Source organism: Rhododendron vialii, chromosome 8a (genome assembly GCF_030253575.1).
Source record: "Rhododendron vialii isolate Sample 1 chromosome 8a, ASM3025357v1".
Lineage (NCBI taxonomy): Eukaryota > Viridiplantae > Streptophyta > Magnoliopsida > Ericales > Ericaceae > Rhododendron > Rhododendron vialii.
In genome coordinates, this window is record NC_080564.1 from 25,148,505 (window position 1) to 25,219,575 (window position 71,071).

Consider the following 71,071-nt stretch of genomic DNA (forward strand, 5'->3'; position numbering starts at 1 on the left):
GTGTTACAGACCCAGCTGCCAATTTTCGGTCAGCCTCTTTAGCACCGGATGGACGAAAGGGTGACATTGCCCCTTAATTTATAACGTAAGGGGTTTTCTGTGAATATAAAAGTGGATGGGTTGAAAGTGCGATTTTGCGAAAAGCATGGTATACACGCTACGTGAAATACTTACAAAGAGACCACCAGTTTCATTCAATATCCCTCCACCTCCAGATGCATAATTCACTCCATTTTCCAATATCATATCTTGAGTCAGTGACGGATCTAGAAATGCTGGTGGCCGTGGTAGTCCCATTTTATCCCCTGAAATTTCTCAATGGTTAGTTTTCCACATGTTACGTATAGCTAGCATATAAACTTTAAGATCGATGAACGCTACGAACGAAAAATGTTGGCGTGATTTCAGTACAGAATAGTTCAACTAATTTCACGTCATCTTGAATAATATTCCGTGTAAAAGCCAAAGTTACCTATGATATCAGCAACGGTGCGACCATTGGTATACCTTCCGTTAGGCAATCCATTCCCGAAATCGATACCATACCACGGCAAACTCGCCTTGGCTAAACTCCTGGAGAGGTGTTCGTTGTTGCCAACATCCGAGAGCGAGTCCCCGAAGATAAACTGCACCACTTTGCAGTCGTACCCTTCGATCGAAACCCCCAAAACGGTCACAATTATCGCGAATAACCCCGCCATTAGCTTCATTTTCTACAAGCACACACACTCTCTCACCTCTGTTTTCTGAATATGGTGTTGAAACCAAATGAGAAGGATAGGTGCAATATAAGGGGGTGCAAAGGCTATGGAAAGCTTGGAGTGTTGGAATTTTTTTTTTTTTTTTTTGAGAGAGAGAGAGAGAGGTCAAGGCAGAGGGAAGTTGGATGAACCGACAGCTGGTGATTCAAACCTACTGCAACTACCTTTTGGAATTCTCTGCAGATATGGGGAGGGAGGGAATTACTTTTGGGAAAAAAAGAATTTGTCTAAGGTATTATTAGTATATAAATATTCGAAATACGGCGACGCTTTTGAGGGGTGTTCACCTAACACGACCTTTATTTGTATTCAGATAGTATATATACTTGGACTCTATTTCCGGTCTCCTACTACATAGGTAGGTTAGCAAATTTGCTGCAAATAGCAAAAAAAGGCAGCTCGACATATATTTTTTTTTTTTGGAGAATTCTAATGAAATCCTGGATATTAAATCTCATAACGGCAAGCGAATGAAATAAAAAAAGAGAGTCCTATGATCAAGCCAAAAGACATAGTCGATGAATAACAGGTAAATATTTTTATACTACCCCTCGTCGATCACGAATTTGACAGTGAACCTTAAGAGGTTGGTCAACTGGGGGCATGGTAACCATAAAGGGCATGCTAATACAAGTTCGAAATTTTGACTCCCTTCATCAATATGAAAAACTCATCCAAAATTAGTCGATATATATAAGCGTAACCTAGTCCAAAAAAAAACTCCAACAATGGCAATTTATTTTTTTAATAACTTGATCGATAGGACGGGTCAATGGGTCGCCCTAGCCTCGTGTTAGAATGTTATCTTTTCCCAATTCAATAAAGTAAAAAAAAATTGGTTATGACTAATTTAATCTCATTTCTTGAGGAGTGAAATTCTCAACCAGCCTTAACCTCCAATAATCCTATATAGGTAATGGTAGCTCTTCATCCGACGAGAAACTTGTGCAATTCTGAAATCACATTGTTGCAAGCAACAAACAAAAAGAGTGTTGCTACAGGGACCGATTGGGGGGACCGAATTCGGACCGACGGCCGCCGGCGGGCCGTCTCCGGCCACCGGACGGCCGATCCGAGCCGTCCAAAAATTTTAAAAAAAAAAACCGAGGGGCCCTGCGCGGGAATCAACGTCATCCGAGGTGTGTAGGGTGCTTGATCGGAGCACCCCTTTTCGTGTGTATATGTATAATATTTATACATATACACACGAAAAGGGGTGCTCCGATCAAGCACCCTACACACCTCGGATGACGTTGATTCCCGCGCAGGGCCCCTCGGTTTTTTTTTTTAAAATTTTTGGACGGCTCGGATCGGCCGTCCGGTGGCCGGAGACGGCCCGCCGGCGGCCGTCGGTCCGAATTCGGTCCCCCCACAATCGGTCCCTGTAGCATTTTTGAAACAAAAATTAAGGATCCGTTTGGTACTTTTGTTTATCGGAGTTTTTTTTTTATTTATTATTATTATTGTTCATTCCTTTTAATAAGCAGTAGTCGATAAGGAAGTGTGGAGACAAACGAGCCCTAAGTAGACCATTGGAGAATAAAAAGTTGTCAAGTAACATGATCAGCTATACGTTATCCATAATCAAAAAGCAAACTTGAAAATCAAATAATGGCACCTTTTTTCCCCTGGTGACGGAGATTCAGACAAAGATTTAGTTGTACCAAATTATTCTTCGCTGAGCTAAAAGTTTCATATCGATATATACTATTATATATATAATGTCGATAATCTAAACCATATCGGTCGGCCTCACTGTTAATAAAAAGAGATGAAGAGGTGAACAACATCCAAAGCTCCACCAAATAAACCTAAGTTCAAGTGTTCGGGTCAGCTTACGCAAACCTCATGGAGACCAATTCAACCGACCTCTAGCGCGGCCAATTAAAGCCGAGACAAAGTCCCATATAGACTCATTCCATAAGAGTTAGCACCTCTAAGGAAAAGCACGCCAGCCTTTATGCAGAGGTTCATGCCAATGCGACCATCGATTTAGAACCTTGACCAGTTTATATAAACATAAGGAAGAGGCTCACCTCTGATTTCTTGCTGTCCAATTGGGATTAGTTTTGATCTCTAGAACAGTGATCAGAATGGCTTATTAACTTTAAAAAAAAAAAAAAATTAGCTTGATTAAAAATCGATCATAACAGGAAAAAATGGTTTAATGGTTTGACGATAGAAACCCTCATACTTTTTTACACCAATGTGATGTTCATGCAGCTCTCGATGGTTAAACAAGCTGATTTTCTCAAGGATTGATTTTCTCTGTGAAATCTGCCTCAAGGATTGATTTTCTCTGTGAAATCTGCAATGTCAAGAGTTATGCATGGTTGCTGCCATCTTACACTCTGCAAAGGAAAACCAATTTCAGGGCCTTGTATATAGGGAGAGGCTCACCTCACAGAAATCTCGTGTGGAACAGAAGGGTAAAAGCTCTTTTGATTCTAATTTCCAGTACGAATACGAACCGTGAAAGCGTGGCCTAACGATCCTTTAGACCTTCAGAATTTGTCCGGTCTAGTTTTGAGCGCATAACGGTATCAAAACTATTGATTTTGTAGATTCACAGAAAAAATCAATCGAACAGGTGGAAGAAGTTGTACTATCCAATCCCATACGAACATCATCTAGGTTGCCACAGGTTATTGGGGTTTCAGTTGCTACAAGCACATACACAGATTTCTTGTCTCTCTTTTACTGTCTCTGCCCTCAGTACCCATAAAGCAGCACTACTTTGGGGAGCAAGCAGTCAAATGCTCCAGATTTTACTTGCTAGGTCGAAAAGGTACACATAGCCTAACAGAATGCGGTGAATTCGAGATGGGGTCAGGTGCAACCGTCCCCTTGCCAAAAAAGATTTGGAACTGGAGAATTTCTATCACCGTCAAAAGTAATTAGCCCGGGAGATGCTGGTTCCAGTTATGTAACTAACAAGTAACAACTATGTGCACAAGTTCATAGTTCAAAATACTACCCCTTCAATGTGTACCAGAATGTCTGGTACAGAATGTGTGATAATCGTTAACAGGCATGTTGGATCTAATCCGCTGTGCTTAAGAGATCAAAGGATTGTAGCTTCTCTGTTTATTTCTCTACTTATTCCTTTTGGCATGTGAACAATATCTCAAACTAATCCCACAACTTAAACACGGTCATCCCATGTTTGCCAACAGTGCCTGGTTGAACAATTTACGACTATTTGTTGGACAAATGAGGCAGATAATAGGATTGAACTTGCATAACTAAAATAAATGAGGGCCTGCAAAACCAGATGGTCCGTTACGAGTTCAAAGATCCAAGAGCCAGGACTTAGGGAGTCAAAAGGACTTTGAGGCTTCTCCTCGAGGGGTCTTCTCCAGAATAGATAAACACTTCGCAATTTGCACTTGATTTCAAAGGTAACCAGGTGTTCCACCGATGATACAGCTCCACTTTTTGAACCTACAAACTCCTAAAAAATCCACTCGCTATTTGTGTCAGCCACATATACTTATTTTCTCATGAAGTGGAGATTGAGACTGTATGTATTGACTTTTGTCTCTGATAATCGTCCATAAGATCCATTGGAGGGAAACGTCTTGCCAAGTTCCTTCAACATGTTTCCTTCCATAGCGTCTTCAGCACCTATATTAGTGGCCTGAGGTACTTTTCCCCCAAAAGCAAGTCATTTCTCAAATCTAAGAAGACTCCATCTATAGAAACAAAAATTCAACTGCCCTGGTTGACAGAAAACGGGGAAGTCTCCAACTGACAAAGAATTGGGTAAGAAGAGTACACCGAATCCTTATTACACGGAATTGTCTTTAAACTTGATTACCCCTACCAATAGTCATTGCAAGAGCATTGACCTTCTCGGAAACAATGAAACCGGTTGCGATCCCTAATGATGATCTCTCGGTTATAAACCCCAGAAAGCATTTTTGCAAAATTGTGGCAATCAACACAGGTTCTGAGATTCTTAGCCACTCTTATAGTTGTACCAGGAGGAGTCGCAAGAATGCCAAAAGCCATGGCCAACTTCTCACTGTGATAAGAGAGTCTATTTGCCTTTTCTTCTGCACCGGAATTATGCAACTCTGAAGTTACCTCAGCAACATAACCAGCAATTTTCAGTTGCTTTCCAATCTCATCCAGCATCTCGTAAATCGCTTTCTTTCTTGGATGTGACAAATCATCGACCACAAACTCATGTACTTCTCCTTTCACTTCCATTGTACTACAGCCCGGTGTGGTTTGGATTCCTTTCTCCTTCATCCATTTCCTTACCTCTATAACCTTCTCCCAATTGCCAACCGAAGAGTAAATATTCAACAATAGAACATAATCCCCTGCTTCTTGAGCTTTGAGCTCAATCAAATGCTCAACAACACGTTCTCCAAGTGCAACATGACCATGAATCCTACAAGCTCCTAGCAAAGTCCTCCACATTGTAGGATCTGGACTAAAACTCATCGAAAGTATAAGCTGATATGCCTGATCAAGCAAACCAACACGACCCAAGAGGTCAACCATGCATCCATAATGGTGAATATTAGGCATTATACCAAACTCTTTACTCATATGATCGAAAAACGTCCATCCTTCATCGACTAGCCCAGAATGGCTGCAAGCTGAAAGAACCCCAGTAAAAGTCTGCTCATCGGGGACAACACCCATCCTCAGCATCTCCCTAAAAGCATCAATAGCTTCTCTCCCATGTCCATGACTCGCTAAACCCGATATCATTGCGGTCCAAGAAACCACGTCTCTATTAGGCATGCCTTTAAACAGCTGATACGCCTTACCCACACATCCACACCGCGAATACATGGCTATAAGTGCATTGCACAAGTTTCTAAGATGTCCATACCCATGTTCTTGAATATAACGACGAACGCGCTCGCCAAATTCCAATGCACCCAAGTTGGTACAAGCTTGAAGTACAAGCAAGCAAGTAACATCATCGGGTTGACAGCCCGAATGCCCGCTCTCCATCATATCAAACACAACCAGAGCATCGCCGGTTCGACCATTACGAATGTAACAAGAAATCAAAACGTTCCACGCAACAGTATCTCTGTGAGACATTTCATCAAACACCTTACAAGCATCATCAAACCTCTTGACACTCGAATAAAAGTCCATAACCGTAGTCAACAAACGGCTATCCGATCGGTGCCCATCTCTCAAAACCCTAGCGTGAACTTGCAAACCCTCCAAAACCGAGGATCCTTTAACACAACACTTTGTAACGAAGGAAAAAGATAATGGGTCAGGGGTTATACCTTTACGCCGCATTTCGCGGTACAGATTGAAGCCTTCCTCTGAGAAAGTTTCGTTAAGTGAATAAGCTCTGATCATGGCATTGTAATGAGAGATATTGGGTTTGGGAATTTGGGAGAAAAATACGCGGGAGTAGGAAAGGTTTTGGAGAGAGACACGGAAGAGGAATTGGAGAGAGAGGGAGGGGTCTCGGAGGAGAGATGTACGGAGGAGGTGGGCGTGGATTTGGACCAAATGGGTGTTTTTCGAGCATGATTTTAGAAGTGAAGTCAATGGGTTTTCAGTGTGGAAGAGGGAGGGAGAAGATGAGGCGAAGAGCGGAGAGATGTGGAGGAAAGAATTGATGTTGGAGAAAGGTGAGGGGTTGAAGGGAATAATGAGGGAAATTGCTCTCATTGACGCACTTTGGTAAATTGTTTGTGGATATGGAGGTTGTGACAGTCAGTCGAATGTGTTCATACGAGGAATGAGTTTTGGTGAAGAAGATACTCCAATGCCCTGAGGCAAGGTTCATCATTTTTTAATTTTTCGTCAATTTTTTGTTTTTATTAAAAAAAAATTGCATTTATTAATTTCTCGTCAATCTTTTAGGTATTATTGCTTTGTCATAATGATAGGAATTTAAAAAGTAAAAAATTTCGATCAAAATTTAATTTTTTTGAATAAAAACAAAAAATAAGCCAATAAGTTAATTTTTTCGTTTTTATTCAAAAAAAATTGGATTTCGATCAAAATTTTTTACTTTTTAGATTCCTCTTGTCATGAGGATGCAATAATCTCCAAAAAATTGATGATAAGTTAAGTGATACGAAAAAAAATTGAATAAGAACAAAAAATAAGCCGCTGTGGCTTATTTGTCCGAATGGGCCAACTCGAGGTGGAAAAGGAGGTTCTGGCTAAAAACGAGCCTTCGCCCTCTGAGTTCAAAAAAAATGCTTTAAAAAATTTAGTATTTTTTTTTAATATAAGTTTTTTTTAGTATTGTTCTCTGTACAAGGTTAAAATATAAAAGTTTAACTAAATTTTGATACAAAATATTACACCTAAGAATACAAAATAAACCTATCCCAAATAAATTTGACTATTTGAGAACCTATAACTTAAAGCAATACAAAAATAAAAAAATAAAAAAAGGTAACAGGTAGAGTACTATTCTTTTTTTCATGTGAGTAACAAATATCTTTTTTTTCCCTTATGTGTACATATATACATCTAAATCTTTGATTCGATCATATAACGTAAGCATGAGCGGCTCTACAAGTGTTTGAGGGGGTTCAAGTAAACCCATTGGGTTAAAAGTTACACTAAATTAAAGTTTTGTATTTCTTACTATATTTTTCTTTATTATTGTTGCACTGGATCATTCGTGTATATATAACCAATGTAAGTGAAAATCAACTTAAATTTGTGATTAAATAGATAGTATATGACAAAAAAAAAACAAAAACTAATCAGCCTTAATTTATTTTGAATCAAATAAAAATCTATATCGAAGATAGAGTTTGCATTGCAAAAAAATTCTGCACGATTTTGTCACCGATGAACTGAAATCACGGAGCCGCCATGAACCTCACATGAGTGTGGAAGTGTTGGCTCTACACTCGTGTGGAAACAAAATACTACTATCATATTTATACCTTCGAAGCAATTCATGGTGAATATATTTATACTTAGCTAGACATTTAGTTATACCCAACTAGTCTTAGAGGTCCTCATAAAAGGCTCCAAATATAGCCGAGCAAAAAAAGTAAAAGGCTAGCTCCAAATGTAAAACCCATTATATCTCAACGCAATCTAGCTAGGGCACTGATTTCTAACTTTCTACAACCCTAAACCTCAGAAAATTACATCAGAAGAAGAATAATAGTCAATGTAAAGGGTCTTCATCTCTTCTTCTTCCTCCTCCTCACCATGCCTAGTTCCAAAATCAGCTGCAACAGCAGCAGCTGCATCCATACTTAGGGGATTATTGCTGCTAGCAGTGCTAGAAGAATAATTATAAGTAGTACTGGACGCCATTACATTCGTATTCGATCCGGCCATGAGCTTCCTTTTCTTGTAGTTAGCCTTGAAACAAGCTTGCCTCAGCCTCTTTGTCTTGTCCTCAAGTTGTGCATCGGGTGCCTCCTCCATCAACTTCTTCTCTTTCTCTAGTATCTCTATTGCCACCCTTAAACTTCCCTCTCCCTCTTCTCCGTCCTTCTTACCCATTTCCTGTAGATTATACATGCAAACAATGCTAACAAGATCGAACACATGCGGGAAAAACCATTGCGCTTTGTAGGTGCAAGTGCGGAGCCAGGTTTTGGTTTGTGGGGCCAAAAATTATACCTCCATATAGCAAGTTATTTTTCTATTCGTTACAATTTTTGATATTTTTGGTTAAACTTGCGTTTTTGCAAGTAGGGGCGGACTAAGGGGGTGCAAGCGGGGATCTGGGTCCCTGCACACCTTCCAATTGTCCCACTAATTATACTATATTTTTAGGTGAATTTGAAAAAATTTTATAAGATCGGCCCCTGCAAGTCTCTCGAGTAAACAAAAAGTTGATAAAGTTTCTATAAATGTGTAAAAAAGCCCCTAAAATTTCAAGTTATTGACAATTTTTCGTTGGTTGTTATAAAACTAGATGCAGTAACGTATATGTACAGATTCTCGTCTTCTTCTCAAATTTAGTAAGTAGCAATTAATATTTATATTATAGACTATATTTTTTTGACATTAGTGTAAAAATACATGTGATTGGGGCCTCCGCTAGCTAGGTATAAATTATACGTCCGCCACTGTTTGCAAGCACAAAGTGATGTATTACGACTTCTTATTGAAATACTCCACTAATCACAAACACCGAGAGAGAGAGAGAGAGAGAGAGAGATGGGGGGTACCTGGACATTGTTGATTAGGGTTTGGAGGCTCATGAGCTTCCTATGAGGCCACCTCCGAATACCCAATTCCCTACAACGTTTCTTCAAGAGGGTAAGCCCAACGTTGAGTTCCTTAGCTGCTTGTGTTATTGGCATGTAGAAATACTCCGATATTGTCTTTCTTGACAATGCCTTTGAACCCCCCACGTTGCTACTACTACTTTTATTATTATTACTATTACTATTACTACTAACATTCTTCTTCTTATCATCTTTCACAACAATATCATCGTTATGATCATGATCACACAACAGTAACGGTTGTTGGTTCTCAGCCTCCAGCCCAGCTGCACTACTACTCATTTCATGATGATCATTCCACACCCCAAACCCATTTCCATAACCATACAACAAAACGTCTTCTGCAACCGCTGTGAAATTAAATCAATGTGCCCGATCGATTGCAACCGGTTAATTAAACAGAAAAAGAAAATACTAAGATACTAGTAGTGGAGTACAACAGATCAGTGAAATTTCTAATATATTTATGCAGCGTTTTAATTATACAGTAGTGCTCACCTTGAATTGCAGTAGGACTTGGCACATTATCCAATGAGGAATAGAGAGGGTCAATTGGGAAGTTCCCCATCAAAGGCAAAGCGTCAAACGCAGTCTCTTGTGTTGGAACATCATAATGCCACTCGAATGAAGAAAACCAACTTCTAAAATTATTAAAACAACAAAGTGACATTTCCAATCCAAAAAATCAAACAAGAAAGTAATTAAGTAAATATTCAAAATAGTTTTTCTGGTACGGTTCTCCAATAATATGTACAAATTAAAACGAGAATGGCAAAAAAGACATGGGATTATATATATATGTAAACACTAACCTTGTGCATATTACCTTGTGGATCTGAGTTGGCTTGGAAAGGTGAAAACAAGAAAGTAAAATTAAAAAAATGTCCTGGGCCCCTTTTGGCCTATTTTTTTTCTTCTTATTTTACTTCTTTTGAATCTTTTCTGAACTTTGGCGAATTTTGCGTTTACTTTTTTGGTTTATTATGCAACTTGAATTTAAAATAGCACTTTGTCCCATTTTTTTCAATTCCTTTCAACGAGATGAATCTTTTTTTCTTTTTGTGAAAAACATTATAGGAATCCTAAAAATCGAAGAAAATAACTAACAATAAGTATGAGTTGGTCGTCCAATTTCCACCGTGTTTAGTGTTTCTCCAAATAGACTAAACGTAAATAAAAGACAATGGTTTATTTATTTTTTTTACAAGAGGCAATATACTAAAAGAAAATGGTGGAAGACTGTGGAATCAATCATACATAAACTAAACACAAATTGCACAGTATATATATTACCCATAGTCGAGTGGAGGGATTTGGGTGGTGGGAAAGGTGAAAGCTCCTTCTTCTTCCTTGTTTGACATAACTTCATATCCCTATATTCTCTAACATTCCTTAGGAGAGAGAGAGAGAGAGAGAGAGATCAGTGTTTGGTTTTCTGATTTCCAGTACTAATGGATGCGTAGCCAATCACAAACAGAGAGAGAGAGAGTTTCAGGATATGCATGGGGGAGAGAAGAGAAGACGATTGGGCAATTTATATGGGAGAGAGAGATAGCTATATATGTATGTGTATATGATCGAGCATGTAATTAGGGGTAATAATTAGTAGTAATTAGTAGGGTAGTAGATCGTGCGCCGTCTCGTGGATGAAAACGGCCAACTCATGCACCCTTCAATTTTCATTGAATACTGTGTTTGTTTGTTTTTAAACACAGAGAGGATCAGGTGAATCTACTTCTGAAGTCCTAACTAGGAGTACTATTGTCTTGCAATTCATTTTTTTTGCTCGGCTATTGTCTTGCAATTCATGAATTGTCGTTTTACTGATTTATTGTATTTTGCGGTCCACATGCATCGAATGACTTCGTAAGCATTTGATCTGGTTTTGTATATAGATATCTGCATACGTAGCATTACTCTAATATTAGTTTTAGGTTGTTTTGATGCGAATCTACTCAAGAATCAGCAATGAGGCCGCACCCATCAGACACATACGTGAATTAGGAGGATGGAATAACTAGATCTGTACCTAATTGAAACTCATTCTCGTCGCAGGCTAAAGGATCACCCCCGAATCCGCTGCCAATGCCGCCATAGTTGCCGTTGGAGAGCTTAAATATCATTGGGAATTTTTGTTCCTTAGATATTAGCGCAGTTAAATTTTTATTTTTATTTTTTTGAAGAGAGCGCAGTTAAATTTATGATCAAGTCCATATATATCGATCTAAACCAACTGTTAGATTGAATATTGTTTTGCTAGCTGTCAATTTTTTTTTTTCATTCTCCTTTTTCAGTGCCAATAGACAGGATATTAATTAATGCAATCAGAAAACTCCTAATAGTAGTACTATTAAATTTACAGCAACAAAAAAACGCGAAAAACTAGTACTCCTATGGTATGGCTAGCTAGCTAGCGAATAACAATTTGAGTCATTATTGGTGGTTAGCTTAATTAATATAATTTGATACTACTTAATTAATTAGAAGAGAAGAAAGAGATCATTTGAATCATTTTACTAGTAATTAGTACTGTACTCATGCATGCTTTTCTAGAAAATGATTGAATATCAAATAGTACTAGTTAGGTACAATTTTCTATTTTTGTCTACTACTACAAATTTTGCATGTGTGCCACTTGTACATTGTAGCTTTCTGTTTATACTGCCCAAAAGTGCTTCATCGATCGTTACACAAATTTGCGATCATTAATTATGCTGGTTAATTAGCTAACTCACATCCTCCTATATATAGATAGAGCTAGCTAAGCTAGGCTAATCATGATTGTAAACTTTTCTACTAGCGGATGTAGTTCTTGTATTTTCCAAGTATCATCGATATTATACACGGTAACCAACGAGCTAGCCCTGCTATGGCTACACCATTTGGTGTACATCATTTCCTATGAAACCCACTTAGAGGTTCTATACCAATGATCGGATCCGTTTAATTTTTTAAAAATATTTTTTAAGCATTTTTGTAAATGAAAAATCAGCTCCATTAAATTTTGGTAATTAAGCTCGATCGATTCTACTCCACCTTTTATGTCAGTAAATTGGGCGTAAAATTAATCAAGTATTTACGGATACCTGACGGAGCTTATTTTTTATAGGGATGCTTGAAAACATGTTTTGGAAAATGGAACTGCTCCGATCATTTGTAAAATCCCTAAATGGGCGGTGTCGCTAAATGGTGTACCCATAGTTTTATTGGTAACGTAATCCTTGTTCAACTAATTTGATGAGTGAGCTTCATGGAAAATATTCAAAATACCCCCCCAAACTTTACGCTCAATTTTAATTAGACTCCCAAACTTTTAAAAAAATCAATTTTACTCCCAACATTATCTTATGTTAATCAAAACGCCCACTTCCGTCTGAATGACTAACGGATTCTGTTAAAGGCTCCATTAAATAGCGTCCCGATCTAATTTCGATGATCCGAGCTGCTCAATGTGTTCAGAACGTGATTTTAAGGGTGCCCGGGAGAAATCAACAAAAAAAATGACCGGGAAAAGCTTCATCCGAACAGTTTTTTATTGAATAGTTCAATAAAAAACTACTCAAATCAAGCTATTCCTGGTATTTTTTTGCTAATTTCTCGTTGGTATCCTTAAAATCACGTTCTGAACACATTGAACGGTTCAGATTATCGAAATTCGATCGGGAAAGGGGACCGGAGGTGCGGACCGATCTAGATTTTGTTCAAGTTAGGGCGCCCAGATTTTGCTTTGGTCTGCACCTCCCCTTTCCTGATCGAATTTCGATGATCCGATCCGCTCAATGTGTTCAAAATGTGATTTTAAGGGTACCCTAAAGAAATCAGCCAAAAAAATGACCGGAAATGACTTGATTTGAGCAATTTTTTATTGAATTGTTCAATAAAAACTTGTTCGGATGAAGCCCTTCCCAATCATTTTTTGCAAGCACTCTTAAAATCACATTCTAAACACACTGAGCGGCTCGGATCATTGAAATTCGATCCGGACACTATTTAACGGAGCCTTTAACGGAATCCGTTAGTCATTCGGACGGAAGAGAACGTTTTGATTAACGGAAAATAACGTTAGGAGTAAAATTGATTTTTTTAAAAGTTTGGGAATTGAAATTGAACATAAAGTTTGGGAGGTATTTTAAATTTTTCCCGAGCTTTTATACTAAACGTTGCATATCATGATGATGAGATTTCAGAAAGTCCTAAGAGATACACCGCCAAGAACACGATTGGTCTCCATTGACATGGTAGCTAGGCATGAACACGATGTCAACCCCAAGGGGTTGGTCAAGTGATACTCTGTTCTACCAAAAAAAGAGGGAGAAGGATGTCAATGAGAAAAAAAGCTTGGATGCACTGACGGAATAGGACAACGAAATACTCTATCATGATCTGTTCCATATACCTTGCTGCCATGTACGAGAAATTTAACTTTTGATGAAGAAATGCAACTGAACTAATACATGTCTTCTAAAAACGTTTGATTTGTTTTCCAATGTTACCTGTTATTCTCTTCATCATATACAGTACTGTATTACTTTTCAAAAAGGACATGTATTTTGGGTTCACTAAAATAAATTACTGGACAATCAATATGAGACGCGCGGAAGAGTTAAGATGCATAATTGTGGCCATGTTTCCACTAACAATTCTAGGCAACAAGTTACGATATTTTAGCATGTTATTTACACTAAGTAACAAGTTTTGCATCTCATCGTATAACTTATTGGTTAGTGAAAACAACTTGACATTTTTTAACAACAAATGATCCTTAAGTTATTGCCTACCGGAAATTATCTCGTATTACCTTTCTTAGTTGCATTCTATATGTCCAAGTCCAACATTTGTACCAATCATTTTCGTAGGTGGAGGAAATGGAGTAAATTATAACATTGCATTCATTTGTTCATTCATTCATTCCTTCAGTATTTAGAGCTTAGTTAATCTTGAAAGGGGTTACAATGAAAACATGCTGCAGATTGATTGTCACTAAATAGCTTAGTGTTAACGTCGCCAAAATTTATTTCTCCCCGCCCCAATATTGCAAATGAGTGGTGATAATATTTCATTACTACTCCCTCTGTCCCTTTTTTAGAGTCCAGTATTCTATTTTGGGTTATCCCTTAATAAGTGTCCATTTTGTAAAATTAGTCGGTAAAAGTTGGTGAATTTTCCATTTTGCCCGTAAAAGTATATGCCATTTTAAAAAGTTAGTGAGTAAAAATGTAATTATGATATTTTCATAGAGGGTAAAGAGAGAAAGTGGAGGTAAAAGTTGATGTTAAAGATGTAATAATGATGTCTTTTTAATAAATTGAAATTACGAAGCAAGACATTTAAAAAGGGACGGAGAGAGTAGTTCTTATCTCGATAATAAATAGAGAGGAGGTTACAATCCTAGTTTCAAGTTTAAAGTAGATCTATAGGTGCGTACAGATTACCCATCCCACCCAAGAGGTTGGTCAAGTCTAGTGGTTAAGGCCTAAGAGTTAGGGGTTTGCTCTCTTCAAAATCTCTCATGTACCATTAACTCTTTCGGAATCAGTTCATACAAAACTTTGTTTTTCACTATAGTTGGGACCCCACAAGTGGACGGCAAGATTGGTCCCCAAAATTAGTCGAGGTATGTGTAAACTGACCCGGACACCTGAGTTGTCAAAAAAAGATTACTAGTAGTATATGATTATTGACATGAAGTTGAGTCATAAATCGCAACCAACTTAAGAAAAGGAGAACTGAGCTCAATAGGTTTGGGTTAGGAAGTCATTCTCCTGTTCATAATTCTTGCTCTTATTTAGCTCTTCCAGTAGGAGTAGTCCTTTATTTCCCCCAAGAAATTGTTTACCACGGGTGTCACAATCCCGTCTGTTTTGCTCTTATTTATAGCTCTTCAACGTTGATTATTTCCGTCATTACCTGGAGGGAGGGAGGGAGGGAAGCATGTTTGATATCGTTATATATTCAAAATACTCCAAAAATTCTGTATTTGGCAGACTAACTGCAGTATTTTTTATTTCATCAGTTTGGTTTTCCGAATCCCAGAAAACAATCCAAGATAGGACCCAATTTTGAGTCGTCTATCCTGAAACGCAATACAAGAGTCTCCCCAAGCGATTGTTAAGTGTTGTTAGAGCACCGCCACGGGGCGTTCCAAAGCCCTTCCTCACCACACATTAATATAATTTGTAATGCCACCATGTCGATGTGTGAAGGAGAAGCTCCCTTAAGCACCACATGCCAATGCTCCAAGAGCACTTAATAATTTTTTTGAGTCCTCCCAGAACCAGAAACCTGTTGTAAGCAATGACAAAGCCACATTCATTCCTTCCAATAACTTCAAAAACACAAGCCATTAATAGTCAAAATTGGATAAAGAAGAAGTTTGGATAGATAAAGTAGAACAATTACACAAGGTATTGTTCATTCTTCCAGACATCAGATAAAACTCAAAAATCCAAGTCCATCGCAGCTAGAACAGGGACAACACCTCAGTTTCTTGACCTGCCCCCCCTTCCACGGCCTCCTCGGCCACGGCCATGCCCACCTCCTCTTCCTCCACCACCCCTTCCTCCGTGGCCTCTACCGCCACCTCCCAATGCCTTGTTGACATCAGATTTAATTTGCATGTTTTCTGGCAAGGGAAGAATGTGATCCACGCACTTCCTGAAGCTGAAATCATCAACAGTTTCATCATTCCTTACGAGGAAGAAGCAGCGGCTTTTCCACTGTGGATGGTAACGGACTTGGAAAGCAAAGATCCCTTCGCCAATCTTTTTCTCCGGCTCCAGATGACCCTTTTTGAGCAATTCTAGCAACACTGTGTGCTCATACTGCAAGCACCAAATGTGGAAAACAAAGTTCAAGTAGAAAGTTGAGCATCCTGAACCGCCAAATTGTGCCCAAAAAAAAAAATAGAACTAACCGTGCAATTAAGCTTCGCTAAGTATTTAAATATGAGAATCCAATAAATTAGAGAAAAAATCTAATACAGGATTGCAAAAGTCACAAAAGCCACCAAGCCAGCAACCAAGGATAGATTCCTCTGATCCGCAAACATCCACATAAATACATAATCTTGCAAGCAATACAACTTACAGAAGTAGAGCTTACTGCACTGATTTGCATCGTCAATTTCCTGGTTACCAAAGACTATCTCAAATTCTAAAGCTTCCAAAGGAATGGACAGAGTAAGATTATCATACTTAAAATCAAGAACTCTGATAAAGCGATCAAAGAGAAGATCACAGAAGTTAGTTTCCCATAAGGCGACTATTTACAAAATCCAAACGCGTAAACTCCAATTTGATTTTAGAAAACATGATAGTGTTCAATTATATCACTCCAATCTTGTGATCCCCCAACCTAAATGGTATGTAAGAAAAGTCCAACAACCACAAACTTGGACAAGAATCCAATAAGCTGTCAAGGCTACACAATTTCTATCAGAAAATTGCAGGATAAAACGCGAAAGATTTTCAATTTCATTTCGTATAAGATGTCAATGACAATCAAATTGAAGAAAATATCAACGTCTAGCAATTGTAATTTATATCTCCATAATGATGCACCAAGAACGTTGCCTTCACCAAGATGTGCATTATATGCAGCACTAGTCTGTACAACCATTGTTTTTTTTTTCCCAAACATATATGCAGTCTCCAAGCCAAATTGGCACATACTTCCTATTTACAAATGCAAGCGTATAACGAATAAATCATATTAAACATGTGTGAATTGGCAGAATGAGTTCATAGGAAAATATTCCAAATCAAACAAATTGTAAACACAATCCAAAGAATCAATATCAGATTACTGACAATGGTGGGACCCTGGTTGATAAAGAGTATGAGCCAGCACTGAAATTGCTTGCAAGGATTTAAGTTTGAATCACGTCTCAATATTCTGTTACAAAGTATAGGAGGGCATCTCAAGGCTCTAACCCTTACTTAAAACTTGACTCAAACATAAATTGGAGTAAAGCTTCCTTTCTAATCTCTGTTGACTCATTTGTGCAAAATCATATTCAAATAAGTCTAAAAGCGCATGAGGCACCACTGAAATTGCTCGCAAATTATTAATATTTGAAATCACATTCCAATATTCTGCGTATCAAGTACATTAGGTCATCTCCATCCCTTACGTAAACCTTGACTCAAACTTAAATTGGAGTAAAAATTCAGTTCAAATCTCTCCCAACGCATTAACCCAATCTCACACCCAAATGAAATTTTACACAATTTCTTCACCAACCAAGGGAGACTCCTTTCTTTACCCAAACTTGTCCACTCTACTTTGTGACTTTCAAATTTTACATACTCCCATTAATAAAGCTCTCCTTCATTCATTCTTAAATCTTGGTTTTCCCATTATAATCAACCCAGAGATAATCTAATTACCTTCACGACCAAACATAAGCAATCATAATCAAGGGCGGAGGGCCTAATCCCTGTTCCACTAAGATTCTTATATTTTAAGTACTTATATCCTGCTTTGCTTTACGAGACATGTCATCCTCTCACAATATATCACCTTTGATAAGGCTTACCACATTTTGCATTCAATGTTTACCATATTTAGCATTCAATTGTTCTAATTTTTTACTCCGCGTAATGATCATAATCAAACGCAAAAAAAAAAAAAAAAAACATGATCAAGGGGACACATGCTATATAAGATTTAGTACAAAAAACCATTTCCATATATCACCTTGTTGACATTGAGATTGGGGGGCCAGTAATGAAGCAGCTTGAAAAAGTAACCAAACATGTCCACACCCGACCCGAAACTCTTCGGCCCAAGCCCAACAACCCTACCCTCCTCCTCCTCCTCCTGCTTCTCCTTCTCCTTCTCCTCTCCCATTTCCTCCATCCGCTCTTCTTCCGCCGACTTATCATCATCGACCTTCGGTTTCTTTCCGCCGCCGGTCTCCTCCTCGCCGCCGTCATCTCTCTCGCGCTTCGGGTTCTCCTCGCCGCCGCTGGCGGGGGTTTGCTCGGCTACGGCGGCGGTGGTTGGAGGTTCGAGGTCCATGTCTTGGGTGGGAGGGGTTTGGAGGTCTGTCGTTGTGAGGGTTTCGGGGGTTTCGGTTGGCGCGGCTTCTTCTGCCATGGCTGTGAGAGAAAAAAAGGAAACAAAACCCTATCTAGTCATGGTCATGGCTTTAAACCTCTTTCCAAGTTCCTATGACCCGGATCCGAATTAATTTTGGTTCTTTTATATTTTTAATACAGAGTATTTTTTTTTCAGTCACTATTTACTATATGTATCTTTTCGCGTTTGTTAATTTTGTATCAATTTTTTAGAAATTACTGATTCGTCTCAATAAGGAAATTTAAAATAAAAATCATGATCAAAACTAAAAATAACTGAAGACAAAAACAATTCAAAAATCTATCGGTTTTGAATTATTTTGATCTTTTGTTCAAAAAAATGTTCAATTTTATTCATATCTTTTTACATTTTATATTTCTTTCATTAGGGTAAACTAGTAATTTGTAAAGAAAAATAAAAAACTAATGAATACGGAAAAAAATAAATATAGAGAAAATAATAATCCACACGGATTATTAAGCCAAAATAATCACCCTCCATAACATTTTTTAAATCATATGTTTGGAGTTGGACCAACTTACGCACATCTCGACTAATTTTCAAGAACAAATCCACCAGTTCACTAGTGAGGCCGAAACAAAGTTCCATATGGACTGGTCCTATAAAAATTGATAACACGTGAGAGATTTCAAACCTAAGAGCTTATAAATAGGAAGCAAACCCCGAAATACCAAGCATTAACCACAAGGAAAACCCTTTCAGGATAAAATAAAATAAAATTATCTCTTTTATCGGCAAGATTTAATTTTCTTGAATTTCTTTGATTAATATGATACAATTGTTCAAACTATCTAAAACAATTGGTTTGTTTGCGAGTCTTTTATTTTCTAGTTTCTATTCTCACCACTCCAAATTTCCAAAAACATTTTAAACTACAAAAGTTACTTTGATATGTTAACGATCAAGGCGGTTCCGGAGACACTTAAAAAAATCCTTCCAAGTTTCCGATCGAATTTTGATGATCCGAGCCGCTCAATGTAATCAGAACGTGATTTTAAGGGTGCCGTCAGAAAATCAGCCAAAAAAAATAACCGGGAAGGGCTTCATCCGAACATACACTATCTTAAGACTCTCGATTTCCGAAAATTGAATTATTAAACAAATTGGTCAAATCTGTTGCTTTGTTTAGATAAATACGAGTTACAAAAATTTAAAGGGTTGGTTTGACACCTTTTAGACTCCGGCGACCACCAGAAAATTCCGACGGTGGTCAATCGATCAAAAGCAATTGGGGTCGATGATGATTGATGGAAGCAGCAGGGGTGAGGAGGGAGTAGGGCTGTAAACGAGCCGAATATTAGAATACTCAGATTCGTTTGTTAAGTTTTTTAGCGAACTCGAGCTCGAGCCGAACTCAATGAAAATTATGACGAGCCGAACTCGAACCGAGCTTGCCCAGGTTTGGGTCGAACTCGAGCTTGTTTACGAGCCTTAACGATTCAATAATATCATATTTTTATGTTCTTATACAGGTCTAAAACTGCAAATAAAATTTTCATTATGTACATAAATATGTTCATATACATATAAAAAGATAAAAACATATACATAAGTAAATTTTTAGTAATTGTAAACGTTTGGACTTGTACAAGTTTTAAAATTTTTACTATATAACTATATAAAATCCCTATGATACATATATACTTCAAGTTCGCGAGCCTAATCGAGCCGAATACTGCTGCGTTCATGTTCGGCTCATTTATGAAACGAGCCTAAAATTGAGGTTCAGGTTCGGTTCATTTAGTAGACGAATCGAACTCGAACGAGCCTTTACCGAGTCGAGCCTCGAACAGTTCACGCACAGCTCAGTTCATTTACAGCCCTAGGAGGGAGTAGGTTTCTGGCGGGAGAAGATGGAAGCGTTTAGAAGGATTGGGGGGAATATTAGGATTTTTTTTTTCTTTACCGCCAAAACAACGTTGTTCGTTTTGGTGGGTGAAAGGCAAAAAGGGAGCCCAAACGGGGTGCTATTGAATGGATGTGCTTGAACCAAAACGACGTCGTTTTGGAGGGACAACACAAATATTATCCCAAGCTTCCCCAAGTTCCTTAAGTTCCACCTCAATGATATGAGTTATTCGTGCAGCTAGGGCTGTTACTCGAAACAGGAAAATCGATCGAAACCGAAAAAACCGGATTGGACCGGATTTTTTAAATCGGTTGAATAATTTCGATCCGGTTTATGTGTTTTAAAAACAGGTTGAAACCGGACCGGTTATATATATGTATAATATATACATATATATATATATATATATAAAAACATAGGGGAGGGGTTGAATTATGGATTTTTGGTTGATATTTTGTGGTGTATATTGGTCTAATAAATATATTTATCATATAAAAACTATTTTTATGGGCTTAATTATGTTTTTATGGGTTTTTTTTTATGTATTGGTCTCAAAATTGATCCTTTTTTTGTTGGGCCAAAAAAAGGGAGTTGAATTATAGATTTTTGGTTGATATTTTATGGGTTGAATTGTGAATTTTTTGATGTGTTGAGCAAATAATATGGCCCATGAATGAAAATCGGATAAACCGGACCGAAACCGGTTGAGCCGGTCGAAACCGAACCGGTTTTATCTCAACCGGTTCCGATTTCTAAAAATCTCAAATTGGATAACTGGTTTCGACCAAAAAATACACTCAAACCGGTCGAAACCGGACCGGTATCACCCTTACGTGCAGCTGATCCTTATCTTTATATCATTTCAAATAATTAGGCAGGTTTGATAATCGCAACCATGTTATTCATAATGTTTACTCTTAAAGAAGATAGGAAAATGATCAAAATTTGATAAATTCGTGATTTATACAAAAATCATAAAATCATGTAGCTATAAATTATTAGTATCTATCTGACCAATTTATATATATAATATTTTAAATAATAACATGTACGCAAAAATCGACAATATACACGATCAAATTAGCGAAAGAAAAAGCCTAGCTAGCTTAATGTAGTATTCAAAATCCCCCTTATGTTTTTTGTGTTATCTGCTAGCTAGCGTTTAATTGAACTACTCCTTTTTTCGGTTAACCGTTTAGTTTTAGTTTTAATTTTGTTTTCAATCATTACTCTATTTTTTTCTCCAATCATTATCTTATTTTTTTAATTATCATTTTCTCATCTCTTTCTATCTCTCTTCAATCATTATCTCTATCTTCAATCATTACTCTATTTCTCTCTCTACTTACTACCATAACTAAATTAAACTAAACTCCCAACCAAACACAAACTGAATTTACAATCAAAGTTGTCTCTGTTAACCCAGGTCCTACATCATTCGTGAGGTCAACGACCGAATATTACGTATATACATTCGTCATCAATGAGGAAATTTTATTTTGCCTGTCTTTTTCGCTATATTTAAAAAATAAAATAAAATGGAATACATGCTAAGATGAGCGGAGGGGATCTCCTGACAGTTACTAATTCAACGCTAAGATGTACGGTGAAAATTGCTGTACGGCTACAGATGGCTACGCGGTGCCCTTTATTAGTTCCGCACAAATAAAATGGATCAAAAATCTATATATATTTGATTGAGTTGATTTTTTGCAATGCCTATTTGATTTATTTTTTAAAAATTATTAAATTGCTTGGATTTTCCGTGAGGGCCGTCAGTACCCATCGGTATTGTTACCTGTCATGGGTCGAGAGATTTACAATGCGCAGTGGCGGCCACTTGAGGACGAGCGGAGGCACGCGCCCCCGCTGGATACTCTTTCTTTTTTTTTTTTCCCTTTCCAGATTTTGTATTTTTTCCTGTAATTGGCGTCTTAAATTGTTCTTTGTTTAATCACTTTAATACATTTTGTATATATTTCATTCTCAACTTTTTGTTTCCAATATTACAACAATTCCACTACACTTGCGAAGTGAGATGTTTAATGAATAAAAAGAAAGTCACCACTCACCATTTGAAACTCCTCAATACGTAATGTCCAAATTTGTAAGTGGCTAAACCATGGGTTATATGAATTATGCTTCATTAATTATTCACAATTTTGAACACAGAAATGTTACACACACAGCAAAAGTGCACAGATTTTTTGTGGGGCCCACTATGAGTCCCACACAAATAATCCAAGCCGTTCATTAAATGTAAAATATTTTTTCAAGAGCCTTGCAAAAAATCAGCTTAATCCAACACCTATAAATGCTCGATTCAATCATCTAACTTTTCATTATCCTGAAATTCGAATGAAAAGTTAAATGATTGAATCGAGCACCTATGAGTATCGGATTGAGCTGATTTTTTGCGGAGGCCCTTGAAAAAATGTTTTACATTTAATGAATGGATCGGATTATTTGTGTATGACCCATAGTGGGCCCCACAAAAAATCTGTGCACAAAATCTGTGCAATTTTGCTGTGTGTGTAGCATTGCTGTTTTGAAAGTAATCTTGTCTTTGTCGATATAACTCACAACGTGTGACGAAATTAGAGGTCTAAGCATAAAATTTGAAAAGAAAGCACATTTTTTTCTGATTGGATCAAGATTGCTGAATATTACAGTAACATTTTAGTTATTGTGTATCTAACTGCTATTAGACTTGGTCCGTTGAGACAATTCAAACAATTGATTTGTTTTGATAGTTTATGAAATTACTACCTTCCTAAGTAAATGTGTTAGTTTTTTTTTTAAATTATTTTTATTACAAGCATTCTTTTATTATTTTGATGTTGCTAATTATGATTTTTTTTGAAGTGTGTTTAAAAAGTGCCCCCACTATCGCTAATTCCTGGCTACGCCACTGACAATGTGGAGCAAGTTTAGCTCAAGGGAGAACTCATTTGATAATCAAAAAGTCTGGGAACACGACTCCGGACATGCTTACTAATTGAAATAAATACTTATTTGAACTTATTTTTTAATTAAAGATGATATATTGTGAAAGAATGATTTGTCTTATAAAACGAAAAATAACTGCTTTAAACATATGAATCTTAGCGAAATGGGGCCTTATATATTTGAAGCCGTCCGATGTATGTTAGTTCATAAGTGTCGAACGAATACAATAGTGTCCAAAATTATATTTTAAAATTATGTTTCTAACATTGGGCTTTAATAATCCTCTGTTTTCCTCTCTTGTCTAATGTTACTGCATCCTCCTAAACAACATAGTGCATGTGTTCGTATATATGAGATTACCCCATATAGCTAGTACCACGTATCTAATCCTAGGCATATAGGTCTATATTAATGTATATGCCTATATATGTAAAATGGTCCACAATTTTTTTCAATTATGTATAATTTTTAGCTGTTATGAAAACGCATAACGTATACCATGAAAGAACAAGTCCGAGAGAGAGTCGCGATCCTTTCATTTACAATTATACAATGTCACATAAACGAGTGTGGTTGGTGTTCTGGAGGAGTATTGTGTCATGTCCCTAACATTATTGACGTAAATTCCAAAGTAAATTTGACTATATGTGCAATTATTTAAGGGTGGCATTAGCCTTATTGGAGTATTTGACAACCAATGTGTTTCTTTTAAAGGAAAAAAAAAAGAAAAGAAAAGAAAAGAGACTTCGGCTGACCCACGCGCTAGCACATTTTAAAGAAAGAGACTTTGGCTGACCCACGCGCTTCCACATGGATATCCCCATTTGCGGCCCACACGCTGGCAAAGGCTATCGTGATTTGTGGGTTTTGATACCTTGCATATTCATTCATTCACCTTTCATAATTACCCTTTTGAAAAGCACCGAAAAGAACGGTCAGAGTCAAAGCGAGTGCAAAGGTCTACCTAACGAACGGGTCCAATGAGGCGGTCCACTTTCTATGGTAATTACCTCAAACATGGGAGTAGTAGTATTAACCGATCCTTAATTTGGCCGCTAAACTTAATTTTTTCCAAAAAAAATTAGAGGTATTTTGGCTAAATAAGTGAGTTCAATTATTTTTTGTCATTATTCAATACTTTTCGCATGCATTAGTTTTACCTCAAATTTTTTTATATAAATTATTAATTAGTATTGACAAGAGAAATCGAAAATAAGAATTACGAGGCAAATTAAATATTTTTTGAATAAAGAAAAGTAATCCAAAAGGCTATCTTTTTCACATTATTTTTTGTCTTTAGTGAATTTCTTTCTAAGACTTCAATCATAATTTTTTAGTTTTTACATTTTCTATCGTCAAAATGAACCAATAAATCACACGAAATCAACGCAAAAGTAACAAATGCTAACTTTTTTGAATGAGGGAAAAATAGTAATTTGGCTTAATGATTTAGCCAAAACACACCTTAGATTCTAGTACTCCTATCTAATATGATTAGATTAGATAGTTATAAAGGTAGCTTAGTAGGTAATGAGAAGAGCGTAACACTTAAAAGGGTTAAATTGAGTAAATTTTAAATTTCACGTGACTTGACAATAAATTGATCGTAAATTAAGTGCATTGTTTTAGTTTCATCCTTGCTAAATTTCTATTAGTTTTGCGTCCTTCATTTTAAGAAGAGTAATCTAAAAATCAAAAAAATTGATTAAAAGCTAAAAAATTAAAGATAATAATATTTAAAATTTGATAGGCATCTTAATTTTTGTAAAAAGTTTGGCTCATATTATTATTGGTGTATTCTTTGTGTCAAGATGAACGCTTAATCTCAAATATTTTGATAATAAATTATAGAAGATACTGCCCACTCAAAAAATTGGTATTTTAAAAAATATTTAATTTAGTTAACCAGTAAATACCTTCTTAATAAATTTCAGGACTAGAAGCTCTAATTCCCAAGGTAAGAATTCAAAAACATTTGAGGATACCAAATGTGTTTCCCCTTCTTTTGATATTGCCAAAACATCTTCTCGTGGCAAACTGGTTTTGTATCCATGTCAAGCATTTTCTACTCAACCGTAAAAAGAAAAAGAAAAAAAAAATTAACTATGCACTCCCAACCTTTACCCAAAAGCCTACAAGTTCGATGATGTGTTTCACTAACTAAAATAAATACTTATTTTTTAAATAAAACATTTCTTTTGAATTAAAAGTGATATTATTATGAGAGAATGATCTGTTTCATAAAACGAAAAATAAGTACTAATTAAAAAAATAAAAATCTTAGCACAACGAGTCTGATTGTCTTTCCCATTGGGATGAACATGTCTCATGGTAGTAGGTATTGGGAATGCATCGTAATTAGTTTAGTTGAAATAGTAGTTTTGCCTAGTTTTTTTTTTTAATCTTTAGTTTTGCCTAGTTTAGTCCAATTAAGATATAATCGAACAATTACTTGAAAAGTATTTTGAGACATTAAGAATAATCTAAGTTATGATTCATAAAGAGCGCAATCCCAAATTTTGACGCACTTAATTTTTATTATCTTTCAAAAATCAAAAAAAATAAATTTTAAAATTTTCTCAATTAAAACTTTAACCAGAAATTCCGAAAATATTATTGAAAAATTCTAATTATTCATACTTTTTTCAAGAAAATAGTTTCTTTGTTGAAAAATCTGTTTCAAATGCATACCTAAAATCTATCTAAACAAGTACCAATTTGTGTTGCATCTATAAAATGATCAGCGAAATCAATGTTTCGTAATATTCCCTTTTAAGTAATTTTCCTATTTTGATCTTTTGGGACAAGCATTCATAGAGAGAATAACATCAAATAATTACTCCAAAAACAATTACTCCATCATTTTAATCTACTAGGGGAAAATACTCAAGGTATTTAAAAAGAATAATTGGTTTAAAAACAGGAACTGATACAAACTCTGACCAAACGTTACATAATAGACTGTACATAACCTGTATCTATCTATCCGCGGTATCCCTCTATTTATTAATCTCTCTCTCTCTCTCTCTCTCTCTACACAACCAGAAATTCCAATTCCTTGCTCCCTCTCATCAATTTCGTCGTCGTCGGGGCCGAAGAAAAGGTAACACGACTTTCTCACGACTCATTCAATAAGCCCATTGAAACAATTGGATTTTCAAGCACTCCGATTCGATTTCGTTTTCATGGTCGGTTTTGGCTCTAATTTCGGGCAATATTGTTTAGACCTAGGGTAAGGTTGTATGTGATTGTCGTAAAGTCGATCCCTTTTTGGCTTTGGCTTAGGGTTTGGGGGTTTCTTGTGAAATTTCGTTTTTTGTTGTTATTGATGTTTGGTTGCTGAAACAGGATGAAATAGATGGAAAACTGATTTAAATGTTGTTTGGTTTTGTTGGAAGCTGCATTTTTCAATTTTCTAGACAATTTAACAAATCGTCAAGGGTATCGTTGGTTGCCCTTTTTGGAGGATGAGGGATAACTTGTGCACTCTCTGTTCTTTTCTTATAGTACTGATTTCATTTTTTTATCCGTGTGATGAATGAAATTTTTTTTTTTCCGATAAAAGAAACGTGGAATTTTTAGGAGCAAATTCGACTGGTCATTAAAAGATTGCAGTTTTTGTTGCTGGGAAAAGGCAAGAGAAGAAAAAAAAAATGCTGTTTTAAATTATTTTCTACTTAAGGAAGCCTATTGTGATCATATCACTTTACTACTTTTGACATCTGAGAAAACAACGCCGAATTTAACCCAGCCTAGTACCTTCGGTTGGCTTCTTTCAGATTAAACAGGTTAAGGTTGTGTTTTTTTGGTAAGTCAAACAGGTTAAAATTCAAACCCCTACGTTCCTTTACCTTTTCCTAGAATCGGTAATAGGGCAAATTACATGTGTTATGCTTTTTCAGTGCTCTCTCTCTGGGTTTGACTATCCACGTTGTTGGGTTGTAAATGGGTAATGAATGATAGTTATGGTGAATCAGGGTTTCATATTAAAGAATACTGATGGAGGACCACCTGGTTTTGAGTGTTGATCGCCTTATTAAACCCGAATTATTGCAACCACCTCAAGGTGCTGAGGTCCCCAGAGCTTCTGGAGAGGGTTCTTGCTCACACACGGCTAATCTGTCGACTTCCACCATCGATATCAAGGATGTGGAGGACCACGAAGGCAATGATGAACTAGAACCACTTATTCAGATGGTTGAGTGCCGCATATGCCAGGAGGAGGATAGCATAAAAAATCTGGAGACTCCTTGTGCTTGTAGTGGCAGCCTGAAGGTATATGCGTTATATAGGCACTTGCTAATTTAGGTTCAATTGTCTAGCTATATATCCTACCTATAAAAATGAGAAAAAAAGTTCGATATACGAGTTCTTCTCTGAGCATTCTAGACAAAAAATTTCGACTTATGCAGGCTGAAAGTAAAAAACAATGATATCTTCCTCTTGCTTTTTGAAAGGCACGAGGGGTTTGGATGCATAAGTAAATGGATTACTCCATGTTTTACCATCTATGTTTCACTTTACTCGCAACTGCCCAGGCTGTTCATAACCTTGATGCAATAGATGCTTGATGTGCAGTCGTGCACCATAGTAGCGCTTTTGTTTTGTTTCTCCTTCTTTCGGATGCTTGATTTGTTACATTTATTTTGGCAATGTTTTATGTGCTGTTAATACAAGGGAGCACAGAACTGTGAAAAAATGAATGCTAGATTCAAATAAGTTTATTGACGCATGCGCTGCTTCAAATAAGAAAGGTCCCACTTTTATTCTCTGCTAGGTATGGAAGAATGTTTGTTTCATACTTTCACGACTGTCTGTTGATAGCAGTGTGAATGAGATTTAAAATTTTCCATCCAAGTTTGTGTTTAATAAGATATAAATCCATGTTAGGTTCTGTTTGTATTAAGCTCCTTCTGCTGTTACACTTATAAATATGTGTGTAAACATTCCATTGTCTGGGGAAATAAGACTTCCAAGTCAAACTTTTTCCCACCTAGACACCATGGTGTATGAATTTGTTCTTGGTAATCAATCATCCACTTTTTAAGGTGTTACATTCAACCGCATGAGCTTACCTTTAGTGTAATAATGGAATTCAAACATCCCTAATGAGGAATGAAATTCTTTTTGGTCATAATTGCCCATCCCAAAGTTGATCGGGTACCTGTAGCCATCTTGTCATGGATGCCAAAAAATGTTGACGGCGTACAGGTAGACGTGCTCGCAATTTCTACTTGAGTATTAATATTAATATCAATGTGATCACTCCAAATCTCCGTTCAACTTAGATTTTGGCATCCACAATCAAGTAAGGGTCATTCTATCCAATGTTCGTCTTGACGCTGGATTGTCCCTTCCATTATTGCAAGTGTATCCTACAAAAGGTTGCGGAGGTGTAATTTGGTCCCAGCTCCAGCTCTATGATGTAGATATAATTCTTTCAACCTCTTTTGTAAACTCATTTCTGGGTGCCCTTATTTTACACAAGTCTGTCATGTTTTTTGAGCAATTCTATCAAGAGTGATGATTAACAGCTTTGTTTTAACCAGTTTGCTCATAGGAAGTGTGTGCAGCGCTGGTGCAATGAGAAAGGAGATATAACTTGTGAGATCTGTCACCAGGTATTGCTATGCTGCTTCATTTTATTGCTACTTCCATTTCCTCTTTTCATTTTATTGGATGGAAAGTTCATATATGCACTTTCTAGGATTGGTTTTGCTCTGCGTATATTCATAGATATATCCTGCATCTTTGGTTTTGAAAACTAATACATTATAAACTTCTATTGCTAATTCTAAGCAAAAGCATGAATGTATGTTGAGCAATTACATTTGGTGGTGCGTAAATTAGAGATTTGAGATTGCTGAGCATGATGTTGTGTTGCAAACAGAGTAGGAATCTATGCCTAACTGTATAGGATGTTCCAGCTCATCTAGTTTAGTTGGAAACTTGGACAAAAAGAAAGAGTTGCTGCATCAAATGTAGCTCAGATTGTTCCTTCCAATAGATCACATACAATGTCTTCGCTCTTTGTTTATTATGAGTCTATGACTATAGCCTTTTGTGTCTTCATTGAGTCTTTGCATGCAAACTATGTTTTTAGGTGTGTTCTGGAGTCCATGTAACATATCTGGTTTTGATGTTTTCTGTAGTTGCGTATAGTGTTGCCAGTTAATTTCTTGCATGGTTGAATAATCCACTTTTGTAGTAACTTGTGAAAAATTTCTTGACATACAGCCTTATCATTCTGGTTATACTGCCCCACCACCTGCTCCTCGCTCCGAAGATACTACCATTGATATCAGGCAAGTTTAGTTTATACCATGGCCTAATTCTCGTGGTATAATCTATTGAGTTTTAATCTTTTTAACCCTTTTTATGTCATAAAAAATATTCGATTTGATCTCCAATATTTTTTCATTTTATTAAGAACTCTGCTTGGTTTGTTCATCTATGACTTGTAAACTCCTATTTCATCTTGCCATTGCTATCAGCATTAGTTCCCAGCTTCCGGGACACTTGATTCCCTATTTGAATTGAATGGTAATCAGGATTTTTTTCCCTTTTTTTCTTGAGCTCTTTTTTCCGCCGCCAACTCCTCATTGAATCAACATCACTCGGGTCTGACCGATACCCTGAAAACAGCTTTTTTTGTTGATGCCCTGGTTTGTTGAATGATTGATAACTCATTGAGTGGTTACTTCTATGCAACTGCAAAAGCTTTGGCCAACAAGCTGAGAAATGCAAATTTATGCTCTTGAGGGCAACCATCCATTTTCACTAAGTAGGAGTTTAGGTCTAACCTCAGCCACCCTTGGAAACATCTATTTTGTTGGTAGTTATTGGAGGAAAAAACTATGCTGACATATTTGAACACCAGATCTACGGACATTAAGAAAAGAACTTAATGTTGACATCTTTGTACACTAGTGCGGCTTGGGCCAAAGCCTGAACATTGTTTTGAGTGCAGGACATCTAGTTTGAGTCACCAGTGCATAACCCAGTCCATTCTGTTTACTTTTTAGTACCCTTGGTTAAGTGAACCAGACCTGTCTTTCTAGTGTACAAACTCATGTTGAGTCCCCGCAATTTACCTATCAAAAGGGGGACTAGACCGGTTTGCCTTGTCTAACTAATATTTCCTTGGAAAATTCTATTGCTACTTGTTAGAGACTTAGAGTAAAAATAAGAATGAACTATATCTGCTTAAGGTCCTTGAGGGTAATCATATTCTCAAATGTGAGTAGGTTAAGACTGGTCGAGGAAGCCATAAATCTCCATGACATTAGGCTAATGATGACCTAGCTGAAAAGAATTTGACTTCTTTTCCCTGTCCTCTAAATTTGCAGTTTTGTTCAGGGAAATAATTGTGTCAAACAATAGGTCTGGTATTACTATATGTAAACAATATACGTGACATGAGGTTTCTATCGTGTAATCGCATGACACAAGCTTTCTGTCCATATAAACTGTTGAAGATTTCAGAGTCTGGATGGATATTGCAAATGCATGTGATTCCGTCTTGATTCCATTGTTTTGTGGTTTTCTCTTGCAGTGCGAGTTGGACAATCTCTGGCAATCCTCTGGACTTGCATGACCCTCGACTTTTGGCTATGGCAGCAGCAGAACGGAATCTTTTGGAGGCTGAATATGATGAATATGCTGATACCAATGCAGATGGCGCTGCATTCTTCCGCTCTGCTGCTCTGATTGTAAGTTATTTTAGCCATCCCATGCATTAACAGAATATAATGGTCAAGTATTGGCGATGCACACTATGTCTTATATTTAGCATGTAACAGCGTCATAAATTGAATACATGCATGATGGTTCATGTATTGTTAGAATATGTTAACACTTTACATTATATTGATGGTAGGAGTGCCAAATACCTGTTTCTAGCTTCTCAGACCTTTTTCCCCATTTATTCCTCTTGTTTTGGATTTTTTCCATCATAAACTGGTGTTGATTGTGCAGTATCTATGCCTGATCCAGGGAGTGAGTTAATAATTCCTTATCCTCTTTGACTTAGTTTCCAGCAGTAGAATTTCATTGATCCAATTATTATTCAGTTTCTCATGTTACAACCTGGCCATGTGATTATGTTTGAAATTTGAATCTCTCTTCATTTCTCGGCAGTTAATGGCTCTTCTACTTTTGAGGCATGCTCTAAGCATCGGAAACGGTGATGATGATGATGATGCTTCCACCTTTTTCTCTGTAAGTCGGATGAGGTGTCATTATGTGCTTTGCAAGGATATATGGTTTGCTGTGGTTGCAACTTAAACAAATTGTTGATTTGTGGACAGCTTTTTTTACTACGGGCTGCTGGTTTTCTTCTCCCATGCTACATTATGGCCTGGGCTATCAGTATTCTTCAACGTCGAAGGCAAAGACAGGTTGGTAGAGAGTCTTTTGTAGCTTGTTTTATTTCTTTCTTTGAGCTCCGTGAGTCTCCTCCACAGATGTAAAAATGATGAAATACTTTCATGATGCCCTTGCGTGAGGTAATTACAATGGGCCTGGTTAGAGAAAATAAGCTACTTGCTTCGCTTCATATTGCTAATAAGATCAGAGACACTTTGCAGTGACTATTAATTATTTAAGTGAAGGATTGGTGATACAGATTAACAAGAGAACTGTTCTTTGCAAAGTAAATGGATTACAGCTGTAGTGTCAACAACTGAAGCCTTCAAACGTAGAAATGGTGGTCATCTTGGTTATTAGGATGTATATACATAACGTGCGCACATTCATGAGTTGCATGCATGTAAGTACTGATGTAATTGCAAACACAAGGAAAAAAAGTAGCTGTCGGCAGTATGACTACTCAACCATAAACCGTTGGTGGAATGGTAATTATTTGGTACATCATTTGGGTGCTGTAATCTTATAATGTTGTGTACGTAGATAACCTGTCTGTAACCTAATTTTTTATGTGACGATTACTGCTGCATATTGTTGGTTATGTGATAGGTGATAACATTTTGTTCAGTTGTTAGTTCATTATTAGGTGTAAAAAGGCTGCATTTTTCATCCTCCTTTTATGAAGCCCTACTAACCAGATTATGAGCAATGATCAAACACCTAAACAGTTTTTGTTGTCTCAGTCTCTCCATTTGCACATACTTTTGAGGAGTAATATAATGTTAGGAAAAGGGCTTTGCTTTCCCCTTCATCAGAGAGAATCCTATTTTTTGTTCACCCTAAACACATTGGTAATTTGGGTATGCACAATCAACTTTTGATGTGGGTTATATGGCGAGAAAGAAATTTGAGATGTTTCGAAGGGGTCAAAAAGCCTCTGTCTAGAATCAAAAGTTTTTTTGGTGAATAGCTTTTATAGTTGGGACAAGAGAGAATGTAACTCTTCTCTTGACCCTTTTCTTTATTCAGGGGAATGCTCTGGTGATTGTGTAGTTTGGTTGCATTTTTGGTTATATAAATTTACTTACTCAAAAAAAAAAAAAAAAAACCTCTTCTCTTGACCTTTTCCATTCCCATGGGAGTGTATGAGGGCCTTTTTGTCTTGTGGCCTTTTTTCGTATACGGGTGGCATTCCCTTAATGCCTTACTTCAATATATTCATTTACTTATAAAAATAATAATAATTTGGTATGCACAATTAACACTGTTGCTACACAATAGACAGGACACTTGCTGCGTGCTTTGTTTTAGTGTCGGTATGGCGAACGCTTCCAAATGCGACCCTCTCGTGGACAATCTAGTTTGTAATGCATTAACTCAGTTATGATTTACATGATATGAACTACAAGGCCTGAAGTCTGTCTTTGGTGCAAATAAGGATCCTTTTCTTGCAATGTGGTGTTACACTCTGCTGAACCATGTGCAACTAGAGAGGGAGTAACTAGAGAGGGAGTGTATTTTGGGGTAATTACATGTGAAGTGGTTCAACTACTTATCTCAGGAGACAACTTATAGTTAATATTTAGTTTAAAAATTTTCGTTTATGTATTTTATCTTCATTTGGTTTGGAAGCTAGGTTGAACTACATGAGTATATTTGTAACTGGGACAAAGGGTTGTTGAGGTGAGTCACTTGCAATATAGATTGTGTAAGTTTCTTGTCACCTTCAGTTAAAAATCTACGTATTGTATAACAGGAAAAAGCACATATATAGTATTCTTATGTAAGTAGGTCTTTCTTCATCATAATGACGTCATTTATCTGGTTTGTTAAAACATAATGTCATGAAGTTGTTAGTAGAAAAAAGGGGAACGTATGCAGTATCATATTTTATGGTTGATTTTATTTTATTTTTTGGTTTGGCCAGGATGCCGCAGCAGCACTAGCAGCGACAGAAGTTGCCTTCATGATACAGCAAGGGCAACGTCGGGGATTGCACTTCACAATACCACCGGTGCCCGCAGCGATGCCAGGGCCTGCAGTTAATCCCCCTCAAGATCCCGCTCAATAATATGTCATTTCCATGGGAGTAATTTTTAATAAGGCCTAGAACTATGGTTGGGGAATTGAGTGTACCTCGCTATTCAATACACTGGCTGTTAAACCAAAAGTATTTATGTTGGATTTCTACCCAACAAGTTGTATCTTGGCTTCGCTTTTGATTTCCAAAAGCCTTGGCTCCCTTTCTTTCTTTCTGTTTCCCCTGCTCCATTACACTTGTTCGTAGATATTGGGTATGAGAACAGCATCCTGCTACATGTATTTATCCGAGTCATTTTACAGTTTACATTTGTGTGATGAAGTAGATTCCACTGATTTCAATGTATGTGAACTGTTCTATTTTCTTCAATCCACTCACACCCCACCCCCCCCCCCCAAAATCTTAGAATGGCATGGAAACAGTTTCTCAAATTCTCTTTTCTTCTGTATTTTGATTCTGATTTTCACTTGATTCATGCGAGCTTATTCAACGGACGAATTACATTACTGCTTGGACATGATGGTAATACATTGAAATCAAGCAAAAGTTGTTCTCTTCTTCATCACTTTGAAAGATTTCGCACAAATTGGCAATCATGGATGTGGCAACTTTCTTAGTGTGATCTTAACTGGGTTTTTCTATTGGTACCCATCTTTATCCCTCATGAATTGATTCCATGGCTTAACGGCTCACATATGGATGAGTGCCCGCATGTCTAAGAAATCCTTTAGATTTGAAGTTCAAATTTGATGGTGAAGCTTCATATTACAAAGCAACGATTCATGGGTTTCTTTTACTTTAATAATCCCCATTGCTAAAGGCAAAGCTCACATTGGTAGACGTATGTAATTTGGCTTGGACCAAGACCTCTCTCTCGATTTTACCGAATTTTCTTGTCGTTGATTAATAAAACAAGAAATAACCCGGAAAAGATGGTCTACATGGGTCAGGGAGAAAAACTAAAGAGAGGTGAAAAAAGGAACATAAGGTGTACCAAAAAAAGGAAAAAAGGAAGATAAGGGACACAAGAAGAAGCCATATATGGAGAAACCTGTTGGGGGTGCTAAGAAACTTTGAATGGGGACTGCAAAATCGAGAGAGAGAGAGAGAGAGAGAGAGAGAGAGAGAGAGAGAGAGAGAGCAGAAAAGCATAAAGGAACCCAGTAGGCACAAGAAACCAAGAGAGCGATTTCTTCTTGTATGGAGGGAAGAGCTTGGAATTCTAAAGTGGAATGAACATTATGCTATAAAGCAAGTGCTTGGTTTTTCCTTTGGGGGGAGGGTTTCAGGTTCCTATTCCTCACCTTCCCATACTTTATCTGGCTTTCTTGCAACTGTACCAAACACCAATCTCAGCTTTGGTATTTATTCTATAGCAGTCATGCCATGCAGAATCCGTCACTTTGTGCTACTTTCCCTATGTTTACGGATTTTCATTCCTTAGGTTTAAAGCTACCACAATTTTCCTTCATTGTCTCTATTTTGTTGGCCATAGCAAGGAAAATCATGGGTGCATTGAATTAAGGAAATGATTTGTTTGAGCTATCATGACTAAACCAAGTCGAGTATGCGCCCACTATCATGGATGCAGGAAATAAAGCAAGAAGAAACACGACACATGCATACCAACTTTTGGTATACTCGCCAGTGGAGTACACCAAAAGTTAAGTAATTCGCTCGGAGTTGTGACACGCATGGCTTGGTGTACACGAGGCTCTATAATCAAAATATATATATCGTCTAACTGCATAAAAGTTGACAAAATACTCGCGTAAGTTTAGGTCCCCATCTATGCCATAACTGACGTGGATGATCAACCGAGAGTACCTGATATTGTGGGTCATTGTTTGGTTCAAAAGGGTGAGAGGCAAATGAAGAGATGTAGGGAACCAATTATGAAAAGATTCTTGGCTTCCCAAGGATAGTGTTCCAACCTCACTTTTTATTCAAACCTGTCAGTGTCTTCTAAAACAGCCTTGCATTGCTTCTAATGCAGGCTCATGATTGAGGTGAATCTATAAGTTGCTTTATGCTTTATGTTGTTCAAATCCAATGAAAAGATAAATCATACCCTTATATTACTCTATCCACTAGAATCATAAGAAATAAAAGGAACAGTCTCACGGATCAACTACTCATTCTCTCATTATTCCCTTCAACAAGAGAGACCTCCATCTCCATACTATCCCCCTGTGTTTTAAGGGTTGAAAAAAAAATGAGTTTTCCTACCTGTAGAATACTCTTATTACTTGTTTGTATTGGGTTTCTGTCAATACAACCAGAGAGGGTTTCTGGCCTGAGAATCTTAGATCTTACCCTCAGAAAGTCACGTATTCTGAAGGCTGTTGGTTTGGTGGAGGTACAGACACCACCACCAAGCCTAGCACCTGTGCCTTCACTTGCATTCGATCCAAATCAATCGTGTCAAAGAAGAGTTAGAAGAGGATCAGATCCCATCCACAACAGATGTTGATAAAAGCTGAAGCAGTTTTTCCTGCCACAGAGACACGAGGCATAGATCCTTGGCAAAGGAAGACAGATGAAGAGAGAGAGAAGAAAGTGAGGGTGGTCAGCAATTTGGTCTTCTTTTTCAAGTCTCTCAGGGTGGGTTAGTTGGTTTTCTATAGTACCCTTTTTTCTCAGTTGAAGCTTTTGTTTCAATGGAATTGAACAGGGAGAAAGCTTACACCTATGAGCTAGCATTGGCATTGTCTCTAGACGTTAGATCCTAGTCAATAGCTGAATATACGGAGGAAGAGGCGGCAGCGGCCAGCTTCGTAGTTCATACAAAACATATAGTTCCATTTTGTTTCTTTTTCAATTTTTCACCCAAGGGAAATGATTACATGTGTGCTAATGAAAACTCTTCACCTTGCATTTTACAATGAAACATGAATTCTTTTAGCCTTTGCTGCTCCTAAAAACATTGGAAAGCCCCAACTTCTACTCTGGTTCCTTCGGATAAAGTCCCTCCCCATTCCTCCAACCCTCCCCAACCCATATTCAGGCACACTAAATACTAATACACATGCTCTTGCCTAGCTTGACTCAGATCCACTTCAATTGATCCTATCTTGCTTCACTCCTAGTTTTTTTCTTTTGTATTCTTGCTTTAGTGTGCTTTTGTATCCTTTCTTGCTTAATTGTGTTAAATATGGGGTTCATGCGTAAGCTCGGACAATTTATTCAAATTTGCTTTCTACTATTTTATGCCCAAGGCATTACCTTCAATGCTTATTAGTTCGGTAATAATGGGAGAAAATGAACAAGAGCGTATTTGGATTCTTTAGAGATCGAGAAAAAACTCCCTTGGGAAATTCACAGAGATTGATATTGAATCAGCAAGAGGATTACAAAGCTACAGGAGACGTGGAAACAAAAAGTTGATAAGACACTTATTTTTGAAAATACTAAGCTTACTTCTTTTGAACAACTCAAAAAAGACAATAAATTTATCCCTATATCCATATAGACAATGAAAAGACAAGGTCACCATATATCCATATAGACAATAGATTTATCACTCCGCAAAACTCATAATTACGTGATCTTAACAAGAGGCTGATATCTGCGGTACCTGTTCTTCCTGTGGTCTTTCAACTGTATTGATGATATCTTACGTGAAACTGCCTCCCAAATCATATTCACTGCATCACCGGGTTGAGATGGATACTGATACTCAAAGTGCCGTGTAATATGCTTTAATCTCTCCCACATTCTGGTCCAGTTCTCACGGTTAATTCCCCGTAGAAGATTCAGTAGGAACCCTTTCTTGACAGCATCTGATGCACGTACAAATATGCAGAACTCTGAGTAGTCCAAGACATCCTCAAATGGTAGCTCGATAGCATCACTAATTATTACAGGAACACAATGGCTAGCAATGGCGTCAAAGAGGCGATTTGAGGAAGGGGTGTCCCCAGCAATATTTAAGCAGAATTTGGATGAGCCCATCCCTTGTCCTGCCTGATTGATTCCGTTTACTTGAACGCTTCCAAATGAGAAGTGGACATCTTTTTCATCTTTAAGGAGGTAGTATAGTTCTTGACGAACTGCTCCACCCTGAGGATTATAATGATGGGTAGAAAGCTAATACATCATCAAACAGACCAAAAATTAAGGATTCTCGCATAAAGCACTATCTATTGGAAAAATAAAATGAAACAAAAAATTGAGGAGGAAAGGGGAAGGCACTGGAACAGCTTCTTTGATAGAAAAATCCAAGAGTGACAACCAAACTGGAGCATATGAATTCTACAATATTACTTCTTTTTTCGAGATATTTGAAATTGACTTGCCATGTTTCTCATTTACTCTGAGTACATGATCCTTGAATGGATGATTTTCAAACTTCAACAATGCAAGAAATAAATTGGAATATTTTACCTATTTAAGCCATTTGAATGCTGCTTAGCAGATTATTCCATACCCAGCCAAACACGTAATAGGTCCTCAAAAGATACTTTTAAACAAGAACATGGCCCACAACGAGTTGTTATAGGTTTTTCTTGTACGTGATTATTGAGTGGGTTGGGGGTGCGGGTGTAAAGTGACCTTGAAAGTTGAAACCTCCATGTTATAGGGAGGTTAAGGTTGGTGCCTTGCACTTTTTGTAAGGAGAAACATAGCCTGGCACAGAGGTCCATAGGTTTGGTTTGCTTTACGTCGTCTCCATAAGATTGAAACAATCAGATTAACTGTTTGTAAAAGCAGAAAACAGACCAAGCAGTTCCTCTAGTTGGAATGCTCAAGACACGTTCAAAGTGTCAAGCACTTTAGAGACGCTCTTTACCCAAAGCTTCTTCTTAAGCTACTCTGCACTCATTTTGGATTACAAATCCAACATGTTCTGTTCCAGTCATCGCATGTGCTGCCTAGCAGAGGCTTCCCACCATTCCGCTTTACCAGGGAAATAATCTTAGCATCTTAGTCCTAAGAACTAAGACTATAGCATCTTAAAATTAATTCACTCTAAACATTGAATCATAGTGTTATCAGAATACCAATAAGCCATATGCACAAAGCAAAACAGATAACCAGTACAGAACTATACTGATGATATGAAAGTAGCACACAGTAGTCAACATCATGTCATTGGAAAATAGTCCAGCAATTCATAGGACATGCAGAAAGCGGAGATGCTACTTACAGCTTTCCTATAAATAGCTCCTTGGAAATACACCAACACAGAGCGCCCTTCAAACGGGGCAGATTCCTCAGCAGCAATGGTCTTCACAAGATGCTTGTAAGGAGCGATTACATCCTTTTGAATGTTCGCTATTTCCACTGGGTACCTCCCAAAGTCTGCAAGAACAAACATGGCAGACCCTAGCTTCCTCCTTGCAACCAACATGCTATTAGGATGGTGTGCTACAATTAGATGATTCTTCCCACCCAATCGCTTCCATTCATCCCTACCCTTTAGAAACTCCACCAATTTATCCTGCAGCATTCTGTTGACACTAACTTTCTCCTTTCCGTTAAGCTTAGAATGCTTATTGTAACTCAGAGATGCGAAGAATGGCACAAAAATTATATCCGCTTGGCTTGAATTATGCACTCTGATAACAGTGCACGGTCTGACCAGATTCTGAGTGTTTGATGATAGTAGATCAAGGGTGAGCCAGTACTCCATGCTATGCTGTAAGTTTAAACCACCCGGGTATCGAGGGATTTGACTAGAGTTGACGACATCTGGCCATATTTGATTTCCAGTTCCTTTCCAACCCAGTAACCCAAAGTGAAATTCAGGAGGCAATTCATACATATAAACCCGAAGGGGAGCATGATTTGGGTCATAGGTTATCTTGCCTTCCTCATTTACTAAGGCACCCAATTTGTTGGAGGGAGTGGACGTTTGATGGTCTACCGCTTCGGTTTTCAAGGGATGGTTACTATATACTGGTGAAGCCACGGAAGAGGGGAGAGAAGGTTGAATTGTTTCACTTGTAAACTTAGTTTTGAAGGAAACTGAGGTGTTATTAACAATAATAAGATTCAAAACTGAGCCGGGTGTGAAAGATATGTCAACAAATTGAAGAAGGAACAGAGACGGTAGGATTACGAAAAACATTGAAATGGCTATTAGGCGGAAAAGGAGCCGGATCGAGTGCAGCCGGCTCTTTTCTGACATCGCAGATAGTAAAAGAGGCTATCAAAACTATTCAATTTTGGGAAGATTTGGCAAAACAGCCAGAGATGTGATTACTCTGAAACAGGAAAAATAATGAAGTTCTTTGGCATCAGGAACCAAGGGTAAAGATTCTTGGGTTTTTTCTGGCATAAATACAGCGATGGATCACTGAAATAAAACGGATTTCAACTCCTAATTACCAAAACATCGACAAGTTCATTTGCAGAAAATTCATAAAACCAGATTCTCAGTAAACGAAAAAAAGAAGTCACTATTCTGCCTTTAAACCCTAAAAAGGGTTTAAATCCAAAGTTGTTTTCTTTCTTATTACTACTTTAATACACGCTCAACGAATACCATCATCAACCTGCATCAGAAACAAATAAAAGAACACAAAAATAAACAACCTTTAGCTCATAAACATCATGTTCTGGATTATTGATCCATTAAGGTCTACAAAGTGAAAGAAGAAGAAACAAGAATATAGGATATCATGAAAAAAAACACAACCACAAAAATCAGCAACTGGGCTTTTCAAGATTTTTGATTTTCCGAAACGGGTCGATGAGGTTTTGCAAGAAGAATACCTGTTTCAGCGTGGGTCCTGAGAATGCATTGTTTAGAATCTATACTTTCTCCAAGACTGGTGAGCTTTTTTGGAGGTGGGTCGCTGATCTAAACCATTATGCTTTTTGCTCAGCTTTTCCTCAATAAATATGACTTTTTAATTCTATCTGTGCACACACACCTTTCTCGTACAGATCGCGCATAGATTCGTGTGTGGGGTCCAATACGGATTCCACACAGACAATCCTAATCGTTCATTAAATGTAAAATACTTTTTCAAGGTCTCCCGCCAAAAATCAGCTTAATCTAATACTTATAGGTGTTCGACTCAATCATCTAACTTTTCATTATCCTGAAATCCAAATGAAAAGTTAGATGATTAAATTGAGCATCGTATTGGATTGAGTTGATTTTTTGTGTGGGTACTTGAAAAAATGTTTTACATTTAATGAACGGCTTGGATCATTTGCATGGGACCCGTAATGGGCTCTGCAATAAATCTGTGCACAAAATCTGTGCATTTTTTAAAAATATTTTATATTTAATAAACGACTTGAATCATTTATATGAACCTGTAGTGGGCTCCACAATAAATCTATGCATTTTTGTTGTGTGCAACATTACTGTTAAAACTATGGGTACACCATTGGAGTAGACCAAATATACATTGGGCTATATGTAGGATCCACTTTGGAGTTTCATAAAATAATCGGAACTATTCAATTTGGTTGAAATAATTTTAGAAAGATTTGTGAAAAAAATCAGCTCATTCAGATATAGGTAAATGTGTGATCAATTTTTCGTTCAATTCCTTGACAGGAAATCGAACAAAGAATTGATTAAGCCTTAACGACACGACATCTGACTGAGTTGATTGTATGTAAGAATCCTTACAAAACATATTTTACGTAAATTGAGCGATTCCGATCATTTTTGTGAAACCAAAAAAGGAGTCCTACACAACCCGGTGTACATCAATGGTGTACCCGTAGTCAAAGTTTATTAATGCATGTTTTCTTTATATAAACTGGACTTCATATAAACTCCAGTAAATAATGGAGTAAATAAACTCCGAACTGGACTTTGTATAAACTCCAATGGCAAGAGCAGATGGAAATAAGCTCCTCCAGGGGAAAATTTATTAGTGGCTCCCCAAGACTGAATAATTACTGGAACCGGGGTCCAGTAGAGAGGCCCCCTCTAGTGACCTCGTGGTGAGGCATCCGATCGTTTATTTTCGTAATCAATAATTAAATTCGCTGTAGCAATTTTTTCAATCAAAGTTTACTCCCACCTATAACAGTCAATAAACATATCTAAATCATTGATTGCAGAAATAAACGGTTGGATGCCTCACCACACGATTACTACAGGAGGCCTTACCACAGGGGTACCACAGACCCCCTTTCCTTAATTACTTCCTCTAGAATCCTTGAAAAGAATCGGACCGTTCTGTTGTACTTTTTCGGGCCCATTTTAAGAATAAAATTCTTCATTTTTAAGAGCTCATTGAAATTGTTCTCAACATCATAAATCATGTTCATCCCGAATGAAATAAAAATTAGAACACAGCATCATAACCCAGTTTTAACATAAATGTGTTTCAAAAATATATCGACCAATGTCCGCTAAACTCAAATTTTTGGTTAAAAAAATTCCAATGAGCTCTATAAAAAATGCATAAATTCTTTTATCATTAGTGGATCCAAGAAGAACGTACTAAAAGCCAAACAAGATCCTTCGGTAGCCAGGAGAGATTATTCAGTGTCCCTATATATGGGGCACCGCCACAGAATAATTTTTCGATTTCAGGTCTCAGAAAAGGAACCCAGACTAATACCACATTTTCGTCATGCTAGGCCCATTTGTTCGGTCAATCACCAAAGGCGGGAGAACCACTATGGAGAACAACTCCCGCCTCAATTCTTTTGCATAGACGGGAGCCGGCCACAGTAGGGATAGGCATCGTGTCGGAAATTTCTACCCCTAGACCGCATTATGGTATTTCACAAAAAAAAATGATACTAAAAAAGAGGATATTTACAGAAAATGGGTGTATATAATTGGACACCTGTTTTGCGTGTTAAAACAGACTTATATCACGAAAATCTAACCTCTTTTTTTTGGACAAGGAAAATCTAACCTCTCACCCAATCGTTTACCAGGAAAAAAATACTAATAAAAAAATTCTCTCACTCAATCTCGCCAATTTAATGGAGGAGTACTCCTTTTTCTTTTTCTTTTTTGAAGAGTTATTTAATGAAAATACTTCGTGGGCCACAGCAAGACATTGACCCCAAAAAAAAAAAAAAAATTTTTTTTTTTGCCGTTCAAAAAAATAAAATAAAATTCCCCAAGTGGCACCAAGTCATAGCTGTACGTAGAAAACAAAATTAATGAACTCATATTGGTATACACGTTTAATATTATTTATATTATTAAATTAATTTTTTTGAAATAATTGTAAAGTCTTCTACAATTAGTAATGATATATGTTGTTTTCAGAATTAGTTGCGCAATGCAAGCTAACCTAAGTGATTGAGGGTGTGTGTTGAACTAACTTAAAATAAGTACTTGTTTTTTGAATTAAAAATTATGCATTGGGAAATAATGTTCTGTTTTGTAAAACAAAAAATAAGTATTTTTAAAATAAGAACCTTAACGAAATGGGGCCTGAGTTCTTATTCCAATTCCATCTAGAAGTTAGGCAACCAAGATACAATGATGTTTAGGAACATATATACAATAGAAGTCATGAACAAAAAGCACGATTCAATCAAAGAAAACAATTTCTCCTAACATTTTTTGAAGCAATGTATGGTTAACTTTTCTCCTTAGATTTTTGTTTTGGTATTTTTTTTGGTTTGATTTACTTTTCATAATTTGTTTTGTAACTTTTCCTCATCATTTTTTAGATTAATTGTGGATCGATCTTGGCGAAAGGAACAAGATTACAAGAAATATATAAAAATGTGAATCAAAAAATTTAAAAGGTTCAGATAGGACAACGTTAAGGACAAAAATACAAGTTTTTTTTTTCCTTTAGTGTACCCTTTTTTTTTTTTTTTTCGGTTGCAATTTGTTACTTTTTAGACTCCTCTTATTGAGATGAATGATTAATCCAAAAACCATTATATTTTCTTTATTGATATTTAAATTGCTCAGTTTAAGTATTTGAAAGAAAGATAAATGCAAAAGGTCAAAATATTAAGTTTTATGTGCTCAGTCAAATTTATTTATTTATTTTGTATCTATTTGAATTATTCAAATCAAGATCAATGCCAAAAGTACAACATGAAACATTACGCCACAAGGAGAAATAAACACATCGGCTCTTCCTTAAAATCAGCATAACAATAGGATAAAGTTTAAATAATTAAGATGGCTCATTTTGATGAGAAGAAACAATAAAAATAAGAATGTTTTTGGATCGAAGGCCATGTTTGTTGTTAATTTGTTTGTTTGCTATACAAACCCCTAGTAGAGTTTCAAAAGTTCACTTAAATTAGTAGGATTAAAGATATGATAAGATTGCAAAATAGACTTTTGTGCGGTTTAAATACAAATTTTAAACATCAACAATGCTAAAAGAATGATTGATTTTCTTGCAGGTAATGTAAAAAACCATTTAGCCTGCAGTGTTAATGTTGACGAATAACTCATAGAAAATTGACGCAAAATTAACAAAGGCAAAAAGAATTTAGGTATAAAGAAAAAATTATCCTTTTAAATTATGAAGTCAAAACACCCCAAATACGACACATTAACAAACTTCTATCTATACGTACAAACTCAAGGTTTTCAAAATGCATAAATGAAGATCAAGGGCTATTTATTTATTCAAGCCGACTAGGGTACCGACTACCGATTTATGGCCGACAGCTATGGTAAGGCAGTAACGGGGCACCGATGGGCGTGGGGGGCCACTCCAAAATCCCAAGGTGTTCAATAAGTTCAATATAATTTTTAATTAGAATTATTCTGAAAAAAGTCAGCCAATCGGATAATCGTAAATACTTGAATTAAAAATTAGACAATTGAATCAAATACTATCTGATTGAGATGATTTCCTCTGGGGTCACTCGAAAAGTTACATAAAAATTAAATCACGGCTCGGATCATTAAATAAGACCCTAAACTAAGCCTCACGGCCCTCACATATATACCATCGGTGCTATGGGGTCGGTACCATAGTATTTATGTTCACTTGATGAATTCAAAGCATTAGTTCACTTGTCCATTTGTTCATGTCAACATTCATAGTAAAGGGATGTTTCTGCGGTTCCAAAAATAAAAATAAAAAAAATAAATAATAGAAGAGGAACTAGAAGGAAAACTTTCATACTAGCGGTAAATAGATAAGCGTGTTTTCACTAGTCAACAAATTATCCACAACTTTTTAGTTTTGTGTTGTTATTATTATTTTTTTTGCATTTGTTAGTTTTGTACCAACTTTTTATATAATATGAGTTCCTCTCGTCAAGAGAAATCTGAAAAGTAAAAAATTATAACTTCTACGAAAGTATTTTTAAAAATATTCAAGAAAAAGTTATATATATATATATATATATATATATAATCATTTTCAAATGAGTAAGGTCCTTATTTTAAATAAAATAAGGACCTCTCCATTTTTCTCATTTTCCGTTCGAATTTCGATGATCTGAGCCGTTCAATGTGTTTAGAACGTGATTTTAAGAGTACCCGCGAGAAATCAGCAAAACAAATGACCGGGAAGGGCTTCATCCGAGCAGTTTTTATTTGAACCGTTTGATAAAAAACAAACAAAAACTGCTCGGATGAAGCCTTTTCGGTCATTTTTTTTGCTGATTTCTCGCGTGTACCCTTAAAATCACGTTCTGAACACATTGAGCGGCTTGAATCATCGAAATTCGAACGAGAAAGGAAGGTCCTTATTTTATTAAGTTAAGGTAGTCCTTAGGAGAAGAGAAAAGGTCCTTATTTTATGTGTGTGTGTGTATATATATACATACATATACCTACATAATAAGGGAGAACGGTTTTTGAATCTTATATCCTACATAAATCCTAAATTAATTTGCCCTACAAATCCTATAGCTCTCTCTCTCTCAAACAGAGGTAATTGTACAATTACCACTAATCAGATCTTACGTTCAAAGTTGAGATCTCTCTCTCTCTCCTCTTCTTCTATGTTCCCTTTTTAGCTCTCCGCTCCCAAAGCCGACACCTCTCTTTAGCCCTGTGATTTTTTTCGAGAATGAATACTCTCTCTTGATTAGTTTTGGTCACAAATCTAAGGGTAGATCAATTACTCCCCTTCTCCTCTCTCTCTACTAGGGGTGAGCATGGATCGGATTGGTCTGGTTTTATAGTAATCCAATAACCAAACCACTACTTACGGATTATGAATTTAGAGAACCAAACCAATCCATAAAATTCATAAAACCAAACCATTCAAAGGCGGTTTGGTTTCGGTTTTAAACCACGGTTCGTTTAAAATTGAGATATCATTACTATAAACTATTTTAAGTACTTAAAATTGCATAGATAACTTAAACTAAAAGTTATATTGAAATTAATATATTAAAATCATCAAAACTCACTAACATCAATCAACTAAATAAGAATAGAATACATTAGAAAGTAAGTTACCGAGATAAAAGAGTAGGAAATCACTTTACTAAGCCCAAACCATGTATGTTTAGCGTAATGAAATTGTAGAAATAGGAAGTTTAGGAAATTAATATTGAAAGTGAAAGAAAAGAATAGGGTGGTGGAATAGAGTATTAGATAAGGAAATTAAGTTTATTAAGTATATCTAAACAAATTATATACTATATGTGTGTGTGTGTCTATCACACGGTTCGGATTGGTTTGGAACCAGAACCATTAACGTAAATTCATAAACCAAACAATTTAACACGGTTTTTATTTTTTTTAAACCAAGACCTAACCACATCATTAAAAAACCAAACCAAATTATTCGGTTTGGATTGGTTTGGACTGAATTCACGGTTTCATGGTTATTTTGCTCACCCCTACTCTCTACACACACTCCCAATCGCAGCTAATTTGAAACCAGGTTGACTCCATTTTTTTTTCTCAATTTAAATGGCTATTTCGATTGCAAAACTCCCACCATTGTCCAATCTATCATGAGATTGTTTAACTTTGGGTCAAGGTTTAATTTTACAATTTTGTTTTGATTTCAGATTTATTTATATTGTAATCCTCTGTGATTCTCTCTCTCTCTCCCCCCCAAAAAAAAAAAAAAAAAAGAGACCAACCTGCCACATTCTCTGTGCTATTTTTAAATTTTGAACGTTATAAGGAGAAAAATCAAATTAAAGGTTTTCATTTAACGGTTATTTATAACGTCCTCTCATATGGGGGTGGGACATACATATACATGGAATGCACCCCATATGAGATAGAGTTAAAAACAACCGTTGTATCTAAAAAAATTCGAAAAAAGTGTTTTTTTTTAATCCAAAAACAACCGGTGCTTGATACTTCATTTAAATTGTGTTTAGAAAATATTGCGTTGTGCCTTCAGGCACGGACATACACTAGTGTGTGTGTGTGTGTGTGTATATATATATATATATATATATATATATATATATAAGATGGGTAGATATCTATCTATCTATCTAGTCCCCTTCTCCTTTAATTGGAATTGGAAGGTGGGAGTAGAACAAGAGCATCAATTAATTTTCATAATTAATACTAGTAATTAATCCCTGAAGATTACGCTCGAAAGCCTCCTGTAATTAACCAATCTCGACAACGATATGGTATCATGATCAGAGTGAATGGATCAAAGTCGAGGCGACGATTTCTGTCTCTATTAATGTCAAGTGAAAATGAGATTTTCTTTTTGGTGCAAATTAAAGATGGAAGTGCATGGTACCGAAACCACATCACCATTATCTGCCAAGTTATGAAACCACACTATTATTTGTAGGAGACCCTAGTGACGGATCTAGAAATTTGGTACGGATGGATCACTTCTCAATCATAATCTTAATAAAAACAACGGACAATTTAAGAAAAAATAAATGAAATAATACTTTATTATATGTACTTGTGTTGTAGATATAGGAAGGGTTGTTGGTATTGTGGTATTACTATGATAAAAGCTCTTGATGGGCTTCAACTATCGTTAGCTACGTGTTCTAGGATAATTTTTTCATCCGTTTGAACATCAACAATAAAAAGAAAGATTGGAGAAAACTCATAGGCAACCAACGGCACAAAAGGTAACGTCCTTGACGTTTGCACAAGTCGCAAGGCTTGCTATGAGTTGGGTATTTTTATATATATTACTTATTTCTTTGGTTCAAAAAACACTATTTCAATAATTTTAGTTGAGTCACGTGATCTGCCTGTTCCTTACTTAGATTCGCTCTTGAGAGACCCCATGCCACCTCACTTACGTCAGGACCGAAACCAAGGCCCCTCCACATGTGGATGGTGCATGTTAATTAGGAGTATGGTACCGAAACCACATGACCATTATCAGCTCCTCTTTGGTAAGAATTACTCTCCACTAAGAATCGAATATCAGATATAATCACAGTCTAACAATCAAGATTAATGAAATTTTTTAGTCGTTCAAAAAAGAAAAAAACATTTGAATTATCTTAGAAATTTAATTCAAATGCTATGTTCTAAAATCTTTATTATGGGGTACCTGAAGGTTTTTTTTTATATTTTATTTTATAGTTTGTACTGTAATTGTGACCTCTTGAATTTTATTATGTATTATGGTCAAAACTAGATAATGGTATCTTAGCAAAAACAGTGTATCTACCAAAATAAATCAAGAGATAATCCTATCTCAGACAATAAATTGTATAAACACAAAAAATAGAAAAAGATACAGTATCTTATGAATTGTATGTTCACAACAAAAATATATTATGTGTTTGAGATACTGTTATCTCTTTCTTCACATAGACTGCTTTGCCCACAAAGAACAAGAGATAAGAATATCTCATGTATATGGTATCTCAACTGGTATATGGTATGTATTGTCTCATGTAAATAGAAAGAGATAACAGTATCTCAGACAATACAGTTCGCAAATAAATTGAGAGATAACTCTATCTCAATAGAAACATTATATCTAATTCATTGTTTCCTTTTACTCTCAAAGGTCAAACAGCCACAATTGGAGCTGACAGAACATGATAGAAGGTTGTTTGCTGAACTAGTTTTGCATGAACCAAAAATAAGAAGGTGAAAGCCAACAAGAACAAGAATGTGAAAGCCAACAAGAACAAGAACAAAGACCAGAAAGTGAAGCCGAAGAAGACAACATCAAGCAACAAGAACCTGAAAGCCAACAAGAAAAACCCTAAAAAGAGAACCAAGACGTTTAGCGCATGATTTTAGAGCTTCAACAAAGAATTTAGGTGCTCGAAAAAGAAAACATCATATGAAAGTTGAAATTGAAGAAAGAGACAAAAAGATCAGAGAAAGGGATATCCTGATTGTCGAGTTACGCCACAATGTTGAAGACCTTCAAAATGAGCTTACAGGATATAGAAGACAAAGTGCAGATTATACAGATCTGCATTTTGAGGTGGTGAAGCTAAAGGAACACATAATCAACAATCAGGTTGAAATAGGTGGGTTGTATGTTGAGAAGGGTATTGCAAAAGAAAAAATTGAGGAGGTCACAGAAGAGTTGCAAGAGATGGCAGCACATTGTGTTTCCCAACATTACAACGATCATAAGATAATAGAAGAATTGGAGAAACAAAAAGCCAAGAATTTGCACGATGAAGAGGTCACTGAGCAAGAAATAGACCAAATGATCAAGTCCACAATCTCAAACATTCAAGAACAACCACAGCAAACAACGAAGAAGAGATTGAGGACAGGTCATACTGTGAACCCATCATCATTGACAAAGAGAGTGAGAGGGATGATAGAAAAGATAAGAAAATGGAGGACTTCAAGCGTATCAGAAGAAGAAACTAGCAGAGAAACCAACTCCAGAACAACTTACAGGATATAGAAGACAAAGTGCAGATTATACAGATCTACATTTTGAGGTGGTGAAGCTAAAGGAACACATAATCGACAATCAGGTTGAAATAGGTGGGTTGTATGTTGAGAAGGATATTGCAGAAGAAAAAATTGCGGAGGTCACAGAAGAGTTGCAATAGATGGCAGCACATTGTGTTTCCCAACATTACAATGATCATAAGATAATAGAAGAATTGGAGAAACAAAAAGCCAAGAATTTGCACGATGAAGAGGTCACTGAGCAAGAAATAGACCAAATGATCAAGTCCATAATCTCAAACATTCAAGAACAACCACAGCAAACAATGAAGAAGAGATTGAGGACAGGTCATACTGTGGACCTATCATCGTTGACAAAGAGAGTGAGAGGGATGATAGGAAAGATAAGAAAATGGAGGACTTCAAGTGTATCAGAAGAAGACACCAACAGAGAAACCAACTCCAAAACAACAATAAATGGGTGTTGAAATAACAAAGCTGGCACATCTTGTCTCAGAACATGATAGAATCTTCTTAAATCATGTATTTGAGTGTGAGAAAGACATCAGGTTAGTAAAAAGTACCAATTTGTAATTCGTAAAATCCATAAATTTCAATTGTTGATTGTTTTTGCTAGCTCAAATAGATGTTATTTGTCTGAAATATCGTTATCTCTTGCTCCATATTCATTGCTGATATACTGCTATTATCTTGTAACTTTACAAAATCTCTATCTAGGATAACAACCTGACCGATGGTACAGTAAGTCTGTAAGAAGCCATAGAAATCTTGGATGAAGGAGATGTACAAAACACGGTAAGAAGGAGATGTACTGTTATTTCTTCAGGACCGTTACTAATCTTTTGTGCATTTAGGTTTGACATGAAACGATGTGTGTAACTCATCAACTCTTTTACATTCATGTTGGAAAGAGAGCAAGGAGAAAAAAGGAAGATACTGTTATCTCTTTAAGACTGTTACTAAACTTTTGTGCATTTAAGTCTGACATGAAATGATGTGTGCAGCTCATCGACTCTTTTACATTCATGTTGGAAAGAGAGCAAGGAGAAAAAAGGAAAATATTGTTTTTCAAATCCATATTGTGGGTAAGTCAAGCACTAGTCCCGCATGACTTATTGTTCTTTGTATCTCTAGCTTAAATACATGTTATTTGTCTGTGATACTGTTATCTCTTATTCACATACACTTGTTCACATACGCTATTTTTGCTTCTGAGAGAACAAAAGATAAGAATATCTTATGAATTCTATGTTCATGACAAAAACATCTTATGTCTCTGAGAGAACAAGAGATAAGAATATCTCAAGAATTCTATGTTCACAACAAAAATATCTTATGTGTCTGAGATACTGTTATCTCTTACTTCACATGGACTGTTTTTACCCACAAAGAACAAGAAATAATAATATCTCATGAATTCTACAAGAATAAAGCAATAGATAACGCTATCTCAGCAAATAAACTCTATAAACATAAAAATAGAAGAACACAACAAAAATCAAATCAAATACTGTGACAGAGAACACATCGATAGAGAAACATCACCACAGAGATCACAATCAAAAAAAACTTTGAAGATAGAGATCGTGATCGGGATAGATCGTCACAAAGGAAATCGAGATCGTGATTGCGATACAGAATTGAGATTGTGAAAGTGATTAGGATCCAGAACCGAGCTGTGATCGAGAGAGAGAGAGAGAGACAGAGAGAGAGAGAGAGAAGCACCAGCGAACTCGTGATCATGGTCAAGATCCAAAATCGAGATCGTGAAAGTGATCGTTATCCAGAACCGAGCTGTGATTGAGAGAGAGAGAGAGAGAGAGAGAGAGAGAGAGAGAGAGAGAGAGAGAGAGAGAGAGAGAGAGAGAGAGAGAGAGAGAGAGAGAGAGAGATCCAAAATTGAGATCATGAAAGTGATCGTTATCTAGAACCGAGTTGTGATTGTGAGAGTGAGAGAGAGAGAAGCACCAACAAACAAAGTAGTACACAATAGTCAAGGCATTTTTGTCTAGAAATGGACTGTAGACCTAATAAATGTTACAATAATGAACCTTCACCACTATTACATATTGGGCTAGACTAAACACCCAAAACCATCTTCAAAACGGACCCTAACCCAATTTTCTGAATAAATAAAACCTAAAACCTGCAAGACCACAAGTTTGTTATTACTTACTACGATAAATCAGATTTTTAGTCAAGAGTCCTGCTACCGGTACAGATTTTTGTGCACAGATTGTGCACAGATTTCGTTGTGGGGCCACCACGGGTCCCACACAAATCATCCAAGCCGTTCATTAAATGTAAAACATTTTTTCAAGGGTCTCCGTAAAAAATAAGCTCAATCCAATACCTATAGGTGCTTCATCCAACCATCTAACTTTTCATTCAGATTTTCGGATAATAAAAAGTTATACGATTGGATCGAGCATCTATAGGTATCGGATTGAGATTATTTTTTACGGGGAACCTTAAAAAAATATTTTACATTTAATGAACAGCTCGGATGATTTGTGTGGGACCCGTGGTGGGCCCCACAACAAAATCTGTGCACAATCTGTGCACAGATTGTATGTGTGTGTAGCATTTCTGTTTAGTCAATGAACTTTTTGATCATTCACTCAAATGGCTTCAATTATTTTATAAATATTTTGATGCATATTTTTTATTTTATCACCTCAAACAAATATATTTCTCCTGAATCCCTCACTTTTCCTGATCAGTCACTTCGTGTCTCTATTTCTTTCTGGATTTTAGTTTAAAAATCCGTTTCGAAGCTTGGAATTAACTTGGAGCATGGGGATATAAGTTAATTGATTTATTTATTGAAGTTAGTAACTTAAGGATTTTATTGCTGAACGAAATTAACTTGTGTTGAATATATAACATGCCAATGTTTGAACTACACTGATTAGGGGCCTAAACTTGGCCCAATGGCACGAAGACTGCCCAAGCCCTTTGAAACATAGCCCAGTTTGGTCCAGTTCCATCTCGGCCCTAGACCCACCCGATCCATATATAGGTAGGGCTTTGACGAGAGGATTTGAAGTCCAGCCCTACCCGAAACTCGATCCGGTGAACCACTCGACCAGTACAGCCCACTTGAAGAATTTAGCCCGTGAAAATCCGATACAATCCCATGATAAGTAAGTAATACTATGTCTATATTCAAAGTCCACTTTAAAGTAGATAGTAGTGTTTCAAAATCCAAAATTGTAGTGTTCAAGGTTCCAAACTGAAGCCCAAAAAATTTTAATTTTGAGAGTAGAAGGGCCAAAACTTTTAACCTATACTGGTATTTGGTAAGGGATTTGATATGCAAAAGTTATTTGATTGAAAGAAATATCTCGAACAATTTTTAACAACTAAACATGCACCTCATATATTTCAAATTCATTTTAACAACTTCGTCTCCAATTTGCCGGAATTTGACACCTCGTATATTCAGCATTTTTTTCAAATTTTTTTTCGCAAGTTTGTTGTGGATTTGAGTGCAACATCTAAATAACAACTAGTATTTTATTGCATTACCAAAAAAAAACAACTACTTTATTGGTAGTTGAATAATTGGGGCATTTGACAATTTTTCATTTTTTATTTTGGTCTGGACCACATTTTGGAGCCTAAGATGATGCTCATTTCATTGCCACAGTAGTCTACAAGGCACAACATGGTTCTCAAGTCTTAAGCACGAGTCATCTCAGTAGTTGCAAGCCATGTCCGACATGTTTTTTTTTTTCTCTTTCTTCTAGAAATGGAAAACTTTATTGATAACGAATATTAAGAAATAAAACAAAACAACCAACAATCATATGCAAGATGCTAAAAATGGAAGAACGTACACATAATTTAATCCCTTTTTCGTCGTTAAAAAAGAAGAAAAGAAAAAAAGAAGAAGAGAAGTTGACAGAGACTCGACAATAAAACCGACCCAAGACCGATCAAACACCCCATGAAGGTTCCTAAAGATCCAAGCTAGAAACGGTACTCATGTCCGATATGCGAAACAGTACCCATAGTGCTGTTCAACATTACTTGGATAGTTGGATTTGTTCGATTTAGGCAAGGTACTAATTTTATGTGCATGTCTTTTCGTTTATTCTTTTTTTAATTTGGGTAAACGCAATATTGGCCAAATTCGCCTATATTGACGCGGCTTGTTGAAATGGTACTGATCACTTTCTTAATTATGAACTGCATTATTTGGTTTATTAAAAGAAAAGAAAAATAATTCTCCAGGACTAGCTATGAAGAAAATACCTCACACTATATATAACGTGCAGTGCAGAGAAAACATTGTTGCAAGATGCTACAAATGGAAGAACGTACACATAGCAATACAATGGACAAAGATTTAGTCACATCCCGCTTTCATTTTTGGGTTCACAAAACTACTCGACCCCGACGGAGCAATTAATACATCAATTAGTCTCATCCCAAGAAGAAAAAAATGCAATTGTTACAGACGTTCAGATGAGCGCCTAAAGCTTATGGTCCACACACCAAGGCAACGACAACGCCATTTAAAAGTTCATAAAAATGCAATAACAGATACTCCATAGAACCACCCTCCGATTTAAAAGGATTAGCTAGTGAGGAATGAAAAAAGATGTAACTATTTGGTATTCTAAGGGCATTTGGGGCCTCCTTTCTTGGTCTTCCAGTTGTTGTAGCAGGGGCATGAACCCTTGTTCCCGTAGTAGCCATCGGGGACACACAAGCACTTTGTGCAACATTTGTTGCAGAAGAACAAGCATGGTTTCTTGTACTGTGTTTGGCCACATCGCCTCGAGCACTGCGATCCGCATTCTACATGTAAAGAAACTTACCATTTTAAACTGAGTCTTGTGTAATTAGTCGCTGCAACTTCTCATTTTTCTTTCTATCGTGTCGACTCTATTCTTCCCTTGAAAAAATATGTTCTTAAGATTTTCTCCATTTTTACAAAAGAAGTTTTCAAAGTTTCCTATTTTCCGTTGATAGGGAAAATAGGAAACTTAATCTACCAAATGAGTTGGTTTTAGTATAGAATGCGATGCCCAATGAAAATAACTTACGGTTGCTCCGCAGGCTTCCTTTACCATAAAGTTGCTGAAAAATGAAAAATGAAGTTCATTAAAACAAGATGGTAAGACAGAGAGCAACCTTAACGTCAGAGAGAGAGAGAGAGAGAGAGAGAGAGAGAGAGAGAGAGAGAGAGAGAGATACACGGGACAGGTGATGGGAATCCGTTGCCAGAACCTGTAAATTTTTTGAAGTGTCAAGTTCTATTTTTTGTGAGTGAAGCCCACAAATTAAATTGAGGCAAATCATGGATTTGACAGTTGTGCATATATATAATAACTAAATAGAGGAACTCACCGTAGTAGCAACCATGGAAATAGCAATGAGGGCCAGAAGCAGAAGGGAAGCAAGCTTAGCCATTGAAGATTGCAACCCAAAAACAGAGAAGCCTCACTGTGTCACTCAGAGATGATTCAAAGTGCTAGGCAAGCGTACATGGACTTATATAGACCTCTGTCTCTTATAGTTTTGCCCAATAATGGGCCAATATATAGGAGTATATAAATTCAAGCACCTGGTTTGGTCCAAGTCGGTGGCACTTTTCCCCAAAATGCCTTAAAACAATTAATCGGGACTTCAATATTAATATTTCCCCTCAACCCGACGGATTGGCCTGGTGGTCAGCACCTAAGTGTTTGCTCTCTCCTAAAAATTTAGATTTGAAACTTCTCAGGTGTCTACAAATAGGTGGTGGAAGTTTTTTTTATTTTTTTTTCACGGAAGAATGGATGATTTTATTAAGACAAAGAGCGATCCGAGGACCGAAAATCATCACGGGCAAGATTAGCGAGATGTTGAGAGACAGGACCCCCCCAACACTCCAATCTAGCACCTAATAGGGAACGCTTAGCCAATGAATGAGCTACCCTATTACAATAACGCTTAACATGAATAAAAGAACAAGATGAAAATAAAGGAAAAAGCTCTACACAATCAGCAAGGATAGAGCTACAATCAGATAGAGACTTTCCATCTTGAATCAAAGCCTGAACCACCTGCAACGAGTCACCTTCAACAATAATTTTAGAAAATCCTCTAATAGCCGCAGTGACAAGGGCTTCGCGAACTCCCAAAGCCTCAGTAGAACGTGGCGATAAGAAACCCGCAAAAGGAATCGAGATAGATCCTAAAATTTCACCAAAATGGTTTCTAGCTACAATACCCACACCAGAAATGCCATTATTTTTGTTAACTGCACCGTCAACATTAATTTTAATAACATTAGGTGGAGGGGGAAGCCAGGACGAGGGGTGGGGTGGAGTGGAATTGAGCTCTCATAATTAGGAGGTGTTTCGCTTTTTAAGAAAAGTAATTTTTTGAAAAAAAAGACAATTTCAAGCTCAAAAATCATGTGTTTACCCAAATAATTTTTCTACCAATATGGATTTTGTTTGATAGATCTTATTAAGATTTTTTAAACGGTGCAAAAAAATTTGAATTTTTTTTTTAATTTTCATTATATTTGAGTTTGAAATTACCTTCTTTTTCCAAAAAGTTTTTTTTAGAGAAAGTGGAACACCACCTTAATCGAGATGCGCATAAGCTTACCTGGACACTTGAGTTAAAAAAAAAATTTACATTTCCCCTCTATTCATTGGGAGGTATCATAATATTAGATGATTATCGTAACAAAAATAGTTAGATTTATCGAACAGTTAACAATTGTTTTACTGTACCTTAACTCGAAATCAAATGATAAAAAGTAGTACATCATTACCTTGAAGTTTTTTTTTCAAAGCAAATTTCATTAAAGCCATTAAGGTAACAAACAACGATTCCTTTCGATTACAATGATAAGGAAAAACTAAACCAATCCATCTCAGAGGATAAACATGCAAAAAAGGAGACAGAGACGCGAGAATCTAGCTCCTAAGCACGAGCCGTAACCCACTTCTCACTGCCTCTAAGGGTCATTCACAAGGAGCTGGCAACCTATCATTCACTCGTCTCGGGCAGGCTCAGCCAACCAAATCAAAGACAGGTAAAACAAAACCGAAGGAAACAAGAGAGAGCACAAGCAAAATAAAAATTAAAGCAAACATGGACTAATCCACTAGCATGCCGGCCAAAACTCCAGCCGAGAGAAAACCGTCAGGCGCAGTATCCAGAAGCGCTGACGGGTCTCGGCCGCAAGCGGAGGAGATTAGAATTTCCGGCGAGGCCCCGCTGGCAAGAGCAAGCTTCGGGTACATGAACTGAGTAGAATTCCACTCTGGACAAAGCCCACGCGACCACGTCGCCGTCTGCTGCAATCCTCCTGTGCGTCTTCATCTCTCCAAGGCTGAAACAAGGCTCTAGGGCCATGCCCCGGCCATTATCCTCTGCACCACCAACATGTCAGAACGAAAATCAGTAGTTTATTCACCCATCACTACACCCCTCCGGATCTGGGGGAAATCCAGACCGGGAACAGATCCGGACGGGGGAAACCCGTCGGAGACAAGCGGGTCAAAACCGTAAACAGAAAAACAAAACAAAAGAGGTACTTGAAGTAATAGGTTAGTAGGAGTTGTTGCAAAAGAGGAATAAAATAGGGGAAATTTGAAGGCGATTCTCGCAATAAAATTTGCCGGTGATTGGTTGTGTTTGTCCATTTCTCCACATTGGTAACATGGGAAGTTGTTAGTTATGAATGGAGGGGTCCCTTAGGATTCTGTCAATTGTACTCTTTTTTCCTATTGCGGTCTCAAAGAATGGATGGACCAGTAACAACTGAAGGGCTGTTTGGGACCTGAATTTTGCATTCTGATTATTCATTTCTTAAGTGTTTTCGTTTGGTAGCTCAATTGTAAGAATTGATTCTCTCACAATGCATTTTGAAAACTACACTTTAAGGGCACAATTTAAGGATGAGCTATGGAGGAGCTTTTCCATTCTCATTTTCGATTATCTTCCTAATTTCATAATCCATTTTGAGCATTATCCTTAAAATACCCATTCATTTTCGATTATCTTCCCAAACATTATACTGTTGCACAATCTATTTTACACATATCTCCTAAATACTCTACCAGATTCATATCTATTAGGCTCCCAAACGGGCCCTAATTAAGTCATTTCTCAATTAGTTGGTTTAATTTGGAGAACGAGTTGGATCCTCTCCGACCCTTAAAGGAATTGAAGGTTAGTCTGTACATCTATGGATAATTTTCGGGTCTATTTTGATGATGGAGGCCATCTCTTTTAGATTGAAAATCATGTTGACCGCATATGGTTTGATATGTTCTGAAAGACGTCTATCTTGAAAAAAAAAGTAGATTGCAATACTACATTGAAACTCATTTTTTGCCAAGATAAATTTGTAACTAAAGCATATCAAACAATATCTGATTAATATATGATTTTTAGCATGGAAGATGTTCTTGATATCTAAAAAGTGGACGATTTGATCATCAAAGTGGATCAGAGAAAAGTCCAAAAATGGATGGATTGAACTATAAAGTCCTTTTTTAAGGGACCGCATAGGATTCAACTCCCTTGAAAAAAAAATCAACTTACAAGAAAATGCACTATTGGTGACCGAACTTGCCAACGCAAGGCAATTTTCGTAGGCAAATCTATGCTTTTCCCGACGAAAATTCATAGGCATTGGCAAATCATTGGAAGAGCAATTACTTTTGCCAACAAAAGGTACAAGTGTTGGCATATGTTTTTGGAGGATAGTTGGCGCCATCCAAATTCTAGAGGGTAACTTTTTGCCAACCCATTTTCCATGTTTGGCGACATGGTACGCATGGGTAAAAGTAAATTATTTTGGCGACGAGATTTATTGTATTCATGCTAATCGTGAATGTCTTTTTTAGTTGCAATTCATATTCTTTGTTTCTAATTGTATTCCAATTTTGATCAACCGCATCTGCCAACTGTTAAATTTACCAAAAAAGAATTATAGATAAATTTATCCAGTCAAACTCCGCTTTGTTTTGGCAAGTCTTATTTTGGCCTTTATAAGCGCTCAACTTTTATTTTGCCAGATGATAGAATGGTAGCAGAGTTAGATTGGTAGGCCAACGTTGTTCTATTGACTTGAACTTGAGATCTCACACAGTAGAACCCAAGTGCGTACTCGCAACCGCTTGAGCTACAGCTCTGGATATAAAAGCTTTAGCAAAAGATTATTCCCATTTGCTAACAAACATCACTTGGAATCTTGCCTTTGTTTATTATTATTATTATTATTATTATTATTATTATATAATTTTCGTTTTATGCTTTTGATTTTCAATTTAAAAATACATAATGCCAAAATTAATCCCCAAAATCAATACATGAAGTCCCAATTCAATAATCTATTTCAGAGGAGCTTTTGTATTTTCCAATTAATTAGGAACAAAATAAAAAAAAATCCCTTTTTATTTTGTTACAAAATTTAATTAATATTTAATTTGGAAGATTATAAGTTATAGATTGAACAATTCTTTCATCGTGTAAAGAATTTATTTAAGGCAAAAAGCAAAATTGTCAAAATCCTCATATACTCCTATTTGATTTCATCCTTCCTTTGTTTTAGAAAAACCAAACGATATCACCACTTCGGCATTTCCAACTTCCCACTTCCCCTATTCGATGTGCCCTAGTTCTGGTACCGCTCGATGTCTTCTGGTATTAACGTTTTGACAAGGAGGGTAGCGGGAGGAGGCTTGGCTGTTCAAATGCGATTGGGGGAGAGTTATCTCCTCCCTCGGTCGATCAATGTCTCCTCATTGACTTCCACACATGAACACATCTTTCTTCTACCCATGGCAATCTATAGCAGATCCCACTAGCTAGGCATGTTCCTCTCTCTCCCCCTCAATGTGTACATGTACTTATATCCCAATTTGTAAAACCCTAATTTGTTTCATCCGTTTCTCCCAATTTGTGATCTCTAAATTATATTATTCCTAAACCATTAGTGATGGTCGAGCCAAGGTTTGTGAAACCAATTATCACTTTTCCTTGTCAATTCTTTTTTTTTTACTCGGCAAACGAAACATTTTATATAATTCAAAAGGGGACATCGATGGGGAAAGCAGAAAAGCATAAACAAGCTTAATTGCGCAAAAGAAAATAGAAACACTCATCCAACCAACAATTGAATGAAAAGAAACACCTCAAAGCTACATTACACTTTCACCTTTCAATACCATCTAAATAACCCTTAAAATACTGTCAATTCTTGATCAGCCATTTACCCTAGAGGTCATTTTCAATTTTACTGTCACTTGATATGTCTTTTAATGGGTAAAATGGGGTTGTCCTAGGAGGGAAAAAATTAGATTGAGTGGAAGTTAGATGCAAAATTAATAGTATACTGGACCATACTATATTTGATATAAAATTGGGTGTGTTGTGTGTTAATCTAAGGAATTTCATACTTCCGTTAATGCTTTTCTTGAGTATACTGTTCGAGGCTTTGGATTTATAGCAATTAATTTGGTTTTGATTTCCAATTGTTAAATGTGCTTCTTGGATTGCTCAATACTTTTGCCAGTCAAATCTCATGCTTAAAAATTAAAAAGTGGCAGAATTGTGCACTTTGATGACTACCGGATCAGTTTGGACGAGTAGATGCTGCTAATATAAACTCAGAATTGGGTCAGCTGAATGGTAATTTCAGTCTTGTACTTAAGATTTTATCTCTTTTAATACCATAAAACAGTTAGGTCCGCCACCTCCAGAGCCTCAGTTGTTACCCCGTTAAAGATATACCCATTCCTCGTTAACCAAATTGACCATAACGTTGCAAAAAAACACACTTCCCAAATATTTTTCTCCAAGTTTCGGAATCTATTCCCAAACTACCAACTTGCTAACTCTTCCAATGAGGCTGGACAAACCCACTGGATGTGCCACCAATTCAGAATTTCAGACCATACCACCCACGAAAATCGACAATGTAATAGCAAGTGTTGAGGAGTTTCCACATGAAGGGCACACAAGGGGCATGCAGCCAAGTGAACCTCGGGGATTAGATTCCTATCAAGAAGAATCGACCGTGTTGCAATTCTATTCTGAATGGCCATCCATGCGAAGATTTCCACTTTAGGAGGGCTCAAATTTCTCCACACCGATCCCAGAGTAGTATGGCGTGATTGCGACTGCATTTCCCACTTCTGATAGACCGACTTAACAGAGAAAATTTTGTTTGCCGTCTAGTTCCACTGCATCAAGTCAGATTTTGAAGGATCTAAGGTCACCCCATTCAATCTTTGTTTCAACTCCTCAAATTGGTGATGCTTCCGTACACGCAAAGATCCCCTAAACAACAGATTCCAGTCACCATGACTCCCTCCTCCACAAATATTACTTAGTACCTCATTCCGTTGGGTAGAACGTCCATATAGTCTTGGGAATTCATCCTTAATCGCAGTATTGCCCAACCACATATGCTCCCAGAATAGTATATTGCAGCGAGAGTTTACTTGCACCTTGAACCCCTCCCGAATAGAAAACCCAAGAACCGAGTCATTTTCCCCAACTGAGCATATGTCCTTCCATATATTAGAAACTGATCCAGAGAGTGGAGTATATGGGAGCCAACTCCTCCGATCCAGATTATATTTCCCACGAATAACCTTTACCCACAAGGAATTTTTATCGTTACTAAATCGCCGCCACCACTTAGCAAGTAGAGCCAAATTCTGTTGAAGCAATCTCTTAATCCCTAATCCCCCATTTTCCTTCTTCAGAGTAATCTTCTCCCAATGGACCAGGTGCATTTTCTTTTTATCCGGTGTATCTCCCCAAAAAAATTGCCTTTGTAACTTCTCCAGCATTTTTGCAACTGCCACTGGCATTTTGAAGAGGGACATGAAATAAATAGGCAGAGTGCTAGAGTTGTGGTTGATAAGCGTAAGCCTGCCCTCGGTAGAGATGGTTCTCGTTCTCCAAATACTTAGCCGCTTTTGAGTTCGTTCTAGAACAGGCTCCCACGTTTTGATTCTCCTCGGATTAGCACCCAACGGAAGCCCAAGGTATTTAATTGGCAAAGATTCCACCCTACACCCCATCACTTGTGCAAGTGCTTGAACATCATCCCGTTGAATCTTTACACCACAAACGGAGCTTTTAGAATAGTTGATCTTCAAACCGGACATTAACTGAAAGCACCTGAGAATTCTCTTAATGTTCCCCATATCCTCCAAATCATTGTTGCAAAAAAGGATTGTGTCATCGGCAAACTGAAGGTGAGAAATAGTCACTCCATTACTCCCTAGCTTGACGCCTTTAATTATGTTTTTCTCTCGAGCTCTTTCCAACAAAATATTGAGTGCTTCAGCTACTACGTTAAACAAAAAAGGAGATAAGGGGTCCCCCTGCCTCAATCCTTTCTGAGTTTGGAACTCCTGTGTAGCTGACCCATTAATCAAAACAGACATAGAAACTGTGGAACAACACTCTCTGATCCACCCACACCAGTTATCCCCAAAACCTGCCTTCTTAAGCATATAAAGTAGAAAACCCCAATTTACACAGTCATACGCTTTTTCAAAATCCAATTTAAGAATGAGACCTCCTTGAACAGAGTGTTTCCAACTATGAATAGCTTCATTGGCAATCAAGACCCCATCCAGTATTTGTTTACCCCCAACAAACGCAGCTTGAGCCTCACCAATGATAGTAGATAGCGGTTCTTTAAGCCTATTAGCTAACACTTTGGATAGGATCTTGTAAATGCTTCCCACCATACTGATAGGCCTAAAATCCTTAGAGGTAGTGGGACAATCAATCTTAGGAATCAAAGCTACAAAAGTAGAGTTAATACCTTTCGTGAGCTTTCCATTCTGATGGAATTCTGAGAAGAATTGAGTTATGAGGTCCTTCATGAATTCCCACCCTTTCTTGATAAACGAGAAGTTGAAACCATCCGGACCTGGAGCCTTTAGACTGTTACACCCTTTTAGAGCCGCCACAATTTCCCCTTCCTCAAACGGTCTTTCCAACTGTAATGACACATCACCGGGCAAATGTCTCTGAAACTGTCCCCCTAGCGTTGGTCTCACCTTCCTTGCTTCTGCGAAGTTATTTTGGAAATGAACTACGGCAGCTTCCTTGATTTCCATTGGGTCCTCCATTACTCTACCATCAAATTTGATGAACCCAACCAAATTCCTCTTAAATCTGTTATTTGCCATAATCTGGAAGTACCTTGTATTCTTATCCCCCAATTTGAGCCACCTAACTCGTGATTTCTGCCTCTATAATGATTCAGAAAGTTTATAAAGTCTCCAATATTCTGCTTTGGTTTTGCATCTCAATGCCTTTTCCTCTGGATCAAGTGGTCTGCCTTCAGCCACAATATCAAGCTGATGGAGTTTAGCTTCATTGTCCTGAAGGGCAGAGTTGACATCCCCAAATTCCTCTTTGTTCCAGACTCGCAGCCTAGCTTTCATGGCCTTCAATTTCTGGACGAGAACGAATCCAGCCCACCCTACCACTTGCACCTCATTCCATGTTTCTTTGGCCAAACTCATACATTTCGGGTTGGAGAGCCAAATATCCATAAACTTAAAAGGCTTAGGACCCCAATCCCTACTATCATCTCTAATTGTAACCGGGCAATGATCAGAGATTGGCCTCGGCAAGCCCCATTGCAGAATATTAAACTTTTCAAGCCATTGTTGAGAAACCAAGAATCTGTCCAGCCGGCTATGAATAGCATGGTTTTGATAATTGGTCCAGGTGTATTTTCTGCCAAGCATGGGAATGTCTATCAGCTCCATGCCATTGCAAAACTCTATGAACTCCTTCATACCCCTATCGAGACGTGAGCATCCCACCCTTTCAGAAATCGCCCTTATCTCATTGAAATCCCCTCCTACGCACCATGGGACATTTGAACCAGCCTTAAGCTCTACCAATTCTCCCCAGAGTACCCTTCTAACCACAGAATCACTAGGAGCGTACACATTCACAATCGAACACGGGAATTCATTGTATAGCAGTCCAGTCATGAGAATAAATGATCTTTGGACCACAACATTTGAAGCAATAAAGAAATCCTTACTCCAAATAATTAGCAAACCCCCCAACGCACCCACCGAGTTGGAACACACAAACTCCATATTGGCATTACCCCAGATTTTTTGAATAGCCAAACTCTCCACTACCTCCAATTTGGTCTCTTGGACGAACATCATATCCGGTTTCCGTTTCTTAATAAGCTTAGCCAAAAAACGTAGTCAGTGAGGTGTTCCTATCCAATCTTGGTTGGATATAGCTCTATAGTTTCATGTAATAGTTACTATTTTTGATCGATGTACCCCGTCGAATTTAATAAAAAGTTCCGTTTGCTGAGCAAAAAAAAAAAAAAACCATAAAACAGTTTTTCCAGGTACCAATATAGGAAAAGAGGTTGATGGGCGCTGATCTCGTTTCAGAATCAATCTCCAGCTTCACCTTAAATTGAAGGTTGTGAGCCTTGTTGCAATGTTATTTTGTGGTTCAGTTTATTTTTTTAGTGTGCATGTAGTTGTAGTTGATATATTGTCATGTATTTTGAATAAACTATCTAATCAGTGTGGTGGTCTGGTGATGTGGATTTTGTCTTTGGCTTTTGTGTTCTTGCTCATATAGACTTGTTGCATCGAAAAACTTCTGCGGGTGTTCTCTAGAATCAATGGAGTGTTGTTATGTTCGCTACAAAAGCAGGCCAAAACCAACTTTAGGAGTTTATAAAAGGAGCAATGGTTAAGGCAGCCCCCCTCAGTTAAATAAAAGCCGAAGTGTATATTCTTTTCTGCATACTCATTGCTTGGTTTTCTTTCAACGAGATGTAGGAGCATCAAACACTCCACTATTGGATTGCTTGAGAAGAAATAAGTTGTCTACTTAATGTATATATTACTTCATATATGTCTGCATAGTTAATCAGTGTTTTAGAACTGACTACATTTGTTGAAGGTTCAAGCTATTTTATTGTTAGTGAAGGACCCATTGTTCAGAAATTAACATTGGTACGAATGAGAATGTGTGTTTTATTCAACTAATAGTCCTCTAGCACTTTGGTACAAATTCAGGAACAAAGCTGAGAGGTTGGCAGTATCCACAGTTTACTTCAAGTTCATTATTGTCTTTCAGTATCTTTTTAAGTTTCCACTTGAACACTTGGAAGGAATATTGTTTATTAACCTTATTAGAACATCTATTTATCATCAATGTTTGTGTATTTTTTGGCAGCTGGTTGAAGATCATTGGGTTCACCACTTACAGCACCTTCATTCAATCGTCTTGCTAGACAATATATGCAGCACAACTTAATTCCTTTTGATATGAACACCACGTCTATGTAACTAAAGGGGAAACATGCCACTACAGCGGTGTCAACTCTTGGGGGAACAAATTACTCTTCGTCTTGTGATGTTAGGATATTCGTGTTAGATTTTGGATATGTACGTAGATGTGTTTTATACAAGTACACTTATAAGTGTTAGGAATTATAATTAGTTGTTGAATGTATTTAGATACCATTGAGATTGACTTGGTTTAATTATTTGATATATGAATGAATTCTGATTTTGCACCTGAGTTGGAAATTAGATATAGCTATGATCATGCTATTGAGTTTTGTGATTCGAATTATAAATTTGCAGACCCAAAGTTGAAAGTCTTTTTTTGCAAACGCAATTAATTGTAGGCAAAAGTATGTGAAAAAGGTTGTCCAGAATCTTTTTGCCAACGCTTTGGTCGTCGCTAAACCTCATGCATTTACCAACACCTTTCATTTTGCGTGGGTAAAAACTTTTCTTCACGCACTTTCAACGATGCCTTAGTGAAGCACTAATTTTTGTTGGCAAAAACCTTTGCCTACATAATTCTAATTTCAGCAACAACATTGCGTATGTTGGCAAAGCTGCTTTTTCTTGTATAGTAAATAGTCATCAATCTAGAGTTTCTAACTTTTTAGAGAAATAATTTGGTGATGGTACTTTAACTCAGAAAAAACGTGCAAAAGAGGAATTGAGTAAACTGTGACTCGTTAATAATTTTTGAAATTATACACATACTTTGAAGTAAACAAAAGTTAGAAATTGGAGGAAAATTTTAAGACAAACCCCTAGCTAATAATGGGTGCCTGTAACGCCCCGAAATTTGGGTACGTTAAATAAAACATTTTATTGAAATAAAAGCTGAGTCCGGCTCTTTTATTACAACAAAAACATAAAAGGAGTACTTTTATTACAAACGGAAGGAAACTAATGCTTCTAACTACAGCTCCGCTTGTTCTTCCATCACAACTAGCTCCTCGGCTCCTCGGCTTCCAAGGTGTAAAGCTCGCCCTGCTCATCTATGAGATCTGACATATTATACCCGCGTCGCCACCGGTATAATATGCCAGGGTCACCAAAAAGGCAACACCGTGAGCCAAAAAGCTCAATAGAACTATCCAAACCCTCTAACCCTTAACTTATGAGCGAAGAACATAATAACAACAATTCCACTTAGATCATGCATATAGTCCATACAAATATTCGAATTTACAATCCTTACTTGACTAACGTTGTGTTCATTACTTGGACTCATCGTAGACCATGTTTTTACTTCACTTTCCTTTTTACCCAAAAACTCCTTTTTAACTCACCCAACCTCGGTTCCGCCGCGCCGGTTTCCCGAGTATCCTCACAATGGTTCCGCCGCACCGGGTTCCCATTGGCACACAACCGCATTGGCTCCGTACCGCGGATAACCAAGCACACACCCAACCTCGGTTCCGCCGCGCTGGGTTCCCGAGTATCCTCACAATGGTTCCGCCGCGCCGGGTTCCCATTGGCATACACACACACAACTCACATAATGCACCCAAAACCGGTCATTATGTAGTTTCAAAATATTTCCTCCCTCGGATACACATTTTTACCTTCGTTAACACACCCTAGGTGCCATGTCTCTATTCTCTTGGTTTTCGTGTCACGTTACATACATAGACTCCGTGGTGTAGGACTCATAACGAGCATTTATACAACAATATTATCCAACTCTTGACCACATAACATGCTTGAATCATACTAACAACATCATGCATCTCATACATTCTCAATAAAAGATAACCTTATCTACTTTAAACATAAAGATCAAGTTACTCTCTAATGAACTTATTTTAGAGTCAAGATACAAAACTACATTATATTTGGGATAGTAGGTAAAGATAACTACTTGGGATGGAGGTTAAGGAAATCCTACACTATACTTGGGGTGGACGATAAGAATATTCTACCTTGCTTCTTGGCGGTAGTAGTCGGCTAAGAAGATTCGGTCGTCGGTTTTGGATTTCGGCGGCGTAACGGCGTAGGTTTGCTTCGAAAGGAAGAGAGTTGATCTTTTCTCTTCCTAGAAACAACTTTCTAACTAACTAATCTTCTTTAAAAGATCTAACGGTGGTTTTGGGAGGTGGTTTGGTGGTTTCTCTCAAGAACACTCAAGAACACTAGAAAACTAGAACTTTGAAAGCAAGAACTTTTGGAATTTCTAGAGAGAATTGAGAGCAATGGTGGAAGGTGTGAGTTTAAGCTTTGGTATATGAGCTTCTATTTATAGGCAAGGGCTCTCCCTCTCTCCCTCTTGGCCGGCCCCTCTCTCTCTCTCTCTCTCTCTCTCTCTCTCTCTCTATGTCACACTTTATTTCACATGTCAAGGTTTGATTGAAAGGTTGGAAGCTAAATTGGTAGGCTTGCATGGCTAGGTTAGTCCTTGGATGGGATTCTTGGAAGATATGTTGCAATGGAGGAGACATTGGTACAAGATTCATGGCTTAAACAGTTGAAAGTTTGTACAATGGAGGTTAATGGGGTTAAGATTTGGCTAGGAAAGGAATCACCAAAGATTTGAAGTGCTTTGAAAGACTAATGTCAAAGTACACATCAAATCCATCTTCTTCTTCCTTCCTCTTTCCTCCTCTCTCTCTTTCTCTCTCTCTCTCTCTCTCTCTCTCGGCCTCTCTCTCGGCCTCTCTCTCCTCTCCTCTCTCTCCTCTCTCTCCCTCTCTCTCTCTCATGTACTAACTATATATGTATATATATGTACAAACATGTAAGAATACAATTAAACAATAGGTACTTTTGTACAAAATGGCAATTTAGTCTTTAAGGGTCAAGATTTCCCCAATAAACAATTATGAAGTACAAGTACTTTAATTAATAAAATAATGTACCTTTGTACTCCCGGGAATCTTAACAAAATAATAGTTTAATGGGTTAAGTACTTTGGTTGAAAGATGAGCCTATTACCCAATGGTTAATAGAATCCCTAACGGTTATTATCCAAGGGATAATAAGGTACGGGTACTTTAAATACTAAATTAAGTTTTTGGAAAAGACGACATGTCCTTTTTTTGGAAATACACATGTGATATATATATATATATATATATATATATATATATATATATATATATATATATATATATATATGTACTTACCAATTGAAATAAGGAAAAGGCTTTTGTTCAATAGGTAAAGATTACCCTAATGGTTATTGTCCAATGGTCCATAGTTACTTGGGTACTTTAATTAGTAAAATAATTGAAAAGAACTTTTCAAAATAATTATAAATGTCAATCATAGTACTTTGCTTAAATCTTTCAAAATCCTTTTAATATAAAGAAATGGGTTTCCTTTATCCAATGGATAATAATTCCCCTAACATTTATCGTCCAATGGATAAAGAATAAAGTTAAAACAATAAAAGAAAACAATTAAACAATTTCTAGTCTAGGGTTGAAAAGGTTCAAAAGGTTCAAGATGGGCAAAATGGTCCATCTTTGGTTAGGGATAAGTAACTAGGTGACTTTCTAGTTTGGTTACTCCAACGAGCCGGTTAGAAACTAACTCGGCTTGCTAGGTAGGGCATATAAGTCAAGAAGCGATCCTTGAGGGTCCAAAGTGCGATTAGGGTTTCTAGTCGAGAAATACGATGATAAGGCGATCGATTGTTTAAATACAAACCACAAGGAAATCAAATAAGAGAATCAACGAGCAATTAAGAGAAATTAAGAAATTTCAAATAACAACGAGATTTTTATTGAACGAAAAATCGGAGTTGTTACAACCTATCCCCCTTAAACAATTTCGTCCTCGAAATTAGGTGTACGCTAGGATTCGAATAAATGAGGGTATTTCATCTTCATGGTTTCTTCCCTCTCCCATGTGGTTTCTCCAGCTCCTCGGTGTTTCCACAAAACTCGTACCAACTTAATGGTCTTGTTTCGGATAGTCTTCTCGCTTCGGTCTTGAATCTCTATTGGTTCCTCTTCATATGTCGCGTCTTCTTCGATGGTGATGTCTTCCCAATTGAGAACATGAGTGGGCAAGGCCAGATACTTGCGAAGCATGGAAACGTGAAACACGTTATGCACTCGGTCCAGCTGTGGCGGCAGGGCTAGACGATAAGCAACTTTCCCGATCTTCTCCACGATGTCAAAAGGTCCGATGAAGCGCGGAGACAACTTCCCCTTCTTCCCAAATCTGATGACTCCTTTCTTTGGTCTGATTTTCAGGAACACATGATCTCCCACAGCAAAAGTCAATGGTCGGCTCCTCTTATCCGCATAACTCTTCTGTCGGCTTTGAGCGGTCTGGATCCTCTGTCTGATAGTCTTGACCTTTTCCGTGGTATCTCGTACTATGTCAGGCTCGATCAATCCCGTTTCCCCAGCGTTGGTCCAGCAGACTGGAGATCGGCAGGGTCGACCGTATAGAGCTTCATATGGTGCCATCCCAATGCTTGCTTGATAGCTGTTATTGTAGGCGAACTCCACCAATGGCAAATGCTGCTCCCAGTTTCCAGAGAAATCCAAGGCGCGGGCTCTCAGCATATCTTCTAGGGTCTGAATAGTCCTCTCCGTTTGTCCGTCGGTTTGGGGGTGAAAGGCCGTGCTAAGCCTTACGTTTGTTCCCAATGCTTTTTGCAATCCTTTCCAAAAGTGTGATACAAAACGTGGGTCTCTGTCAGAGACTATCGAGATTGGTACTCCATGGAGGCGTACGATTTCTCGAATGTACAACACGCTTAGTTGCTCCACGTTTTCTGTCATCTTGACAGGCAGAAAGTGTGCAGACTTGGTGAGTCGATCTACGATCACCCAGATGGCTGTGTTGGTCTTGGCAGATCTTGGCAGTCCCGTCACGAAATCCATCGAGATGTGCTCCCACTTCCAGGTTGGTATTGGTAAGGGTTGAAGATCTCCTCCAAGTTTCTGATGCTCAGCCTTGACTTGTTGACACACCAAACAGGTAGACACAAACCGTGCTACATCTTTCTTCATTCCTTCCCACCAGTATGTTCTTCGCAAGTCGTGATACATCTTTGTACCGCCAGGGTGAACTGCGAAGTTCGAATGGTGAGTTTCTCGGAGTACATCTTCTCGAAGGTTTCCAACATCAGGTACGAACACCTTTCCTTTGAATCTTAGACTGTTATTCTCCTCGATAGTCCATCCTGGCACCGCCTTTCCTTCTCGGATTCGATGTCGGACGAACTCACAATTTTGCTCGAAGGTTTGGGCTAGCAAAATTTCCTGATGAAGTGCTGGCTCTGCAACTAGAGCATACAGTCGAGCGTTTCCTCTCTCTGATGACGATCGCAGGTTGAACTCGTTAAGGGTGTCCACCATCTCCCATTCCTTGATGGCAGTCTTGACCTTCTGTGCTCTGTCCTTTCGACTCAGAGCGTCGGCTGCCACGTTGGCCTTGCCGGGGTGATACTGAAGCGTAAACTTGTAGTCCTCCAAGTATTCCATCCATCGGCGCTGTCTCAAATTCAACTCCTTCTGAGTGAACAAGTATTTGAGACTCTTGTGGTCGGTGAAAACTTCGAATTGTTCTCCCCACAAATAGTATCGCCAAGATTTAAGGGCGAACACTACTGCGGCCTGACACATATTAGATTGAGTTGATTTTCCGTTATGCCCACTCAATTTTTTTGTTTTATTATTATTGAACAGCTCAAATTTTTTTTGTGAAAACTATAGTGGGCTCTGCGTGGCCGTCCGTACTCCATCCATATAGGTACCCATCAATACCTATAGCAATATTCGATAAATAGGTTTTTTTTTGTTAGTCTTGATTTGGATTTGAATTTGGATTTGGATATGGAGTACTATACAATTTATGGGCATGTGTGCCCATCTGAGCCGAGCACATGGCCTAAAGATGCGCCCAAACAGACACCAGCCCGCACCCTGCGCTGTAATCCATCCCCTCTTATTTTCTACTCCTATTTTTTTTCCTGGAAATCCATTCCTGTCCATTCTGTGCTTCTTCAAAATAAGGATCTGTTTGGCAGTCTCACTGTCCATTTCTGATGTTTGTGTTTTGGAACTCGAGGAAACATGAATTTCCTCTTCTTCGATCGTCTCTTTTGATTCCTTGTTTGGGAGGGGAATAAAATACTCCTTTCCTACTTCCTTTTTTCCTATTTCTTTGTTATTTTAAGTTATCTCTTCACATAAAAAGAAGTTTCACTTAAATTATTATACTATAGTTATTTATTCTGTGGAATAGAAGAAGCACAAATTTTAGTTCCTTTCGTTACCTTTTTGGCAAAACAAAACAGAATAAAAAAACCGTTTCTTTTTAAAGAATATTCTCTTCTCTCCCTCCTTTTCATGCTTACCCTTCCCCTATTTTCCAAAGAGCTTTTCAGTACCATAGCAGAAGTGAACGGGATGTTGCTCTTGCAGGATTAGTGTAAAGTCAAAATTGGGTGTCTATGGCTGGCCCAAGGTGAAGTTGGAGTTGCCACCCTTTTAAGCCTCCAAATTTTATGTAAAAACTAGGACCCTATTTTTGCATATAATTTATTTACATAGTATTACATACAAGTTGTTCCATATATATTTCAACAGCAGATGAGTTTTGGCCTAAGTGGCATGTGTAAACTTATTACACCAGACTCTCGGGCCTAGCTCAAGCGATCGTGTAGCTTGCCTTTGGGATTGAGAGGTTGTGGGTTCGACTCCAATGGAAAGTCAATTAATTAGTGGTACTAAACTTTGTAAACTTGTTGAAAGTTCCTTGTAATGCCCACAAT

General features: G+C 37.3%; 8 protein-coding genes across 8 annotated transcripts in view; 1 reads left to right on the forward strand and 7 right to left on the reverse strand.

Moving 5' to 3' along the window:
• LOC131336290 (GDSL esterase/lipase At1g74460) overlaps nt 1-778 on the reverse strand; it is a 3,620-nt gene extending 2,842 nt beyond the window's left edge. The window contains exons 1-2 of the mRNA XM_058372075.1: nt 473-778; nt 175-305 (exon numbers count right to left, since the gene is read on the reverse strand). Coding sequence (XP_058228058.1) covers nt 175-305; nt 473-710 — 369 coding nt within the window. The 5' untranslated portion in view covers nt 711-778. The remainder of the gene's footprint in view (nt 1-174; nt 306-472) is intronic.
• A 2,944-nt stretch (nt 779-3,722) lies between these two features.
• Nucleotides 3,723-6,537, reverse strand: LOC131336291 (pentatricopeptide repeat-containing protein At3g47530). Its single transcript, XM_058372076.1, has one exon. It carries the CDS (start codon nt 6,420-6,422, stop codon nt 4,584-4,586), a length of 1,839 nt encoding a protein of 612 aa, XP_058228059.1. The 5' UTR covers nt 6,423-6,537; the 3' UTR covers nt 3,723-4,583.
• Nucleotides 6,538-7,820: 1,283 nt separating this feature from the next.
• Nucleotides 7,821-15,315, reverse strand: LOC131298695 (protein RKD2-like). Its single transcript, XM_058324172.1, has 4 exons — nt 15,254-15,315; nt 9,470-9,612; nt 8,912-9,321; nt 7,821-8,240 (listed from the first exon to the last, which is right to left on the reverse strand). Exons 1-4 carry the CDS (start codon nt 15,313-15,315, stop codon nt 7,863-7,865), a joined length of 993 nt encoding a protein of 330 aa, XP_058180155.1. The 3' UTR covers nt 7,821-7,862.
• Nucleotides 15,316-15,327: 12 nt separating this feature from the next.
• Nucleotides 15,328-18,160, reverse strand: LOC131336292 (protein EMBRYO DEFECTIVE 514). The gene is made up of 2 exons (XM_058372077.1): nt 17,669-18,160; nt 15,328-15,792 (listed from the first exon to the last, which is right to left on the reverse strand). The coding sequence occupies exons 1-2, from the start codon at nt 18,068-18,070 to the stop codon at nt 15,451-15,453; spliced, it is 744 nt and encodes a 247-aa protein (XP_058228060.1). The 5' UTR covers nt 18,071-18,160; the 3' UTR covers nt 15,328-15,450.
• A 7,648-nt stretch (nt 18,161-25,808) lies between these two features.
• LOC131336293 (uncharacterized) lies at nt 25,809-33,648 on the forward strand. The gene is made up of 8 exons (XM_058372078.1): nt 25,809-25,974; nt 26,849-27,146; nt 28,421-28,492; nt 29,109-29,176; nt 30,427-30,583; nt 31,011-31,091; nt 31,181-31,270; nt 33,166-33,648. Exons 2-8 carry the CDS (start codon nt 26,871-26,873, stop codon nt 33,307-33,309), a joined length of 888 nt encoding a protein of 295 aa, XP_058228061.1. The 5' UTR covers nt 25,809-25,974; nt 26,849-26,870; the 3' UTR covers nt 33,310-33,648.
• Nucleotides 33,649-36,588: 2,940 nt separating this feature from the next.
• Nucleotides 36,589-40,123, reverse strand: LOC131336294 (probable arabinosyltransferase ARAD1). The gene is made up of 3 exons (XM_058372079.1): nt 40,000-40,123; nt 38,429-39,779; nt 36,589-37,341 (listed from the first exon to the last, which is right to left on the reverse strand). The coding sequence occupies exons 2-3, from the start codon at nt 39,410-39,412 to the stop codon at nt 36,820-36,822; spliced, it is 1,506 nt and encodes a 501-aa protein (XP_058228062.1). The 5' UTR covers nt 39,413-39,779; nt 40,000-40,123; the 3' UTR covers nt 36,589-36,819.
• A 13,144-nt stretch (nt 40,124-53,267) lies between these two features.
• LOC131336296 (gibberellin-regulated protein 6-like) lies at nt 53,268-54,520 on the reverse strand. The gene is made up of 4 exons (XM_058372080.1): nt 54,362-54,520; nt 54,209-54,241; nt 54,058-54,091; nt 53,268-53,809 (listed from the first exon to the last, which is right to left on the reverse strand). The coding sequence occupies exons 1-4, from the start codon at nt 54,422-54,424 to the stop codon at nt 53,628-53,630; spliced, it is 312 nt and encodes a 103-aa protein (XP_058228063.1). The 5' UTR covers nt 54,425-54,520; the 3' UTR covers nt 53,268-53,627.
• Nucleotides 54,521-68,132: 13,612 nt separating this feature from the next.
• Nucleotides 68,133-71,071, reverse strand: part of LOC131298696 (uncharacterized) — a 5,226-nt gene continuing 2,287 nt past the window's right edge. The window contains exons 2-3 of the mRNA XM_058324173.1: nt 68,544-68,953; nt 68,133-68,444 (exon numbers count right to left, since the gene is read on the reverse strand). Coding sequence (XP_058180156.1) covers nt 68,133-68,444; nt 68,544-68,953 — 722 coding nt within the window. The remainder of the gene's footprint in view (nt 68,445-68,543; nt 68,954-71,071) is intronic.

Excerpts from the sequence above, each read along its gene's own strand:
- LOC131336291 (XM_058372076.1), bottom strand. The coding sequence starts at position 6,422 with ATGAGAGCAATTTCCCTCATTATTCCCTTCAACCCCTCACCTTTCTCC.
- LOC131298695 (XM_058324172.1), bottom strand. The coding sequence starts at position 15,315 with ATGGCTTGTGTTTTTGAAGTTATTGGAAGGAATGAATGTGGCTTTGTC. Across the intron at positions 9,613-15,253 it reads TTTGTCATTGCTTACAACAG|AAGTTGGTTTTCTTCATTCG; the intron begins GTTTCTGGTTCT and ends TAATAATTTTAG. Across the intron at positions 8,241-8,911 it reads CCCTAATCAACAATGTCCAG|GAAATGGGTAAGAAGGACGG; the intron begins GTACCCCCCATC and ends TATAATCTACAG.
- LOC131336292 (XM_058372077.1), bottom strand. The coding sequence starts at position 18,070 with ATGGCAGAAGAAGCCGCGCCAACCGAAACCCCCGAAACCCTCACAACG. Across the intron at positions 15,793-17,668 it reads CCAATCTCAATGTCAACAAG|TATGAGCACACAGTGTTGCT; the intron begins GTGATATATGGA and ends TGGTGCTTGCAG.
- LOC131336293 (XM_058372078.1), top strand. The coding sequence starts at position 26,871 with ATGGAGGACCACCTGGTTTTGAGTGTTGATCGCCTTATTAAACCCGAA. Across the intron at positions 30,584-31,010 it reads TCCGCTCTGCTGCTCTGATT|TTAATGGCTCTTCTACTTTT; the intron begins GTAAGTTATTTT and ends ATTTCTCGGCAG. Across the intron at positions 31,271-33,165 it reads AACGTCGAAGGCAAAGACAG|GATGCCGCAGCAGCACTAGC; the intron begins GTTGGTAGAGAG and ends TGGTTTGGCCAG.
- LOC131336294 (XM_058372079.1), bottom strand. The coding sequence starts at position 39,412 with ATGTCAGAAAAGAGCCGGCTGCACTCGATCCGGCTCCTTTTCCGCCTA. Across the intron at positions 37,342-38,428 it reads GAGCTATTTATAGGAAAGCT|GGTGGAGCAGTTCGTCAAGA; the intron begins GTAAGTAGCATC and ends TATAATCCTCAG.
- LOC131336296 (XM_058372080.1), bottom strand. The coding sequence starts at position 54,424 with ATGGCTAAGCTTGCTTCCCTTCTGCTTCTGGCCCTCATTGCTATTTCC. Across the intron at positions 54,242-54,361 it reads TTTCCATGGTTGCTACTACG|GTTCTGGCAACGGATTCCCA; the intron begins GTGAGTTCCTCT and ends AAAAATTTACAG. Across the intron at positions 54,092-54,208 it reads ATTCCCATCACCTGTCCCGT|CAACTTTATGGTAAAGGAAG; the intron begins GTATCTCTCTCT and ends TTCATTTTTCAG.